The sequence below is a fragment of the Muntiacus reevesi genome, chromosome 3 (genome assembly GCF_963930625.1).
Source record: "Muntiacus reevesi chromosome 3, mMunRee1.1, whole genome shotgun sequence".
Classification (NCBI taxonomy): domain Eukaryota; kingdom Metazoa; phylum Chordata; class Mammalia; order Artiodactyla; family Cervidae; genus Muntiacus; species Muntiacus reevesi.
Genome location: NC_089251.1, coordinates 2,540,251 through 2,610,402, shown reverse-complemented (window position 1 = coordinate 2,610,402; position 70,152 = coordinate 2,540,251). Strand labels below are relative to the sequence as shown.

The window sequence follows — 70,152 nt, the reverse complement described above, 5'->3', positions numbered from 1 at the left end:
ATTGCAGATGGTGACTGCAGCAATGAAATTAAAAGATGCTTGCTTCTTGAAAGAAAAGTTATGACCAACCTAGACAGCATATTAAAAAGCAGAGACATTACTTTGCCAACAAAGGTCCGTCTAGTCAAGGCGATGGTTTTTCCAGTGGTCGTGTATGGTTGTGAGAGTTGGACTGTAAAGAGAGCTGAGCACTGAAGAATTGATGCTTTTGAACTGTGGTGTTGGAGAAGACTCTTGAGAGTCCCTTGGACCGCAAGGAGATCCAACCAGTCCATCCTGAAGGAGATCAGTCCTGGGTGTTCACTGGAAGGACTGATGTTGAAACTGAAGCTCCAATACTTTGGCCACCTGATGTGAAGAACTGACTCACTGGAAAAGACCCTGATGCTGGGAAAGATTGAAGGCGGGAGGAGAAGGGGACGACTGAGGATGAGATGACTGGATGGCATCACCGACCTGATGGACATGAGTCTGAGTAAACTGGGAGTTGGTGATGGACAGGGAGGCATAGAGTGCGGCAGCCCATGGGGTCGCAAAGACACGACTCAGTGACTGAACTGAGCGAATCAAGAGCATTGTCTCACCAGCCCCAGACAACAGCCAGTCAGCTCCCTAGGTCTGCACTGTTGAGTAGACAACAGTCACAGATGAGTGGACCAGGCCTGCGTTGGCAGGCCGATTCTTTGCCACTGCGCCACCTGGGAAGCCCCCTACCCCATGCGGGCGCCCCTTAAATGCTGGTGGCAGAGCCATGAATGCAGGCTGACAGATGAGATCTTCACGCCCAGGCACACATGCCTCCCAGGCAGGTTTAGTTCTCAGGAGATGCGTCTGACAAGAGGCCTAAGTAAGGCTCCTGGAGCTCCATAATCCAGGCCGGAGGGGACATGGGCTCCCTGGGGAGACCTTTTAGCACCCCATCACCAGGCTGGGAGGTCAGAGGGACCCCTGGGAACACGACGCGTGTGCTCGCTGCCATGGGGAGAGTTGTAACGCCCTTGGTCTCTGACCCTGGAACCTGGGTCTTCTTCCAGCATCTGGGAAATGGTGACAGGCTCAGCTGTTAGTGGGCAAGTGGGCCCAATCTCAGACCCTTCTTAGTTCTCAATGGACCAAAACCGAAGCTGCTCTCCATGGTCCATCCCGGAGCATTGGGGCAAAGAACTGAGGGCTTGAGGAGAGCTGCTGCTGCTGCTAAGTCACGTCAGTCGTGTCCGACTCTGTGCGACCCCATGGACGGCAGCCCACCAGGCTCCCGTCCCTGGGATTCTCCAGGCAAGGACACTGGAGTGGGTTGCCATTTCCTCCTCCAGTGCGTGAAAGTGAAAAGGGAAAGTGAGGCGGGCAGAAAGGGCTTAAAGCAACTCTTAAGAACCACGATTTGGACAGGAATGAGTTTGGGGCTCCAGCAAGTGCTGGATCACAGTAGACTGGATAAGAGGGCAGCCTCTGGACCAGTTCTTTGGGTCTAAATCATGTCTCTACCGCTTAATTTGTGTAGGTCACTTCCTCTCTCTGGGCCTTGGTTACCTTTCAAAAGTAGGAATCAGGTGAAGATTAATTAATACAGAGAAAGCTCTTAAGAGAATGTCTGGCACAGCAGAACTCTATGGAAGGTCTTGTGTAATTGGTTCAGCAGGTCAGGGCCCTTGGCGCAGAACAGGGGGCAGAGGCTTTGCTGGTTGGGAGGGCATGGAGGTGTGGCAGGTCCAGAGGATGGGGGGCTAGCTATGGGCTACCACCCCCTGATACCTGTCCGGCTGTCTGTCTGGTTCCCCAGGAGGCCAGCGGGGGTACCAGTGCCCCCAGCAGAATGTTGGTGTTGCTCTGACACTAAGCCGTGTCTGACTCTTTGCGACCCCATGGAACACAGCTTGCCAGGCTTCCCTGTCCTTCACTGTCTCCTGGAGTGTGCTTAAACTCACGTCCATTGAGTCGGTAATGTCATCCTTCTCATCCTCTGTCGTCCCCTTCTCCTCTCGCCTTCAATCTTTCCCAGCATCAGGGTCTTTTATCATGAGTTGGCTCTTCGAATCAGGTGGCCAAAATATTGGAGCTTCAGCATCAGGCCTTCCAATGAATATTCAGGGTTGATTTCCTTTAAGATTGACTGGTTTGATCTCCTTGCAGTCCAAGGGACTCTCAAGAATCTTCTCCAACACCACAGCTCAAAAGCATCAATTCTTTGGCACCCAGCCTTCTTTATGATCCAACTCTCACATTCGTACACGACTACTGGAAAAAACAGCAAAATGTGGAACTACTAGCAGGATCATTCCCTTGTTACTGAGCGGATGAATCCTCTGTTCGTCAGGTCACAGAGACCTAGTGGACCACGTGGTGGGAGGAAGAAGAAAGCACCCTGAAATTGCCTGGGTCATCCTTAGCCAGGTCAGCCAGGTGCAGGAGAGATGGGAGGGGCTTGGGGAGGAGGAGAGGGTGAGGGGCTGGTGGCTGAGTGGAGAGTGAGAAAGAGGAGCCCCTAGCTCAGGAGACACTCTAGGTTTCTGGTCATCACTTGTTTACCAAATGCAAAGTGAAAGTGAAATTTTGATTAAAAAGAATGTGGCTGAAAGCAACTAGAGCCAGTGGAGTAAGGAATCTGAATTTATGGGCAAATAGATGGAGGGAAAGTGGGAAGGGTGGCAGACTTTATTTCCTTGAGCTCCAAAATCACTGTGACTGGTGACTGCAGTCATGAAATTAAAAGACACTTGCTCTTTGGAAGAAGGTGCAAAGTGCAAGTCGCTCAGTCTGTCCGACTCTTTGCGACCCCATGGACTATACAGTCCACGGAATTCTCCAGGCCAGAATACTGGAGTGGGTAGCCTGTCTCTTCTCCAGTGAATCGTCCCTACCCAGGAACTGAATCTGGATCTCCTGCATTGCAGGCAGATTCTTTACCAACTGAGCTATCAGGGAAGCCTATGACAAACCTAGACAGCATATTGAAAAGCAGAGACATCACTTTCCCAACAAAGATCAATCTAGTCAAAGCTATGATTTTTCCAGTAGTCATGTACAGATGTAAGAAACAGACCATAAAGAAGGCTGAGCACCAAAGAATTGATGCTTTCAAACTGGTTCTGGAGAAGACTCTTGAGAGTCCCTTGGACAGCAAGGAGATCAAACTAGTCTAATCCTAAAGGAAATCAGTCTTGAATATTCATTGGAAGGACTGATGCTGAAGCTGAAACTCCAATACTTTGGCCACCTGATGCGAACAAAGAGCCGACTCATTGGAAAAGATCCTGATTCTGGGAAAGATTGAGGGCAGGAGGAGAATGGGGGAAGGGGGCAACAGAGGATGAGGTGGTTGGATGGCATCACTGACTCAAGGGACATGAGTTTGAGCAAACTCCAGGAGATAGTGAAGGACAGGGAAGCCTGGTGTGCTGCAGTCCATGGAGTTGCAAAGAATCAGACACAGCTTAGCAAGTGAACAACAATTACAGAGAAAAGTAGGCAATTGGGAGCCTGGGCTTTGAAAGAAAAAGTCCACTGGAGGATAATAAGGGCTTCCTATTGGCTGAGTGGCCTGGGTTCCCATTGGCTGAGCTGCTTGGGTTCCCATGGGCTGGGACTGTTGCTGGCCTCAGAGAAAATCTTCCTTCCTCCTCCTGTAGCAAAATAGTGACCCTCCTGCCCTCAGAGATACAAGGTATGTAGGTAGGTCTCTCTCTGCTTGGGGTCTGCAGAGGGCCAGGCTGGTAGTACTGCGAGCGCCCCCTTCTGGCCTCCGGCTCTGTATTAAATGAGGTGACCTTCATTCAGTTTTACAAATTCTGGGGTTAAGGTGCCAGACTTCAGCCCTCAAGACTGCCTGCCTTCCCTGTGCCTCAGTTTCCTCACCTGGAAAGGAAGATCTTTCCAACACTTCCTAGATGTCCCTGGAATAGAACAGAGAAGCCTCTGGAACGGCGCCTGGCAGGTGCTAGCAGGAGAGGAGTGGGCTCAGTGGAGATGGCACCCACCGCCAAGATGTCTCTTCCAGCCCCGCTCCCTCCTGTCTCGTGGCAGGACACAGAGCCCTCGGTCAGAGCCGCGTCCCTCGGCTTCCCTGGGCAGAGGCGCAGCTGGGCAAGTGCAGCCGGGGGCCCACGGAGCAGGCCCTGCGTGGGAGCGTGGGCCCGCAGAGGGCCTTCGGGGCCACGGTGGGACCGGGGGCTCGTCTACAGGGATGCAGGAGGGGTCGGCGCTCAGCGAGGAGGGGCAGCGGCGACACGAGGTCCTGGGACTCGGGGTTTGGCCCGGAGGCTGGAGCGCTGAGGCCAGGTGCCGGGGGCTGGTGGGAGGAGGTCGGGGTGGAGGGGGCACGTCCTGGGGGAGCAGGGCCATGTGACTGTCTCCTGGGTTAGTGCATGGGGCTGGGGCAGAAGGCTAGGCTGGGAGGGGGCCAGGTCTCACTGGGGTCTGGTTTGAAGCCCTCAGGTGACTGGGGTCCCTGGACCCCGATTTTTCCTCCCCTGTGGCCCCATGTCTGCCCCCACTTGCTGACTGACTCTCCATGGGATCTGGCATCCCAGCTGGGGTCTGGGACCCAGCTACTGTGTTCTGGGTGCTTCTGAGGCTGTGGGTGGCCACCGTGGAATCCGGGGTCCTGGGAGCTGCTGCGACAACAGCCGGCCCCGCAGGTCCCAGGTGGGAAGTGACCTGGCAGGACACCCGGGCTCTTTGCCTGAGGGCTGGGCCAGTGGGCGCGAGGGCAGGTCTGGAGCCTCCTGAGACTGCCCTCGGCCCAGGTCCTGGTGCGTTACGGGGGTCCTTCGGATGCCAGGGTGGCCTCCCGGAAGTTCCTTCCCCTCCACCCTGGTTTGATGACATCGTCGATTCAATGGACAAAACCTTGGCAAACTCCAGGAGATGGTGAGGGGCGGCGAAGCCTGGTGTGCTGCAGTCCAGGTTTCTCGAAGCGTCGGACGTGACATGACGACTGAACAGGGCTTCCCTGGTAGCTCAGCTGGGAAAGAATCCGCCTGCAACGCAGGAGACCCCAGTTCCATTCCGGGGTTGGGAAGATCTGCTGGAGAAGGGATAGACTACCCACTCCAGGATCCTTGGGCTTCCCTGAATGGTGACTCAAATGGTGAAGAGTCTGCCTGCAGTGCGGGAGAGCTGGGTTCTGTCCCTCAGTTGGGAGAACCCCTGGAGAAGGAATGGCGACCCACCCCAGTATTGTGGCCTGGAGAATCCCACGGGTGGAGGAGCCTGGTGGGCTACAGTCCATGAGGTCGCAAAGAGTCGGACACGACTGAACAACTTTCACTGGCGACTGAACAATAACTGTCTTGGTTGCAAAACCAGTTTTCTGGGGGTTCCTAATGCAATCATGGGCTTCCCAGGTGGTGGCAGGGGTAAAGAACCCGCCTGCCAATGCAGGAGACATAAGAGACTGGGGTTTGATCCCTGGGTCAGGAAGACCCCCAGGAGGAGGAAATGGCAACCCAAGACCCCCTGGAGGAGGAAATGGCAACCCAAGACCCCCTGGAGGAGGAAGTGGCAACCCAAGACCCCCTGGAGGAGGAAGTGGCAACCCACGACCCCCTGGAGGAGGAAGTGGCAACCCAAGACCCCCTGGAGGAGGAAGTGGCAACCCACGACCCCCTGGAGGAGGAAGTGGCAACCCAAGACCCCCTGGAGGAGGAAGTGGCAACCCACGACCCCCTGGAGGAGGAAGTGGCAGCCCAAGACCCCCTGGAGGAGGAAGTGGCAGCCCAAGACCCCCTGGAGGAGGAAATGGCAGCCCACTCCAGTGTCTTTGCCTGGAGGATCCCATAGACAGAGGAGCCCGATGGGTTACAGTCCGTAGGGTTGCAACTGAAGTTACTTAGCAGGCATGCGATACAAACCTGAATTTGACAAGTTCAGGTCTTTTGAGAAAGCTGACAAGCCCTTATTTCAGTTTCCCCACATGTATTCGTCTGTTCACTCACTCACTCCGGCAGTGTTTTTAGGCCTGCCAAAGTGAGCCAGCTGGGAAGGTGGCCTGGGCGGCGTGAATGGGGAATCCCCCTGTGTTTCCGTTTCTTTTTTTTCCCGTTTGTCCTTCGCTGTCATATGTAAGAAATCTTGGCTTAACCCCAAATCACAAAGATTTAGTCCTGTGTTTTCTTCTAAGGTTTTTCTAGTTTGTGTCTTTCCAGAAATTGTGTTTCATCAGAGTAGTCCGATGCATTTTTTGGCAAACGTCTGTTAACCGTATTCTCCTAAAACGCTTTCCATTTCTGAAACACTTTTCCCGGTGTCTCCTCCTCCTCTTCCGGTTTTGGTTGTCTCTGTTCTCTCCTGACACTTGGTCACTCTAGCTACAGCTTTGCCCCTTTTGCTTATCTTTTCAAAGAACAAACATTTGGTTTCTTTCTTTTTTTTAATGTTTTCTATTTCATTGATTTCCACTGTAATATGTATTATTTCCTCCTTTCTGCTCACTTTGGGCTTGGGTTTTTTTCTTTTTATTGTTTCTTAAAGTGAAAACTCTGAGATTTTTCTTTTCTAGTCTAGACATGCATAGCTGTAAATTTCCCTCTAAACATAGTTCTAGCTGCATCCTCTACATTTTGTTATACTCTGCTTTCATTGTCATTCAGCTCAGAATAATTTTTATTTTCTTCAACCCACTGGTTGTTTAGAAGTGTGTTGTTTCATTTTCACATATTTGTGAATTTCAACAAGTTCCTTTATTGTTGATTTCTAATTTCATTTCATTTCATATGATATCGGTGCTTTTAAATTGATTGAAGCTTACTTTGGGACCTAGCATGTGATGTATGCTGCAGAAATGTTTCATGTGCATTTGAGAAGAAGGTGTATTCTGTTGTTGGGTGAAATGTTGTATAGCTGTCAGTTAGGTCTAATGGATTTATAATGCTCAAGTCTTCTGTATCTGTTGAATGGAAGTCTCCAGCTAATGTTGTTGAATTGACTATTTTGCCTTTCAATTCTATCAGTTTGGGGAGCTAGGCTTCTAGGTGAATGTATCTTCATATTTGTTATGTGAGTTCACCCTTTTATCATTGTAAGATGTCTGAAGTAGCATTTTTATCTTAAAGTCTATTTTATCTGACCTTACTGTTGCTAACTCATCTCTGTTTCCTGTTACAGTTTGCAAGGTAGGTCTTTCATTGTCTGTCTGCTTATGACCTATTTGTGTCTTTTTTTCCCCTGGAATATGTCTCGTAGACAGCTCATAGTGGAAGTCTTCTCTTAAATCGAGTCTCTCTCTGCGTTTTCATTAGAGTGTTTAATCTTTTCACATTCAGAATTGTTATTGCTGTGATCAGATTCCCATGTGCCATTTAACTACTTGTTTTCTGGATGTTTCATATGTTTTTATTCTTATGTTCCTCCGTTACCATCTCCTTTTGTACTAAATAGAAATTTTCTAGTGAGCCATTTATGTTAGTCATAGGCCACAGTGAGAGGCCGTGTGCCCTCCAGAATGACTTAAACTGAAACGATCTGCTATTAAGTGTTGACAAGAACAGGGAGAAACTGGACTTCCTGCATATGCCTGTGGGAATGAAAAATTCCACAACCACTTTGGAAAAGAATTCAGCAGTTTGTTAAACATAACGTAAGTTACGTTAAACTTACACATAGTGTAAGTTATGTAAGTGTAAGTTAAACATACACTTAACATGTGATCCATCCTTTATACTCCTAAGTGTCTACTTAGGGGATTGAAAACATATGTCCACAGAACACCTGCGCCAGAGGTTTGCAGAAGCTTTGAAGTTGGCTTGAGTGTGTGTGGGGGGGAGGCGACCAAAATACCCAACAGTGGGAGAAGGACAAACAATTGTGGCCTCAACAGGGGGATGGGCTCTTTTTCAAATTTTGAAAGTATGATGACACATTTTAGAGAAGGAAATAGCAACCCATTCCAGTATTCTTGGCTGGAAAATTCATGGACAGAGAAAGCTTGCGAGCTACAGTCCATGGGGTGGCGAAGTCGGATACGACTGGGCGCACACACACATATACACATGATAAGCACATTTACAGGAGACTTGGAAAACACAGTACGAAGTTGCATATATACTACAATTATTTTTTAAGTAAGTAAATTAATATATTTTAGTTGGAGTTTCAATATCAAACTCTCCAAAATTAAAAGAATGAATAGACAGAAAAATAGGATAGAGTAGACCTGAAAAGCACCATGAACCAACTCAGCATAATTTAGATTTATACGATTTTCACACAACAGTAGGATACAAATTCTATTCAAGTTCTCACAGACTATAAACTAGGAGACACTGGAACATATCCAGTGACACAGAACAACGTGCAACAACTTCATGGCCTAAAGGTATACTGAATTCATACAGAGTCTGTTCTCTTATCACTGTGAAATTATGTGAGAAATCAATATCAAAAGATATTTGAAAATACCCCACATATTTTCAAGTGCAGCGTGACATCTACCAAGAGAGATCTTTGATTTAGCCATTGAAAGCCTCAGTAAAGTTAGAAGACCGGAGAACCACAAAGCGTGATTGCGGAGAAGAAAGCGTTTCGGTGAGAAATTAATGTCAAAATGAGAAATTAATATCAAAGATGCTTTAAAAACCTAACAGGAGGATGAACTCTTGGTACACAAAACGACGTGAGTGAATCTTCATTCCTCACCCTGGGGGAATGAAACCAGGAGAAACAGTACGTATCACATGATTCCATGTATATGAACCGCCTGAGAGGGAATTCTGTGTCGATGGAAAGCAGACCGTGGCTGCCCGGGGCAGGGGCTGTGGTGGCTGACTGCAGACGGGCGGGGGGGAGTTGTTGGGGTGATGGGAAAGCTGTGAGTCTTGGCAGGAGTGACAGTTACAGGGTATATATAGTGTTTCGTTTCTTCATTCCTTCTGTTATGGTACACTATACGATATTGGCTGTAGGACCCTGTTTGTGTATTTTAAAGATAGCAGTTTGTATTTGCTAATCCCAAACTCCTAATTTATCCCTCTCCACCCCCTTTAACATGTTGCTTAAAATTCTTCAACCCCTTTACCTCAAATGGGTTTGTTTTATTGAATGTAAATTATACCTCGAGTGAAAGTGATTTAGAAAGTTAACAGAAATGGAACAATTTTTCTCAAAATTGAAGGGAAATTATTTCCTACCTAGATGTCCTTTCAAACTATTTAGAAACTACAACAATGGGGGGAAAATACACTAAAGACATGTAAAGGCTCGCATTTTAACTCTCAGCTTCCTTGGTTGTAGGGAGGTATCAGAAATTTTCCATGGGCATTGGGTTTTAAAATGCGGAGGCAAACGCAGACCCGCGCTAGAGGATCAGATAAGTAAGAGTGAATTCTCTGAAGGGAGAGGAAGGAAGGGGTGGGGGCACGAAGGTGCCCTGTTCAGACCTAAGACCTGTGGTGATACTTGAACTCTTGACGGCTGGAATACCTCACTCGTGAATGTGAAAAGCCCTGTAAAAGGACAGCCAGCGACTGTTTCCAGGTGCGTGTGCGCGGGGGGCAGTGACGGACTTGGGAGGTTGGTGGGCCTGCTCCTGGAGCAGCCGTGCTTGAGGGGAGGTCCAGCCCCTGGACGACAGGGCGGCCCCAGTCCTCTGGGGCTCCTTGCAGTGCGGCCGTTTCGGTCTCCAGGGAAAAGGTGCTCTGTGGGAAGAGGCTGCTGGGAGGCTGGGGTGACTCTGGGGGTTGGGAGGGAGGGGGAGGGGGCAGCCCCCTGTCCCCGCTCTGAGTGAGAGGAGGACCCAGCCTTGGACTGGATTTCAGAGATGCTCCGTGATGCTTAAAAGGCCCCTGTAAGGGGAGGGGCTGTCCCGGGGGTGGGGGTGGGAGGACAGAGACCAGTAAGAGCAGATGCGTGAATCCGGAGGAGAGAGGGGCCCTGGTGGGAGGTGGAGGCTGCAGTGACCTGGTTTTCCACCTCTCTCTCTTAGGAAAACCCAACTGCTCCTGGCTTCGTCCTGAGACCTCTCTCCTAGTGACACGCGTCATCTTGTTTAGATGAGACACATGGTGAGCTTCCAGGCTTGCCCGGTGCAGAGGAGTGGGGGGCTGTAGCAGGCAGTCAGACCCTCAAGGGGCAGGCACCCCGGGCTGTCCCTCCGTGCCCCTCCATCGCCCTCACCCCATCACGATGGTAACAGGTTCTGGCTCCAGCCCCTGGGCCGCCCGGCCCCAGGCTCACCCTCTCATCGCAGCCTCTCCTTGCTCAGGAGCTGTGCTCCCCCGACCCGCACTTCACAAACGGGGAGCTGGGGAGGGGCAGAGGGGTCAAGGAACACCCTGACCTTGTGTCTGGGGAGCCTCCTGCTGGTGGAGAAGGTCCTGGGGCCGCCCACTGGGGGTGGGAGCCCCCCAGGAATGGCTCCCTAAGGAGACCCCAGGGCCGAGCCAGCCACACACGGGAGCACCGTCCACAGTGACCGCCGCTCCTGCCACATGTCGCCCGAGCTTTGGGGGGAATGTTCCTGGCCCTGCCCGAGGCCGGCAGGCCCACCCTTCTCGGGGATGGACGGGCAGGGGGTCCCGGGGCCACCCCGCCGCTGCACAGTGGCCTGGGCTGGTTCTTCCCTCAGCACGGGGTTCCTGGGCCTGAGACGCCCGATGCCAGGGAGCTGGCGAGAGAGCAGGGGTGAGTGACAGAGGGCAGGTCTCGCTGCCCTGCAGGGTCCCTGATGCCCCTCCTGCTCCTCCTCCCCTCTGCCCTCAGCTCCCCTGGGCAGGACTGACTCCCAGGGTCTGGCTGCGGCCTTGTCTCCCCTTCTGACCTTCTGCCTTCCTCCTCCAGGGTCACTTGCGGCCCCACCCCCCACCCCCTCTTCCCACCCCGTCTCTCCAGGTCACGCTGCTCTGCTTTCCCTCTGCCGCTCTGGGGGAGGCCCCCTCCTCCTGCAGCCTCCCTGCTCCTCTGCCCGCCCGCATTCTGCTGTCTGCAAGACGTGGAACTCCGGGGTAGGTGAAAGTCTGGGGTACCACGCCTTCATCGGGTGCCACTCCCGCCAGACCCCTGCCCTCCACGCCGGGGTGTGTGTGTGTGTGTGTGTGTGTGGGAGAGGTGGACATGAGGGGCCAGGCTTCTTTGCTCCTGAGGCTCAGCTGAGGCTCCTGAGGCTCCCTTCCCCACGTCCCAGGTCTGACTCTGCTCCCTCCTGCAGCCACAGGAAGTCCAGGTGTAGCCAGCGCTGGTTTTGATCAGCCATGTGGCATTTGGCTTTAGAGAAGGGGGTGCTAACTGGCCTGTGAAGGAAAGTTACACAGCTCAAAATAGCCTGGAGTTACTCCCCTCCGGATCCTCCCCACCATTCTATGTAAAGCAAAGAACTCTCTCACCCAAAGAAAAAAATGGACATTAAGGTTGATTACGCCCAGCTCCCAGCCGGTCCCAGCCTCTGGCCGATCTCCAGAATTCCTTGCCGCAGCCATTTAAGCGATAACTAATCCGAACAACCCTGGAGAAGAACAGGCCCCCTCAGGACAGCAGATTTGCACATACATGCCTCTATGTACGCACTCTTTCCTTGGTTAGTGCGCAGCTCACTAATCTGACTGCTGCCCTTCTCGCCTCATTAAAGGCGACCTGTTCCTGTAGGATGCTGGTCTCATTCTTTTTCCGAACCTCGCCTTCTCTAACTCCCTTACCCTACAGCCTGGGTCGGGAGCTGGGGGTTCTAACACCTGGGCCTTTATACGTCCTGAAACTGAGAAAGTCTCAGGCGATCCAGGACGAGGTGGCCACCCTTCTTTTCCTTTTACATGACGGTGAGACACGCGTGACCTACAGTTCACCACCTTAACCATCACAAGCGCATGGTTCGGGGCGCTGGGCCCATTCACACTGCTCTGCGGCCGTCACCACCATCCACCCACAGAACACGTTGTCCTCCCAAACTGGAACTCTGTCCCTCGGAACACACTTGCCTTCCCCCCCAGCCCCCAGCCTCCTGCTCCTTCCTGTCTGTGAGCTTGACTCCTCCAGGCCCCTTGGATGAGGGGGCAGAGCTGGACCCTCTGCGGCTGACTTACTGCCCTTGGCATCCTGTCCATCGGCGGGTCTGCACAGCGCAGGCTGCCTTCCCCTTTAAGGTGGACGCCCCGCTCTGAACGCCAAGAGCACACTGCAGTCCTGTGACAAGGACACGCGGCCGCGGGCTCACCCTTCCTGGGCTCCCGGCCCGTCAGGCGTGGGCAGGGCCTCGGCCCTCACAGTCCCCAGGCCGCTGGACGTGCAGGGCTGCCAGCCGCAGTTCTCCAGGTCCGTCGCAGCTAGGTCACTGTCGTGTCCCCGCTCTGCAGGCAGGAGGCCTGGCTCTGGGAGCAAGGGGCCCTACCCCTGCCACCCAGCCGGTGACCCTGCAGAGAAGGCCAGGCCAGGGGCACCTCTCCCTCGGGGGACTGCCCAGTACAGAGGCCCTGTCCAGCCCCCGCCCCACGGAGAAGGAAGACAGACCCCAAGCCGCGCCTGCACTAAATTACAGGAGGCCAGGCCTAGTTCGGCTCCTTCTCACACAGGGTGACGGGGAGGCCCCGCCCAGAGGTGCCTTCAGCCCCGCCCACCCCCGCAAACTCACCAGTGGCTTATCCCCAGTCCAAGGCGCAGATGCCCGTCGTCGTGAGGGAATTTACTGGAATTTAGCCGAGCGTGGAGGGGAGTTCCATGGAAATCTCGACTGGAGCTGGCTTTGCCGGACACCCTCTTGGGTGTCCCTGAGATCTGAATGCAGATCTAGAATGCCCTAGATCTCTAGGGCCCTCGGACCCTCTCTCCCTCTGTGGCCTGCATACTCTATTTCCTGTCCCCTTGTCCTCCGAGAAGGGGCAGAGGTGTGAGGTGCCTCCTCTGCTCAGGGCGGGACGCCCCCCCCCCCCCCCACCTTGGCTGGCAAGTCCAGCTCCCACGCGAGGTCCAGCAGGGCCCAGTGATCCCTAAAACCTGGAGTGATCTACACAAGTCTGAGTCTCGATTTGCATCGGGTGGGTCTCCTGCAGACGCCAAGTCCCCCTGGAAGGACGCTCAGCCCGTGGGGGGCACCGAGGGGACGGAGGCAGAGGGGGTCCCGCTGGGGTCTGGGCGCCAGGGTCCCGGTGTGTCCGCCCTCCTGCCAGCTCACACGGCCTCACGGACGGGCTCTCTCGCCCAGCAGCAGGACTGATGTCCTAATCCTGACTCCTTGGCTGGCGCCCATGGTCTGGGAGGGGACCTTCACATCCACGTCCTGAATGTGCAGTTCCGGCTCCAGAGCGCCACCTCGGGCTGACCGTGCTTGCCGACAGAGTGAGCGGGGGAGGGGCGGGGCACACCATCTGTCCTTGAGTCGGGGACACAGTAGGGCGACCCTTCCGCAGGGACACAGCAGCCCACCTTGTCGGGAGGACCCCCACAGCCTTCCAGGGAGCACGGTCCAGGGGCAGAGACAGGCTGGGGTGGGGCTGGGGCGGCAGGGACAGCTCCCTTGAAGCTGGGGGGTGGGGGTGGCGCGGGTGGCCAGGCCGCCCTGGCTGCAAGCAGTCTGTCGGGGCTTGAAATCCAGGGCTGCAGCCACAGAGGCTCGGCTCGGGCCACGCAGCGGAGGGGCCCACAGGGGGGTCGCCCCAGGGGAGGGGGAGCTACAGGGGCCCCGCCTGGGCGCCCCCCCAGCTCCAGCTCTGCAGACCGCGGGGGATCGGCAGGTTTTCCGCTGCCTGAGCCTCGCGCTCTCTGCCCGGACCCGCGCCGGTGGCGGCATCGAGGTTGGAAGGTGCGGCCGCAGGCGGCTCGGGCCGGCCTTGGGGGGCCGCTACAGCTGCAGGGAGCAGCGGCCCGCCCGCCCCCAGGGTGGGGGCTTCCCTGGCTCCGCCCTCCTGCCCCGCGCTCCGCAGATCCGTGGTCCTCCTGCGGCTCCTCCTGGAGACAGCGGAGAAGCACTTCATGGAGGGACACAGAGTCGACGGCTACGTACGTCTGCCCCGACCGGCCGGCGGCTGGCGGTGCTCCGGGCGCCCAGCCCCGCGCGCTGGCAGGACGCGTCCAGGGGCCGCTGCTGCGGCGGCGCTTCCCCGGCGACGTGGATGTCCTCGTGGGCGCCCACGTGGACCTGCGCTTCCGGGACCCACGTGGGGGTGGAGATCCTGGCCCCACTCTTGGGGTCCCTGCACCCCTGCTTCTACCGCGCGCCAACCCCGCCCCCGCCTCCGCCAGGCCTTCACCTCCGAGCGCCTGGGTCCCGCGCGCACATTCCCCGGGGCCAGGGCGACTTCTACTACATCGGGGCCCTGGTCGAGGGCTCACTTCCGCCTGTCCCCGGGCCAGGAGGCCGACCCGGCGGACGGCGTGGAGGCGGTGTGGCACGCGACAGCCTCTTGAACCTGCTGGACCGCAAGCCCAGCCACGTGCTGTCCCCCTAGAGCGCTGCTGGGCTGGCCCGCGGACCTGAGGAAGCGGAGGTTCGTGGTGGTGCCCACGCGTCACCAGGAAATTCTGCCGAATGAGGGGCTGCGGGGAGGGCGTGGGGAGGGGCGCAGGTACAGATGGAAGTTTTCTGTCCCCCCACCCAAGAGGAGTCAGCCCAGCCCACCACCTGCCTCTCACACACACACACACCCAGGCCCCACGTGGCCTCTGCACAAGCTCCTGGGGTGGCCCCGGGTGCCCCCAAGTCGCCTTCAGCTGGGATGAGGCCAGGTCCCCACCTCTCCTGAGCAGGGAAGGGGCCAGTGGGGCAGCCCAGCTCCAGCTTCCCCCCAATCCCTTCCTCTGCTGGAGTCCCTGTCTGGGTTCACAGTTCCCTTCTGGGTGCCGCAGGGCTGGTAAAGGGGCGGGCCAGGACCCCTTGGCTGGCCCCTGGGGCCCCCCGCCCAGTGGTGATGCAGCATCCCCTTCACCTGTCCCCTCAGGCCACTCTGCATTCACTGGGGACTTGCCAGTTCCCTGTTACTGAAAACATTTCTCCGTGCTAATAGGAAGCTGCTGATTGCCATGAAACCCTGGTGCAGTCTGAAATGCTGCATTTTCTGGGCCCCCTTCTCCCTCTCGTTGGTAGAAGGAAGTCCCGTGTTAGCACTGTTTTCCCTTCTGTGGTTGGTAGATTTTTCATCTGGCCTTGAGGAATCACAAATTGTTTTAGGGTAAGGGGCCAGTGAGGAGATAGGTTGTCATGGTTTCTGGCCGATGCTCCGGGTGGCTTCATCAGGTCAAAGGTCAGACCCCAGCCAGGCTGGCTGTGACAGGCATGAGTCCCTGGCCTCAGTGCCCCCCCCCCGGCTGCCTCCTGGAGAGCTCCCTCCCAGCGCTCTCAGCAACGCCCACCTTCCACACAGACCCTGTCCTGCTTCTGGTCCCCGTGAACCTGACCGCTCCGTCCTGCATCTGAGTGAGCTCCTCCGGTCTCTGTCCCTTAAGGACTGGCTTCTTTTATGTAGCAGGATGTGGTCCACTCACAGAAGACCTTTTTACTTCACGAAATAAGTTCTAAACATATATTTGTATCCTACTTTTTTTTAATCTATTCCACTAGAGATGCCTGTGTGGGTTCTGATTCGACAGTATGTCAACTTATGTGGCTCGGAACATGCTGGAATGTGTCTTCCGGTGAACATGCGTTTACACCTGTGTTTGGTGTTTGCCAGTGAGCGGGGCGGCCGGGTCACGGCGTGTCTGTGTCCATCCTTAGGAGGTGGGACGGACGGGTTTTCTGCAGCAGTTTTACCCGATTGCCCCGACAGCCGAGGGTGAGCGTTCCAGCGGCTCCACACCCTCACCTCCACTTGGTGCCGTCAGGGTTTCTTATTTCAGTGAATCTGGCCTGTGTAGTGTATCTTACTGTGGTTTTATTTTGCATGTTCCTAATAACAGTGTGGGCTATCCAGTCATGTTTGTTCCCGTTTATCTCTGTTGTGAAATGCCTACTCTAATTTTTGCCTATTTTCTTATGGGTTATCCATCTTTTTCAAAATAAAGGGACTTATTACAGGCGTCAGAGACTTTTTTTCAAATAAATATGTGGCAAGTGTTTACCCTTTCTCCATGCCTGCCTTTTGTATAATCATAATGTCATTTTGGTGAAGAGAAGTTCATTTTAAAAGACCCAGTTTATCACATTTTCTCTACTTGTATAGTGAACCGTGTTCTAAGAAGTCTTTGCTTACTCCAAGTTCATGAAAATATTCTTCTGTTATCTCCTAGAAATGTTGTTTAAAACTCTCACACTCAGATGTAATATCCTCCTGGAGTTGATCTTTGCTTATGGCGTGAGGTGGGAGTCAGGATGGATTTTTTTCCCAAATGAGTAACAGGTGGGCCTGGACCGTTCGCTGAGGCACCAGCTCTGCAGTGCCTCTCAGTTACAAGCGCGATGCCCGTGTGCCCGTGCTGGACTGCATTTACGTGGGAGGATGCGGGGTCTGCTCTTAGGTCTGGATCCCCTCAGCAGGCTGGTCAGAGTCGTGACCGTCGCCCTGTGCGGGTCTGGGCTGGACCCCATCCTTGCCTTGGCTGTGTGCCTGGCCCCGCCCCACTGCCCCAAGTCCTGGAGCTTCACAAGAAGCCTGGATGCCTGCTGGTGAAGCCTTCCGTGTTCTTCAAAATTGTCCTGTCCTTGGCTTTTGTATTTTTACATGCTTTTCCAAACTGGACCGGTTTCCATGATGAGATACTTGCTAAGGTATTTTATAGTTTGTGTTAAATCAATAAATTGAGGGAGAATGTACATCTTCACTATACATGAGAGGAAAGCACATAAAGTAAAAATGAAAAATAATCACCTGGAATAAATGTTCTCGCGTCAGAGTGGCTCCCACCTTCATATAAAGAGAACCCAGGGAAGTCCCTGGGGGCCCACTGGGTAGGACTCTGCGCCTTTACTGCTGAGGGCCCCGGGTTCAGTCCCTGGTTAGGGAACTAAGATCCCACAAGCTGCACCGCACAGCCCTAGAGTCCCTAGAAATTAAGAAAAGCAGCCAGACAGAGCACAAAAGTCATCATCAGACCTTCGAAAAACGAGCGAATGTAGTTTTAAACGCAAGAAAACGTGCTCAGTCTTAGTAATGACACAAAAAACCAGAGTTTGGAAATATACTCTGGGGCTGTGTGGAAATAGGAACTTTTATTCGTCTTTGATGGGAATACAGGTTTCTTTCTGATGGAGACAGCTAGGTCACGTCTGTCAAAATTACAGATGCATTTACCCTCTGACTCAGCAGGCCCAGTTCAGGGGGTCCGTCCCGTAGAAACACCTCTACTCTTGGCACATGTACCTATTATTTCCTGCACCTTCCTCGTCAGAGCAAAAGGCTGGAAACATCCCAGCTCCCTCCACTAGAGGAGAGGACACGTGATGACCGTCCACCCGAGGAACAAAGTGTTGCTGGGGTAGAAAATACGAGGGAAGGGAGGAAGACCTCTGAGCGCTGACCTGGAGAGATCGCCCCTGCTGCTGACTGCTGGCAGGGCTGAGCCTCGCTGGACAGTCCCCCGGGCTTCAGGCTGCCTTCTCCAAGCACCTGGAGGAGCAGCTTGATCTGTGAGCCCAGGACTTCTGGCCCACCTCAGCCACGGAGCAGCAGGGGGACTCTAGCCAACCCCCTGGGAGCACCGTCTGGTTCCCCCAGTGAACTCGAGCCCAGCTCTCTGAGTTACCGCCGGGAAGAGAGAGAATGGCGAGTTGCCTTCTCTATGAAAAGATCAAGGTTCCTTGGAGGCGGAACCTAGGAACAGATACCGTCACAGGCCCATTTTATGGAGGGCAAGACTGAGGACAGTGAAGGGAACAGGTATGCGGGGGTGATGAGCAGCACGGGCACTCCAACCAAGACCTCACATCCCCTCCACCACAGCCCCCGCCCGGCCGGTCCTGAGCGGCTGGACAGGGACGCCTGCGGGACCTGCGGCTCCCACCTGAGCTGGGACACCTGCCCGGGCCCTGAACTCGTCCGATCCCCGCCCCAGTCGGCTGCAGGCTTGTCCACCTCAGTGTTCCCAGGCCTCTAGAACACTGCCTGGTACGAGGTAAGCAAGTTAATTCTACTGAACCAGTGCACAGGCCTAAGAGGTAGGTGTCACCTTACACACGAGGAAGCGGAGAGATTCCGGGGTTCATTCACTCGGGCCTTCTGTGCTGTGAGCGGTCCCTGCCCACCCCAGCCCTGCCCTCGGAGAGCCCACCCACGGGGGCAGCATCTCAGCCACGGCCGCCGGGGGCGAGGCAGAGCCAGGGCCTCTCCAGCACAACATCTTGCATCAGCTGTGGAGCTAGAGCGGGCTCTGGAGTCAGTTCCAGGGCAGAGCCCCCTGAAGCGCTAGGACATGCCCCATCCGTAGACAAGTGCCCGCTTGGGCCCCAGCTCCAGAGCTGGAGATGGGAGCAGCTCCAGACTAGAGCCAGCTACAGCTCAAAGGGACCAACTCCAGAGCGAAAGCCATTTCAGTCGTTAGTTCTTGCACTGAATCAGCGCCAGAATTGGAATCAATCTCAGAACTAGAGTCTTCTAGAACCAGCTTCAGCACAGATGCCTGACACAGCCATGTTCCAGCCTCGTAAGAGGCACCAGCTCCCAGGCCTGTTCCACAGGGCGAGCCAGCCATCTGTCCACCCTCAGCACCCGTCCCTAAGCTCCAGCTACTCCCAGCTACAACCCCAGAGATCTCCTCCACCTCACCTGTGAAAGTGGAAGTCGCTCAGTCGTGTCCGACTCTTTGCGACCCCATGGACTATACAGTCCGTGGAACTCTCCAGGCCAGAATACTGGAGTGGGTGGCTGTTCCCTTCTCCAGGGGATCTTCCCAACCCAGGGATTAAACCCAGATCTCCTGCATTGCAGGGGGATTCTTTACCAGCCACAAGGGAAGCTCGCCTGTGAGGGCAACACCTTATTTCTGTTACATGTTATAGATTTTTTTATATTTAATATGCTAAATTTTAGATTCAATATAATTTCATCTTTCAACAGTTTTAAGTGGGGCACTCTGTCAACTACATCCTCTGGACTGTGTAACATCACCACTCCCTAGTTCAGGAGCATCTTCATCACAACAGGAGCCCTGCACCCACTGGGCAGTTATACCTCAATCCCCGCCGCTGACAGCCATGAACCCGCTTCCAGTCTCCCTGCACGCCCCTCGCCCCGGCCTGCGGCCCCTCCGGAGCACGGCGGACCCTCCTCTGCCCGCCCCACCAGAGGCGAAGACCTCTGACAACACCAATGTGTTCAGGGCCACTGGCTCCACCGCCCGCCATGACTTTGTCCTGGAGATGCTGACCTTCACCAGAGGGCTGAGGTCAGGCATGGAGCCAGCTCAACCCTCCCCCACATGAAGCCGAAGGGGCTCAAGGTTGCCAGCAGCACCTTCTCATCGCCCCCCGCACTGGCCAGTCACGGGGGCCCTGCCAGGGTCTACACCCAGCTGGGAAGCCGAGCACGTACAGACTGAAGAGACCAAGGCCAGCAGGCCACCCTGTTCCCAAAAAGACTGTCCAGGCCACTCGAGCGCGCTTCACCTTGAACTTCTGCTGCCAAGATGACACCTGCTGCTCAACAGGCGGACCTGACCTCTGGTGACCCACTCACAGCCTCGAGCACCTTCCCACCTTTGGACCGGCTCCAGGGTCTGAGCGCGCTCTGGCTGCCGGTCCAGAGCTAAGCCACGCCCATCTCCACTGGCTCGGGCATCACTTTGGGCACAGCTGCCAGAGGCAGAGCCGGCCCAGCCCTGGAGCCCGCCCACCAGGCCAGCCCCAGCTGACTTCCCGAGGAGCGCTGCCCACCAGCACGGCGCCCTGTCCACCACCCAGGCCCTGTCCTCTGTGCACCTCCCCCGCAGCTTCCCGGGTGCAGGTCACACGGTCCCTGGGTGTGCCATGGACACCCCAGAGCACCTCTCACCCAGCGGGTGTGACCACCGCGGAGCTGGCCCCTCCATTAGTCCAGGTCCCCCAGCACAGACTCCGGGACCAGAGACAGCTCCCACCCGCGACCGGGCCCAGCTCAGGCGGGCGCGGACCTCAGCTGTGGGGACGCTGCCCCGCCCTGCGTGAGCACGTGCCAGCTCTTCCACCCTGTGGCGTGTCACGACAACGGGAGCTGTGGCCCCAAGTCCTCTGACGTCCAGGAAAACAAGGTGAATATGGGGGGTATCCATATGCCACCCCCATATGCCATATGGGGGCACCCATATGCCACTCCCTCCCCAAACAGCTTTTCCCAGCTCTTCCTTCCGGCGACCAGTCTCCCCCTCCACACCACAGGAGTGGCCAAGAGGCTCCCAGTGCTGGATGCTGGCATGGGGCGCCCTGCAGAGTCCAGGGCCGCTGCTGCTCTCGCCATCTGGGTTCTGGGAGTCGACCCCGTCCTCATCCCCCGGGACCTCGGGCCTCCGCGGGGCCTCCAGCAGCTCCTGGCGTTCAGCTGCCCGCACATCCGTGGAGCCCTGGGCACACGAATGCTGGGTCTTGGAGACCGAAGCCCAGCCCCTCGCTGCGGCTCTCCATCCGGCAGGTGGACGACGCTGCATCATCCATGTCAGCCTGGACGTGAGAACACAACACGGACAAGAGCTTCGTGCCGACTGGGAGGGAGATGCCTCAGTCCCCTCACTCACACATCCCTGGGTACAGACCTCTGCTGAATGGCCGCCCTGACGAGAGGCCACCTGCGGACCCTCCGGGCAGCGGGCCCCACCCTGAGATGAGACAGACGACCACCACAGCCCCCACTGTGCACAGGGGGAAACTGAGGCAGCCTCCTCCTCCTGGCAGGTTATCGGAGACCCATGCTTGGGGGCCGTAATGTGGCCTCCATGCTCCCTCCAAATCTAGGGTGCTGCGGATCTGATAGGACAGCAGCCTCATGTCCTGTCCCCCACACAGCCTGCGGTGACCTCCGACCTCTGGCCCCACACTCAGAGCCCTGTGCAGTCTGGTCCACCCTCCCTCCCCGGGGAGCACCCCTCGTCTCCACCCCAGCCTCCCTACTGCCTTCCTCCCCTGGGGGCCCTTCCAAGCTCCCCGCTCAGAGCCCGCTGCCTGCAGCACCCCCTCCACTCTGCCCCACAAATGACAAACTCGCCACCAACCTGGTTCAGAGCCATCTCCAAGGCTCCTGTGCTGGAACCGATCTGGGGGTCAGAATGACCTGGGTTCAAACCTATAGCAGGACCACGTCCCGGCCCTGTGACAGGCCAGCTCCTGTGGCGACTCTCAGAGCCTGTTTCCTCCACCGAGGATGGAATCAGCGACTCTGACCTTGGAAGGCTTTGAGGGGATAAAGGCTGAGAGATGAAGGCACTCAGAGTGCTTGGTCCCAGGCGGTGCCCTGGCTGGGGGAGTCCAACACAGGATGCGGCCTCATGGTCAGCGTGGGCTCGGTGGAGGTGAAGGGCAATGGTCTGAGTCTCCCCATCACAGCCGGCCTTGGTCACCTAGAGCTGAATGACCTTGAGTGATGGGGCCGCTGTTCATCTACAAGGTGGGGTGAAATCACTGAGCACCCAGAAGGCTCCCTAATAACAGGAACTGCCTCTCAACCCTCACCCATAAGGGTGGTGGGACCCCTCCTCCATGGGTCCTTTCAGGAAGACCGGGGGCCAGGAGGGCCTAGACGAGGAGGGGTGGGGCGGCCCGTCCTTTCTCTTGGAGCAGACGTCCACTGCCGCTCCGGGTCCCTGGGCCGGCCACGCGCTGAGCTGGACCCCGGGATGGAGTCTGTCTGCCAGGACAGAGGGGTGGGGGTGGTTATTCGGCGACTTTGCTCTCCCGACGATGGCAACCCACCGTGCCAGCACCCTGCGGCCGGCCTGGCTGGGCGGGGTGACCCCAGGGCTCGGGAGACGCGGGGGTCGCAGAGCCGTTGGCTGGACCAGCTGCGCGCAGAGCCGTTGGCGTTGCGCAGGCGCGGCGGGGAGGTGTCCCGTGCACGCGCGGCCCTCGGGCGGGGGTGCGCGCCCGGCCGTCGACTCGAGGCCCGGCTGCGGGCAGGCAGGCTGCGCGCGCGCCTCGGAGCGGGTCCCGCCACAGTCACCCAGGATGGAGACCCGGGACGGCGACCAGGCTGGGCTGACTCATGCATTCTCATACCCAGGCCCTCACGGGCCCGTGGGTCACTGCGGCCGCGAGAGGCAGGACTGGCCCCAGCCCAGGAGGTGGGCAGAGGGATCACTGCCCCCACTTCACTGATGAGGAAACTGAGGCTTTGAGAGAGACTTGCCCCCGTGTGCCCTAGAGAATGACCGAGGCAGGATTTGACCCCAGTGCCTGTTAGACCCCTCGGGGCGCACCCGACATTCAAGCTGCATCCAGATGCTACGGGAGGGATCTCTGGGCTCTGCTGTCCCCTGAGCCGTCGGTCCTGGTGCCCAGAGAGGGAACCTCGTCCTCCGGTGGGGATGGGCTGGTCCGGGTACTGGGAGAGCCCGCAGAGCCCAGGGCTGGTGGCCATTCCGCGGCGGTCACTGCCAGGCCCAGACAGAGGCGGGGCTCTGACCCCCGATTTCACAGGAAGCTCAAGGCCAGGAGGGTGTGGCCCCCAGGGAAGCCGGGACCCCTGACCGCCAGGAGGCCCCCAGTGTGGGACCGCGGTCAGGAATGATCCAAGTCGGGGAGGCGGAGTCCTGACTCCAGCTCAGCCTCTTTGTAGCTGGTGCCCCGGGCGAGGCTCTGAGCCTCAGTTGCCCTGTCTGTGAAATGGGGAAGTCACTGGGCCCGCCTGGTGGGTTGTTGGGAGAACCGCCCGAGAAATGATGTGTCGGCGCTCTTGCTCGGTGCCTGCAGGTGGCGCTAGTGGTCAAGAGCCGCCTGACAATGCAGGCGACATTAGCCAGGCGGTCGGTCCGCGGGTGGGGAAGATGCCCTGGAGGTGGGAATGGCAACCCACTCCAGCGTTCTTCCCTGCAGAATCTCACGGACGGAGGAGCCCGGCGGGCTACAGCCCACGGGGTCTCACAGAGTCAGGCACGAGCTCACGGTGGTCCCGCAGAGCACAGGGTCCAGGAAGCTCCTCCTCAGGGGCCCCTCCTTGCGCCCTGCCTCCAGGAACAGGCAGCATCGTAGGAAGAGGGTCCAGGGGGTGAACACGGCGCAGGTGAAGGGGGCTCAGTGCGGAAGTACAGCGGGAAGGCCTCCATGCCGCCATCCAGGCCTGGTGCTGTGACCGCCCCCGCCTTGCCGGTCCTCACCCCCAGCAAAGGCTCCTTTAGGGTAGACTCCTGCCTCTGTGGCTTCACTCTCTCACTCTTTCCTTTCCTGAGCACATGTCACCTCGTCCCTGTCATGTTCCAGGCTTCATCAGTGAAGACCACCCTCCAGAATGGGGCTGGGCCGCGTCCGGTCGGCTGAAGGCCGTTGAGAAAGCAGACAGACGCCCTCCGAGGAGGCGGGAGCTGTGCACCCAGAATGCCCTCAGACTCAAGCTGCAGCGTCAGCTCTTCTCGGTCTCCAGCCCGCTGACCCACCTGCAGATTTGGGACCTGCCAGCCTCGAAAATCACATCACCTGATTCCTAAGAATGAATCTCTGTCCATAAATATGCATACCCTGCTGGGTCTGTTTGTCTAGAGAACCCAAGTTAATATACACTTTCTACTTGGGTGGCTCTAGAGGAAGAGAATCTTAAGGGCGAGTTTATGGATTTGCTCTGGGATTTCAGGTAAGGTTCCTGAATCTGATTCGATGGAAATGCTCTGATGATTCCATTTCCAATAGTGAAGAAGCTCTGGCATGGTGATGGGCAAGCATGATGTACAGAACAGCCGACTGGGGCCCCAGTCATATCTGTGTAAGAGGCAATTTCTGGATGATCATGCATTTGATCCTCTGGGACATTTCTGTCAAACTATCAAGCATAATGAGGTTGGCCGGTGGCTCCTAATGGTGCTGGACAATGTGGGGAACACACGATGCGATCAGGGATCAGTGATCCTGGCTCACACGCTGCGTAAGTGACTGGGAGTGTCTATATTTGCACCGTCCTGCTGACTCCATGAGTTCCAGACTTTACCCTTCAGAACTGTGAGGACAAATTTCTGTTGTTTTGGTGGTGGCTTAGTCACTAAGTCGAGTCCGACTCTTGTGATCCCATGGACTTTAGCTCACCAGGCTCCTCTGTCCATGGAATTTCCCAGGCAAGAATACTGGAGTGGGTTGCCATTTCCTTCTCCATTGTTTTAAGGCACCCAATTGGTAGCACTTTGTTATGACATCCAGAGAACCGAATGGAATCCAAATATGTGGGATGCTCTAGCTGACAAACAGGAATTGTTTCCGTATTTTAATTACTATATAACTTACATACACCAAACACACCAAATGTGTTTGGCAATTGCAGCACACGCTTTGATCACCTATAATAGGATGAGAATGTGTCTATCACCCCACATCTCCCTCCGGCCGGTTTTCCAGGCAGTCACCGCCAGCTGGCTCAGTGGCAGCCTCTGTCTGACGTCAGTCACCACACTGTGGGGTGCCATGTCCGAGCGCAGGGAAGACCACTCTGCGTTTCATTACCCACACAAAGTGAACAGGTCAGGACCCCAGAGTGAGAACTGTGCTGCTCATTTCGTTCTTACTGTAAAACTATGAATCTAGAAGGGATTCCCCGCTGTCTCAGTGATAAAGAATCCCCTGCCAAGCAGGAGACCTGGGTTCGATCCCTGGGTTGGAAAGATCCCCTGGAGAAGGAAATGGCTACCCACTCCAGTATCCTTGCCTGGAGAATCCCATGGACAGAGGAGCCTGGTGGGCTGCAGTCGTGGGGTCACAGAGAGTCGGACAGGAATAAACAGCAACAGTATATCCAGAAACAAAGAACTAAAGAGCAATGACAGGAAACAAGACTCACCACTTCAACTCGCAAATTTTTAATGAGTCTTTTAAGTAACTTTAAATTACAATGGGAAAAAATCAGACTACTTCAAAGTGTGTGGTGTTTTGAACATTCTTTGGCATTGCCCTTCTTTGGGGTTGGAATGAAAACTGACATTTTCGAGGCATGTGGCCACTGCTGAGTTTTCCAGATTTGATGGCATATTGATGCAGCACTTTAACAGCATCATCTTTTAGGAGTTTAAATAGCTCAGCTGGAATTCCATCACCTCGTCTATCTTTGTTGGCAGCAATGCTTCCTAAGGCCCACTTGACTTCACACTCCAGGATGTCTGGCTCTACGTGAGTGACCACACCATTATGGCTATCCAGGTCACCCCTTCTTACTCTTCTCCTTCTGTTAGGTCCTTGCCATGTCTGTCCTTTTTTGTGCTCGTTTTTGCATGAAATGTTCTCTTTCGAAATGAGTGACAATGCAGACCCTGGCTATAAAGGTCCCAGAGACAGAATTTATGCTCTCCTCAAATGGAAAGTTGAAACCATATGCTTTTCTTAGAAACAAGTATCATTCAATATAAATGACCCTGGTAACCAAGCACCCTACTCAAGAAGGGTGCTAAAAAAAATAAAGTTAAAGGAACAAATAAGCATAAAATCAAAACCACATGAAAGGTTTTCCAAGAAAATATAAATGATCAAAATTGACTTGAGGTGGAAAACTTGAATAAATTACAACAGAAGGAATTGTAACCTAGAAGGAAATAGAAAAGCTCATCAAATATTTACCACCATACATCATACAAGCAAATACAAAGTCCAAGATTATTCAAATATCTCTGAGCCTAAAAAATAATGAAGAGTCCTCAGTTCAGTCTACTAGACTGTCTAGGACTTTCCTGGTGGCTCAGACAGTGAAGAATCTGCCTGCGATGCGGGAGACCTGGCTTTGATTCCTGGGTCGGGAAGACCCCCTGGAGAAGGGAATGGCAACCCACTCCAGTGTTCTTGCCTGGAGAATCCCGTGGACAGAGAAGCCTGGCGGGCTACAGTCCGTGGGGTCACAAAGAGTTGGACAGGACTGAGCAAATAACACTTTCACTTTCAGACTATATAGATCACAATAACAATCTTACTGGGACGATTCCAAAAGGGGACCACAAGTCAATCTTACTGGTGGATATGATATGAATAATAAATCAGTATGCTGAAATAATATACCAGGGCCAAGTACAATTTACTTCAGGTTTGTGAGGACAATTAAATTCAAAAATAATCTTTGGAATTCACTTATATTAATGATATGAGAGAGAGAGAGAGAAATTATATATCACAGTAGATTTACAAAACAACTTGACAAAACTCAAAATCCGGTCCCAGGTTGGGCGGGGGGAGCCTGCAGTTAAGGAATTCTAAATTTAATAAAGAGAAGTTACCTTGAAACAACAACAAACTCTGGTTCCTATGATGAATCACCACTAACACCCCAGTTACAGTAAGAAATATAAGAAGGATGCTCCCCCGACCTGCACCCCGCAGGGAAGTCCCAGAGTTTCCCCACAGCAAAGTCTTGTGGGTGACAGTCTGGTTGAAAGCAGTCTGAGGCGGTTGTTCTGAATCACAGTTTTATCTAAGAGCACGGGAAGGTACATTTTGCACATCGGAGCAGGGCAGACCCTTGGGACAACGTCCGTCAAGGTATGTTGCTTCATCACTAAGTTGTGTCTGACTTGTTTGTGCCCCGCGGACTGAAGCCCGCCAGGCTCCTCTGACCATGGGATTTACCAGGCAAGAGTACTAGAGTGGGTTGCCATTTCTTTCTCCTGGAGATCTTCTTGACGCAGGGATCAAACATGTGTCTCCTACATTGGTGGGTGGATTCTTTACCCTTGTGCCACCTAAGAAGCCCACTTCAAGGTACCAGAATAATGGAAGGAAAGAGGGAAAAGGAAACCACGATAAAAATGAAGGAAATGGTGAAGCTCAGATTTTTTTTTTTTAATCTCAAGAGAGGATTTGTTCATCAAGCTATTTTTTAAATTAATTAATTTATCTGGCTGCCCTAGCTTTTAGCGGTGACACATAGGATCTTTGTTCTTCATTGCAGCGTGAAGGATCTAGTTCCCTGACCAAGGATTGAACCCAGGACTCTTGCATTGGGCTCATGGAGTCTTAGCCACTAACACCACCAGGGAAGTCCCCACTGAGCTATTTTTGATAAAAGACTCTTCTGTGCTATAGTCCGTGAATTCTTTCATGCTTGAGAAGGGACGGACATGCACACAGTGAGGACACCACGCAAGGATGAAGGCAAAGGTGGGGGTGGGGGGCGGTTCAACATCTGCAATCCAAGGAACCCCAAAGATCAGCAGTAAAACACTAGAAGCCAGGGAGAGGAATGGAGCAGAACTTGATTGATGGCCTCAGAGGGAACCAACCCACCCAGCCAACACCTCGATCTCAGAGGTCTAGCTTCCCAAGGTGATGAAACAATCCCGCTGTTGTTTAAGCAACAGCAAAGCGGAGGGGGATCCTTGAAGGATAGGGAGTCTTCCTCTCTTTTAGAATTTGTTAATCTATCTATTTATGGCTGTGCTAGGACGCTGTTGCTGCGCGGGGTTTTCTTTACTTGTGTTGGTCGGGGATTACTCTCTAGTTACGGGTGCGCAGGCCTCTCATTGCTGTGACTTCTCGTGGCACGCCGGCTCTACACGCGCGGGCTCTGTGCGCGCGGGCTCTATGTGCGCGGCCGGCTCCGTGCGCGCGGGCTCTACGCGCGGCGGGTTCTATGTGCGCGCGGGCTCTATGTGCGCGGCGGGCTCTACACGCGCGGGCTCTATGTGCGCGCGGGCTCTACGCGCGGCGGGTTCTATGTGCGCGCGGGCTCTATGTGCGCGGCGGGCTCTGTGCGCGCGGGCTCTATGTGCGCGGCGGGCTCTGTGCGCGCGGGCTCTGTGCGCGCGGGCTTCAGGGGCCGAGGCACGTGGGCTCAGTACTTGTGGCACACGGGCTTAGTCGCTCTGCTGCCCTTGGGATCTTCCCGGGTCAGGGATCGAACCCGAGTCTCCCGCGTTGGCAGGCAGATTCTTTGCCACTGAACCACCCGGGAAGCCCTGGGGAGTATTTCTTCAACAGTCTCTGTTCGGTGTTGGTCTGGACGTCCTGCGAGAACTAGGAAAAGGGGAGAGGGGCGGGGCGGGGCGGGGCCTGATGCGCCGGAGCTTGGAGCGGCGGCGCAGAGCGCCCCTGCAGACCTCTTGGCTTTCCCGCGCGGCACCGCCTACCGCCGCGCCTCCGCCTCCTCCTCGGCCCCGCCGCCGGCTTCCTCCTCCCCAGACTGCCTGCAGCCCGCGCGCCAGCCGGCTCCGTTATGGCGGCCCGCAGTCCCAGCGTGGTGATTAGCGATGATGAACCAGGTTATGACCTAGATTTATTTTGTATACCCAATCATTATGCTGAGGATTTGGAGAGGGTGTTTATTCCTCATGGACTAATTATGGACAGGAGCGAACGACTGGCTCGGGATGTAATGAAGGAGATGGGTGGCCATCACATCGTGGCCCTCTGCGTGCTCAAGGGGGGCTATAAGTTCTTTGCCGACCTGTTGGATTACATCAAAGCGCTGAACAGAAATAGTGACAAATCCATTCCTATGACTGTAGATTTTATCAGACTGAAGAGCTACTGTAACGACCAGTCAACAGGCGAGATAAAAGTAATTGGTGGGGAAAAAAAAAAAAAAAGTAATTGGTGGAGATGATCTCTCAACTTTAACTGGAAAGAATGTCTTGATTGTTGAAGACATAATTGACACTGGGAAGACAATGCAAACTTTGCTTTCCTTGGTCAAGAAGCATAAACCAAAGATGGCCAAGGTTGCGAGCTTGCTGGTGAAAAGGACCCCTCGAAGTGTTGGATATAGACCAGACTTTGTTGGATTTGAAATTCCAGATAAGTTTGTTGTGGGATATGCCCTTGACGATAATGAATACTTCAGGGACTTGAATCATGTGTGTGTCATTAGCGAAACTGGAAAAGCAAAATACAAAGCCTAAGTTGAGAGTTCGAGTTGAGTTTGGAAATACCTGGTGTCCCATTGAAATCACCAGTGACATGATCCGATGTTCTCGTTCTGTGGCCAACTGCTTAGTAGAGCTTATTGCATGTATCTCCTAAGAATTTGATCTGTTTTGTATTTTAGAAATGTCAGTTGCTGCATTCCCGAACTCTTCATTTGCGCTATGAGCCTAAAGACTATCAGTTCCCTTTGGGTAGATTGTTGTTTGACTTGTGAATGAAATATCTCTTAAACCACACCACTATTGACTGAAAATATGGAAATTGTAAGAAACATTTAAAGAGAAGAATATATTAGTTTTTTAATTGGTATTTTAATTTTTATATATTCAGGAAAGAACAGAAGTGATTGAATATTGTTAACTATACCACTGTGTGTTTAGAAAAGTAGCAAGCAGTCAGTTTTGTATCCATGACAGCACTTAGAGGTATTGTTATGTCAGAGAAACCGTATGTCCTGGAACTTTTTTAGTAGGTTTCAGTAGTATTAACTATATTTTCTTGCTTGTTCAGATTATTTCTGGTGAATCTTTGTCAACAGTTCCTTTTCAATACAGGTCAGTAAGTTCCAAAAACCTACCACTTTTTCAATTCTTCAGTGTAAAAATCCTTCAAATAAAAGCTGTCTCTTTAAAGGAAAAAAAAAAGAACTAGGAAAAGGAAAAAGGAGGAGCAAAAGAAAAATAAACACTTGTGGGGAGTAAAATAAAGAATAACAGCAAGTACAATAGTAACTTAGAGATAAGTCGACTTAGTGTGAGTAAACTTAGGCTTATACACAGACACACAGACACACACACAGACACACACACACCCCGGAATCAACAGGTCAGGGACAATGAATAAACAGTTCAATCTGTTTATCACCAACTGGCTGGCGGGAGATGTCACCAAAGTGAACATAGAGCTCCTTACGTGATTCTGATCTCAGGGACACTCTGTTGTGTTCACACACCTCCTAGGAAACCAACCAGCGTGAGGACTAATGGTGCTGAACACGCTCTTGGACTAAAAGGCAGCAAATCCAGAAATGAACAAGTGAAGGACTGCACCACAGTGAAACCACACCACACCCCCCAAAATGGGGGAAAATCACTCTTCTGAATACCTTTGGGTCAAAGGAGGAAATAAAACCAGCCTGGTCAGAGATGTGAACCCTGGACACAGAAGCTTCGAGAGGTGGCCCAGGACACCAAGCCCTTTCCCGTGGGGTGATGACGTGGTCACCCCACAGGAGGTGCCGCTGCCTAGGGAGGCCTTGGTGGAGGCGACACTGCGGGACCACCCAGAGATGGTACAGACCACCTGGGTGGATGTCCTGTGCAGAGAGGTGTGTGGAATCCAAGGAAGAGCGGCTTGGGGGCTGCGCAAATCCCAGCATTCCTGTCGGAGGACATCTGCGGAACAGCTGACCTGAGGACACATTTATACCAACTTGTTGCCAAACGGAGGAAACCAAGAAGCGGGAGTAAGAAGCAGCTCAGGGCCACGTGCCCTAAATGAGCCAGTCTTGCAGCACCGAGATCCAGATGGAGCGGACTGGTCTTCCTGTTTATCATGACCCTGAGAGCTGGCCAGGCATCAGAAAGGAGTGAAAAGAGAAAGTCAACAGGACTACTAGAAGAAATAAATAAAAGTATTATTATTTTTATTATTATTAACCACTGATGTGATGATCTGCCTCGAAAATTCAAGAGAATCAATTAGAAGAAAGCCTGCTAAGACTCATAAAAGATTCAAATAATATAACCGGATGCATGATACAGACACCGTATAATCATGAGTAGCTTTCTCACACACTGCACACCAGTAATAACTAACTGACAGATGTGATAGCAAGCAGGGACCAGCAAATTATGGCATGTGGACTAAATGTATCCCACTGCCTGTTTTTAGAAATAAATTTTAATTTGAACACAGTGGCTCTCATTTATTTATGTACTTATGGATGCCTTTGCACTGAGTGCAGAGTTAAATTAGTTATGACAGGGGCTGAATGGCCCATAAGCCCTAAAACATTCACTATTTGGCCCTTCAGAGCAAAAGCTTGCTGATCCTGGCAATAGGAATAAAACCATTCACCAAAAGGAACAAAACCACTTACCATTCACCATAGCCATAAAAACCATTAAATGCCTAGAAATGAAACTTACTAACCATGGGCAATATATATAAAAGAAAATTAGGAGGTTCTGCCTTGAGTAGTGGATGAGTAGTTCATAGACAACTCACCTTCTTGGACATGATAACTATAAACTTTGGCCAAAATATACATTTTTTACAAAACTACCTGAAGCCTTTAAAAAGTGATGAAAAGTGAAGATTTGGAAGGAAAATCTTCACTTGGAAAAAGAGATAACAGTTGGAGAGATTCCTTTACTTACAGCTGTTAGACCAAAGCCACAAGCCCATCAGCAAAATACAGCTAAAACTCAATAAAGAAAAAAATTCACATCTTACTTGTTTGAAGAACAAGGAGACAAATCTGGGCTGACCACAGCAGCTGGAAACTACAAGGGAAAATACCAGAAATGAGAGAGCCAGAGAGAAGGAGCCCTGAATTCTGTGTGTAACCTCAGCCCGAGTCTTTGGCTGATCTGTGAACAGGTCATGTGTAGGGTAGACGTCACACCACCAAGCTGACTCTACAAGAGTAATCAAAGAATTGAGCTGTGGCCCACCCACCACAGAGGAGAGAGAGCCGGAAATTTGGAGACACCCAAGTTCCTACCTCCTACAACAAAAGAGTTAACCTTTTGCTAAGGACTCTAAAAGAAACTCACTCCACAATAAATGATCACGATGTCTAGGAGACAATGAAGAATGAGTAGACACATGAAGAAACAGGAAATGTATCTTTCTGAGTGGATGGGTGGATGAGGCATGAATAGACAGATGGATGACATATGTGAGTGGTACAATCACAGTACACAGCAAAACGTTAATGGTAGTATTTAGGCGATAGCTATGTGAATATTCACTGTACAATTTCTTACAATTTTTTGTATGCTTAAAATTTTTCAAAATAAAATGTTGAGAAAAACAGATTTTAAAAACCTTGAAGTCTTTAAAGATTTTTAAATTTTTAAAAAAAGATTTGGAAGACATTTATGGGGAAACCTACGAAATCATTGAAAGATATTAAAGAAGACCTAAATTAATGGAGAGGTTTGTTCTTAGTTGGGGATATCCCAATTATTGAAAAGATATCAAATATCTTCAACATAATTCTGATTTTTAAAAAAACCCAGAAGGCTCCTTTGTGCAATTTGACAAAAGAGTTTAAAATTTAGATGGAAATGCAACAGGCCAAAAGCAGCCAAGATATTCTTGAGAAACCAGGTGGGAAGACTTGCCCAATCACATACCAACATCTACCTATAAACCTAGAGTGACTAAGATGATGTGTTTTTGACGTAAGGACAGGCAAACAGACCAATGACACACAGACTAGAGAGCCCCCCAAAACCCGGGCACATACACACACTTGATACCATGTGACCAGTGATACTGCAAATCAGTAGGGAAGAGAGCTTTTCAACAAGTAGTGCTCAGATAATGATTACCCAGAGGAAGAAAAGTTAAAATGGGCCCTTACATCAAGATCACACACAAGTCAATTCCAGTAGATTAAGGACCTAGGTCTTTAGTCTTAGGTCTTCCCTGGTGGCTCAGCTGGTAAAGGGTTTGCCTGCAATGCGGGAGGCCTGGGTTCGATCCCTGGGTTGGGAAGATCCCCTGGAGAAGGGAAAGGCTACCCGCTCCAGTTTTCTGGCCTGGAGAATTCCATCATGGGGTCTCAAAGAGTCGGACACTGAGTGACTTTCACTTTCACTTTCACTTTCAAAGACCTAAGTAGGAGGCAAGAACATAAAAGCTTTTGGAGAATAACTAGAAGGCTATTTGGATGATTTCAAAGCAGGGGATGATTTCTCAAATTTACCTACATTAAAAGAGTTGAAATGGCAACCTAAACACTGGAAGAAGCTATTTTTAACATGTGTCTACTAAAAGTGCTAACATCCAAAATACTAACAGACAGCTACAGATCAATAAGAAAAAGACAGACAGCCCAAAGCGGCAAGCTACCAACACAAGCAAACCAAACCCGGAGGTGGTTTCAGGCTGGGTCTCTCTCACTGTCAGACAGCATGGTGAACTAGGCTTTCAGGAGTCCCTGACATTTAGGGAATTCCCCGGTGGTCCTGAAGTTAGGACTCCAAACGTTCCCTGCCAAGGAATTGGAGTCAAGCCCTGATGGGGAGCTAAGATCCTGCAAACAGCAAAGTACAGCACTGCCCCCCCCCAAAAAAAAAAATTAGTTAAAAAAAAAAAAAAAGAGTTGCTCTGCTCAGGGTTGTGTGGCAGCCTGGATGGGAGGAGGGTCTGGGGGGGGGGGGCGGGGAAACGGATACATGTGTGTGTACCGCCGAGTCCCTTCCTTTTCACCTGAAACTACAACATCGTTAATCTGCTATACCCCAGACGAAATAAAAAATTTAAATAAAGTTTGGGGGGAAACAAGAAACTGCAAAACAAAGAGTTCCTTAAATTTATGCATTCACTTTTAATTTAATTTTTTAATTAGTTTTTTTTAATGTATTGATTTATTTTTGACTGCACTGGGTCTTCCTTGTGGCACACAGACTCTTCCTTGCGGCATGTGGTCTTTGGGTCTTTCTCTAGTTGCAGCAAGTAGGGGCTCCTCCTTTAGGTGGCTTCTCTTGTTAGCTCTAGAGCTGGCTCTAGCTGGCTCTAGAGCCCCAGCTCAGCAGTCGTGGCCCCACAAACATGTGGGATCTTAGCTTCTGGATCAGGGATCCAACTTGTGTCCGCAGCATTGGCAGGCAGCCTCTTAACCACTGGGTGGGTACCCAGGAAGTCCCTTCCTTAAATTTAAATGTGAACAGTTTGGAGAGTCCCTGGGCATCAGGCACTGAGGTGCGTACTGATGGACAGAAAGATGAAGACATCTTGACCTCCACGCTTAGGATCTCACCTTATAATGGGCAAGACCAAAGGGTAAGGTAGGCAGAAAGGCAGACACAGCCAAAGGAATACCCTCAGTGCTTTATGCAAATACAGTCGTTTCTGTTGTTGTTTTGTCAGAGGGAGGAGCAATTCCCTTCAACGACTGGAGGAAGAGAGAACCAAAGACAGTGTCCTAGGAAGCTGACCTTGTCAAGCCCTTGGAGGAGGAGTCACATTGGAAGAGAAGGCGGGATGAGGCGGGAATGAAGACTGCAGGGCTGGCTTTGTTCCCTCCAGAAGAGGAAATAAGGCGATGGCATCACCCGGCCAGCAAACCTTTGGCCAATCCCTTACCAAGACGGTAGAAGCGCTGACACGCGCGCGGCCTGACACCCACGGCCCTCCTCGGCGGTAGCTCTCATCGGTTCCGAATCTCCGCGTGGTTCTTGGGCACGGCCACGTAGCGCAGCCTGCGGAGTAAGGGCGGCCTCCGCAGCATCCGCTCGTCCCACAGGTACTCGGGGGACAGCACCTTGCTGGGCTTGTGCGACAGCAGGTACCGGTTCAGGTGGCTCTCGTCATGCCACACGGCCTCGATGCCCCGGGCCCGGTCGGCCGTCATGGCCTGGTGGCAGGCCGTGGTGAGCCGGTAAACCTCGGGGACCGACCCCCCAAAAAAGCCTCCCGCGTAGTAAAAGTCACCCTCGTCTCTCGGGATGTAGGCTCGGGACGAGGGCCGGCGCTCGTAGGTGAAGGACTGGCGGTCGGCTGCGTAGAAACCAGGGTGCAGGGTCCCGAAGAGCGGCGCCAGGATCTCCACGCCCACGTGGTCGCTGAACTTCATGGCCACGTCCAGGCACACCAGGTAATCCACCTCGCGCAGGAAGCGCTGCCGGGAGAAGTTGCTGATCATCTCCATCCGGTGCATGGAGACGTCCTGCCAGCGCCTGTAGCTCCCCACCTGGAGCACCACCAGCCGCCTCCCGGCCTGCAGGGCGATGCGCGGCACGTCCGCCGGCCGGTCGGTGAAGATGTAGTACGTGACCTTGTGTCCCGCCATGAAGTACTGCTCCGCCGTCTCCAGGAAGAGCCGCAGGAAGACCACGTACCTAAAGCCCGCAGGAAGGAGGTGGGAGTGAACAGAACCAAAAGGCCGCCAGAAGAGCCCACTGGGGCGAAAACGGCTTATGAAACCTTAGCCATACCTTGAGGACGTTACCCTAAGTGAAATAAACCAACCACAAAAAGTCAAGTACTCTGGATTCCACTTAGATGAGGAACCCAGAATAGGCAACGTCTTAGACACAGAAATAGAATGGCGGTAGCCAGACACCGGGGGAATGGGGAACCTGGAGCCATTAAACCGTGTTTAATGGGCACAGAAACTTTAGTTTTGCAAGGTGAGAACCGTTCTGGGGAGGGGCAGTGGTGATGGTCGTACCACATCTTGAGTCTGTAACACTGCTGAAGTGTACACTTAACAATAGTTAAGATGGTAAATTTTATATTATGTGCATTTTGTGAGTTATTATGTGAGTTGTGTGTGCTCAGTTGTGTCTTGACTCTTTGCAACCCCATGGACTGTAGCCCACCAGGCTTCTCTGTCCATGGAATCTTCCAGGTGAGAATACTGGAGTGGGTTGCCATTTCCTCTTCCAAGGGATCTTCTCAATCCAGGGATCAAACCCAAGTCTCTCGAGGCTCCTGCTCTTGAGGCTCCATTGATAAGTGGATTCTCTATCACTGCATCGCCTGGGAAGCCCTATGTGCATTTTACCAAAATTAAAAATCAGGAACAAACCCACAGCCATTCCACTAGCTAAACATAACAGTATCAGACCCTGACTGGCTAGTGAGAGGAGGGGTTCAGATTACTTGGTGTTGAGCAAATATTCACAACCATAAGATATTTGATTAATCCACAAGTTTGGCAAAAATTCAAATGATTGATAGTATCCAAATGACAGATGTCTCCCAGCTCAGGACCATCCAATGGCTTCTTGTTTTTTTTTTTTTTTAATTGAGATATAGTTGATTTACAATATTATATTAGTTTCAAGAGTACAAAATAGTCATTCCAAATTTATATAGATTATACTCCTTTTAAAGGTAGTGTAAAATATTGGCTGTAAAATTGGATCATAAAGAAGGCTCAGCACCGAAAAAGAACTGATGCTTACAGATTGTGGTGCTGGAGAAGACTCTTGAGAGTTCCTTGGACAGCAAGGAGATCAAACCAATCAATCCTAAAGGAAATCAACTCTGAATATTCATTGGAAGGACTGATGCTGAAGCTCCAATACTTTGGCCACCTGACATGAAGAGCTGACTCATTGGAAAAGACCCTGATGCTGGGAAAGACTGAAAGCAGGAGGAGAAGGGCATCACTGACTCAATGGACGTGAGTTTGAGCAATCTCTAGGAGACAGTGGAGGACAGGGAAGCCTGGTGTGCTGCAGTCCACGAGGTCACAAAGAATCGGGCAAGACTTAGCAACTGAAGAACAACAACACTCCCTGTGGTGTTCAATATAAAATAAAGCAAACAGATGAATATAACACAACAGAGGCAGACTCACAGATTCACACAACAAACGTGCTTCCAGTGGGGAGAGTGGCGAGGGGAAGGGAAAAACAGGGGCAGGGGCTAAGAGCTACAAACCACTAGGTATAAATAAATGGCTTCTAAGGCGTCCCTGGTGCTCCAGTGGTTAAAAATCTTCCTTCCAATGAAGGGCCCACGGGCTTGATCCCTGCCTGGGGAGCTAAGATTCCACACGCCACTCAGCCCGAGCCCTCTGGAGCCCACCCACCAAAGCAAGGAGCCTGCGTGCCTCAACCAGGGCCTGACACAGCCAAACAAATAAATATTTTTCAAAAAATACCATGGGGCTTTTAAAAAATAAATTAAATAAATGGCTTCTTGTCTTTAAAAAAAGGCAATTCAAGATCCTGCAATGGTCTACCAGGCCCTACAAGATCTGGTCTGATTTGTCTTCTTCTCTCTCCTCCATCCTCTGTAGGGCAGGCCAGCTCCTTGATGTTCCTGACACATTCCATCCATCCTCCTCCAGGCCTCTGCACCTTCTCCTGCCTGGGATCCTTCCCCTGCAGAGTTCACCCTAGAGGGGCATTCCCTCCTCTGACTAATGCCCAGACTGGACGTGCCCCAGGGCTCATTCTTCTGGCACTTACACCAGTACAACCAAAGGTAAAACTCCAGCAGGCCGTGCCCTTGAACATGCCCATCTGACCATGCGCAAATTACAGCTCAGGAAAAAGAAGCAGTGGTGGAATATTACTCAGCCATAAAAAGGAATGCATTTGAGTCAGTTCTAATGAGGTGGAGGAACCTAGAGCCTATTATACAGAATGAAGCAAGTCAGAAAGAGAAAGATAAATATCGTGTTCTAACGCATACATACAGAATCTAGAAAAATGGTACTGAAAAATTTATTTACAGGACAGCAGTAGAGAAACAGACCTAGAGAATAGACTTATGGACATGGGGAGAGGGGAGGAGAGGGTGAGATGTATGGAAAGAGTAATGTGGAAACTTACATTCCCATATGGAAAATAGAGAGCCAACGGGAATTTGCTCTATGTCTCAGGAAACTCAAACAGGGGCTCTGGGTCAACCTAGAGGGGTGGGGTGGGGAGGGAGACGGGAGGGAGGCTCAAAAGGGAGGGGACAGATGTATACCAATGGCTGATTCATGTTGAGGTTTGACAGAAAACAACAAAATTCTGTAAAGCAATTATCCTTCAAGTAAAAAATAAATAAAAATAAAGTAAATAAAAAGGAGCAAATAAACATGAAAACAGATTACTCTCTATCCCCTTGCCCAAGCTCAGTTATTTTCTAGAGCTCATATTGTCATCTGACATATTTTTTTACACTCACACAATCTTTTTTTAAATATGCATGTATATGGTTGCTCCAGGTCTTGATGCAGCACACAGGATATTCACCACCTCATACGGATCTTAGTTGCAGCACGTGGGGAAATCGAATATTGACACACAGAAGAATGAAAACAGACCCCTGTCTTACACTACTCAGAAAGATTAACTTGAAATGGATTGAAGACTGACATGTAAGACCGAGACCATAAGATACTTAGTAGAAAAAAAAAAAAGAAAAAAAAAAAAAAGATACTTAGTAGAAAACAGTGGGGAAGCTCTTGCACGTTGATCTTTGCAGTGACTTATTGGACATGACACCTCAACCACAAAAAAATAAACGAGTGCTGCTACATCAAACTGGAAAGCTTCTGCAGAGCAAGAGAAACGATCAGCGGAATGAAAAGCTGACCTAGAAGATGGGAGAAGATAGCTGCACGCAGCTGGCCTCCCAGGGTGACAGACTGGGGCAGTGGGGCACCAGGGTCTGCGCTGTGGTGGGGTTGAGCCCCTGGCACAGTGGCTGGTACTGGAAGTGGTGAAGTGAGCTGCCCATCTCTAAAAGGTGGACAGTGACCTCTGGGGTGATGACTCTCAGCTGTGGGACTGCTATTTTGAGCAGGGGTTCCCAGGTGGCACCAGTGGTAAAGAACCTGCCTGCCGATGCAGGAGAAATAAGAGACCTGCGTTTGATCCCTGGGTGGGGAAGATCCCCTGGAGGAGGAAATGGCAGCCCACTCCAGTATTCTTGCCTGGAGAACCCCATGGACAGAGGAGCCTGGCAGGCTACCGTCCAGAGGCTCAGAAAGAGTCGGGCACATCTGCAGTGACTTAGCTCACATGTACACATGTCACTGTGTGCTATCTCGGTGCATGTTTATAGAGATATCGATGACTGCCTAGTGACCCCTGCACAACCCAACCCACACTCACCTACGCCCAAAGTCACCGGAGCCTCTGCACCCCCACCCACCCTGTGAGCTGAGCGCCCTGCCCTGCAGCTCAGGCCGGCTCCCGGCTCACCCTGGGTGAGCGTCCGTCACTCACTTTTTAATGGCAAACACAGTCAGCCCAATGGTGGTGTTTCTGAATTGCGCATCCAAGATGGCAGAGTCGAAGGTCCCGTCCCAGATGATGGGAGCAAACCAGGGGGTCATGACCAGCACGTCCACTCTCCTGGGGAGAGGAGTCACAGCATGTGAGAGCAGGTCACAGGGATGTGGGCCACAGAGAAGGATTTGTCCAAAGCTGCACAGCCCGTGAGCTGCAGAGCTAGGAGCAGACAGGACTCCGGACTCCCAACCCAGTGCTTTTGGCGGCATAAGCTCAGCACCCAGGACTCAACACTTCCATCCCTTCACTGCCCTCACTCAGAGTATCTCCTGAGTCCCAGCCATATGCTGGACCCCTGAGGCGTCCTTTTATGAGGCCCCTGTTTGCAGCAGGAGCGCAGTCTTGAGGGAGGGCAAGCGCTAAGCCCTCCCTCAGCACGCGGGAGCTGACATTTGGTCTCTGGCACAGCCCTCCCTTTACCTGGTACTAGGCTTCTAGGACCCTTGGGAGGTCCTGGATTGTAGGAGCATCTTTTGTTCTGATGAGGTGACTCTGGGTGGGCTTGAGCGGAGGTCAGGATGGGGGCTGGTCACCAGAAAGACCAAGCCAGGATTAGAAACTTGGAACTTAGAACTTTCTGCCTCACATCCCTTCCTCCTGGGAAGGCAGTGGGGCTGAAGGTCAAGTTAACAATCAGTCACGCCAGGGAGATGAAGCCTCCATAAATATCCCTTCACCGTGGGGTTCAGAGTGCTTCCGGGTTGGTGAACACAGGGAGGTACTGGGAGGGAGGTGCTTGGGCGCTCCGTCCCTTCCCCATCCTGCCCTATTTACCTCTTCATCTGACTGTCCCTGAGCTGCATCCTTTATAACAAGCCAGGGATCTAGTAAGTACACTGTCTTCTTGAGTTCTGGGAGCATCCCAGCAAACCATCAAACCCAAGGACCGGGTGGTGAGAAATGATTTACAGCCCGTTGGTCAGAAGCACAGATGACAACCTGGAAACTGCGACTAGGGTCTGAGTAGGGCAGGCTGCGGGGCTGACCGTCCACCTGCGGCGTCTGTGCTGACTGCAGGGAGTGTCAGAATCACCTGGTGTGGATAACCCACACGCTTGCTGTGAGTAGACGGAACGAGGTTTGCTTTCAGAGACAGAGCTGAGTTTCAAGCCCCCTCCCCTCACAGGGGCTCTTTGTGTCCTGTGATCTCTGCCCTTTCTCCATTCTCCAGCCGGCACGGACCCCTCTCACCTCCCCCTGACTCTATTTCACGAGTGTTCATTCACTCGTTCATCACCCTGCCAGGGCCCACCAAAAAAGTTCATGCCAACCTGCCCCTCCAGATGTGTGCTGACCCCTGGAAATGTATGCCACTAAAAATTGTCTGGGAGTCACAGAAAAGTAAAAGGAACCAGGCAAAATGACTGTTAATATGATAGACTTGGTTCAACTCAACATATCCAAAATATTATCATTTCAGTATGTAATTCATGTATTTATTGAAGTATAGTCAACTGACAATGCTGTGTTAGCTTCAAGTGTACGACAAAGTGGGTCAGTTACTCATCTATACACAGGTATTCTTTCTCAAGTTCTTTTCCCATATAGGATATTACAAGGTATTGAGTAGAGTCCCTGGGCTCTTCAGTGGGTCCTCGTTGTTTATCTATTTCATATACAGTAGTGTGTCTATGTTAATCCCAAGCTCCTAGCATGCTTTTCATGTACTAAGTGTTTGGCGTCCACAGTGCGCCTCACACTGACAGCACAGCTCATTCTAGAGCGGTCCTGTTTCAAGTGTTCAAAGCCACACGTGGATGGCGGCTCTGGAAATTCAAGGAGGTGTGTGTGTGGGCTTCAGAAATGACAGCGAGCACCTCCAGGGCCCCTGGCAGGGACGTGGCAGGATGTGACAGAGGCCACACAGCTTGCATCCTGACCTGTGCCTCTGCAGCTGAGGGGCCTCAAGCAACCTCCTTCACTTCTCTGAGCCTCAGTTTCCCTGCCCATAAAACGGGGCTGATCGAAGTGGTCTCCAGGCAACTTCGTGTCCTGAAGCTCGGGGATCCAGTGCCTCACTGACAGGCGGCCAGCACTCTCTCTCGGGCAGCGGGAGCAGTGTGGGCACAGCAAGGAGACCCGGATTAGGAGACAGGCGCTGGTGTGCGGGGGCGAGTTGGGACCATCAGCCCTCAGACATTCACACTCATGGAAAGGCCTCAGGCAGAACCCAGTCCAGACCCCAGCTTCCTTACCCGAGAAGAACCTAGAGAAGTTTCCATGCCTGGGGTGGACCTCTGGTGACCACAAATTAGAGGCACCTTCCATCGGTCCTTCAACGTGTACCAAACCCACTGAAAACTAGCCCAGCCTCCCATAGAACGGACAGAGAGGAAGGCAAAAGGGCAAAAGAAAGACTGGAACCAGGGAGTGAGCGAGAGAAAGGCAACCACAGGGTAGGTGGTGGCAGGGAACCCACCGGTCGCAGCCACGGCAGAAACTCGTCTACTTACGAGGGCTTGAGCAGCTGGGCCTTGGGGTAAAGCAACCTGCGGACAAGACATGCGTGTGAGCAGACACTCGCATCACCAACGCCAGAGCTGCCAGGAGGTGGCACTCAGTCACAGGGGCTTCCTGCCTTCCATCCTCCCATCTTCCTTCATCCAGCTACCTCCCACCCCCTCCCCCAGCCCAGGGATGCCAGGGGCTTCCCCAGGGATAAACCGACAGATAAACTGATGGGGTAGAAATGCGACGACGGGCTAGGAGACTCTTTCCTGTCTCATGCTCGGCTGAGGTTAGAGACCCTCCTGTGCTTTGTAAGTCCTCCTTGTGGTCTAACTCGTTATGACGAGGGTCTTCGTGTCCTGCTTTATTCAGGAGTGGGAAGCACAGGGGTGGCCTCTCCCGCCCTGTCCACCGGCGGCATCCCACCTGGAGCCACCTCATCGCCCCCCTCCGCTCTCCTGCTGGCTCCTTCACCCTCTCTGCCCTCCCTGGCAACCCTGTCAGTTTTCAACAGAGCTGAGAGCTCAGAAGCTACAGCTAGTCTACCCCGGGTAAGACCGCTGAGCTGGGACAGCCGAGAGACCGAGGTCACGGGGGGCTCACCCGTGACCTCACCATCTGACGCCTGCTCCCCCGCTCCCATCCTCTTCTGCCCCTCGGTACCCTCCTTCCCGCTTCCCCTGCTCCTCCCCTCCTGGTAAATCTCACAATCAGGCTCGAAGGGGCGTGAGGGGGACAGTGGAGCGGGGAGACAGCACGCTGCCTTGCTGGGAAACAGGCTCAAAGACGTGGCCTCCAGTACCTGGGGACTTCAGGTATCCTGCAGGTGTTCCAGTGGCCGCCACCTTCACTGAGGGAGGAAAACGGGGCGCTCAGAGCTGATGGCTCTGGGAGAAGCACTGCTGTGCGCGCGCCGGGGCTCCCGAGGGCCGCCCCGTTACAGCCCCTGCTGAGGAGAGCTCCCCGTGGCTGCAGAGCTCGGCCGCGTGGCCAGGTGCGGGGCCGGGGGCGGGAAGCTGGGCGAAGACACCTCGGACACGACGGCCGTGTCCGGGCGCCTGGTGCCCAGTCTGCCCGAAGCGATGCCACGCCCGAAGGTGACAGACCAGCCTGGGGAGAGCCCGCTCCGGAGGGGTGAGCCATGGACGCCCAGGCCCGCCCTGCGATCCGAAGCGAAGCTCTGGCAACGGCCCCCTCAGCCCTGGGAGCCCAGCTGCCGGCCTACCTGGACTCCTCCAGCAGCATCCTCTGCCCAACCACGCCGTTTTCATCCTGGCTGCTGAGGGGACAGGCTCCCAGTCACTTCAGGAAAAAGGAGCGCCTTGCTAACTAAGCGCCCCTTTAAGAGAGGAGGGGGCTAACTAGGCAAAGACTAGGACTGCGTCCACTTCCCACAGCCCGGCCCTCCCTGCTAGCCCCGCCGCTTGCTATCAGTCCCGCCCTTTTATGTCAGCCCCACCCTCTCCACAAAGCCCCGCCCCTCACACCAGCCCCGCCCCTCATCAGCCCCGCCCCTTTATGTCAGCCCCGCCCTCCCCACAAAGCCCCGCCCTCTCTGCCAGCCCAGCCCAACAACCCCGCCCCTCACACCAGCTCCGCCCTCCTCACCAGCCCCGCCGTCCTCACCAGCCCCGCCCCTCACACCAGCCCCGCCCCTCACACCAGCCCCGCCCTACTCACCAGCCCCTCCCCTCACACCAGCCCCGCCCTCCTCATCAGCCCTGCCCCTTCCCACCAGGCCTATCCCCTCCCCACCAATGAAGCTCGGAGGGGCCGGCCGTCCCAGTCCGGAAGAGCAAGCAAAGTCTCCAGCTGCTGGCAAGGCTCAGGAATGCCAACTTTTGTGGATAAAAAGGAGGTGAAAGTCATTACCTCAGAGGCAGGCTCTCCCGTTGGCCCTGCAGGTGGTGGGCCTCAGGGCTGCTGAGACAGGAAAGCCCAGTCAACTCAGCCCGTTCATCCACCCTTCTACCCAGCGAGGATTTGCTGGGCCCCAAGGCCTGAACAGGGGAGGAAGCTGGGCCGGACTTGACTTCGAGGTCCTGCCTTGCGGGCTCCTTCAGGAGGCGGTCAGGAGCGCTCACCTTATCTGTGGTCGGTCAGCCAGAGACTGACGATCGCGGAAGAATTAGCTCTGGGAGGAAAAATGAGCCTTTTCCCGTCTGGGTGCTAATGGGGTCAGAGGGCATCTTGTCCCGGACTGGCCACTGGGGATGGCTTTACATGGAATCAACACTGGTCACTGGACTATAAAGAAAGCTGAGCACCAAAGAATTGATGCTTTGAACTGTGGTGTTGGAGAAGACTCTTGAGAGTCCCTTGAACTGCAAGGAGATCCAACGAGTCCATCCCAAATGAGAGCAGTCCTGGGTGTTCATTGGAAGGACTGATGCTGAAGCTGAAACTCCAATACTTTGGCCACCTGATGTGAAGAACTGACACATTTGAAAAGACCCTGATGCTGGGAAAGATTGAGGGCAGGAGGAGACGGGGATGACAGAGGATGAGATGGCTGGATGGCATCACCAACTCAATGGACATGGGTTTGGGTAGACTCCGGCAGTTGGTGATGGACAGGGAGGCCTGGCATGCTGCAGTCCATGGGGTCGCAGAGTGGGACATGACTGAGCAACTGAACTGAACTGAACTGAACACTGGTCACTACTCATCCCCAAACCCGGGCCTGGAGCTGTCGCCAGCCATAAAGGGGTCCTCTCCAACAGAAAACAGGATTCTGTCTTTGTAGTTGTTTAGGTTTGAGAAAACATGGTAGAGAGAGGAACTTGGAATCAGCCGGGAACTGAGTGCCTCTTTCATTATAACGACCTCCATTTCACTGCACATTCTATTTTTATTTCTGTTCTAGATCTTTCTAGAAGGAATCACCTTGACTCCAAAGACCCATCCATTACCTTTGAGACTCTTCTGTCTGTCTTCTGGGGATCAGGCTGAACACGTTGCTGGGGGAACAAAAGAATGTGGGGTTGAGTCCTCACCAGACAGAGGAGAGCGGGCAGGGTGCTTTCAAGGCTGAGACTTCAGCACAGCATGCTGACCGTTTGGTCTCTGGCTCCTGAGAAAATAGAGGTGGGGCCCGAGCGGAGCCAGTGGGACATCTCACACGGGTGGAAGGAGAGAATGGGGTGCACAGGCAGATCCCCCTGGTGGCGCCCTAATCCTCCCTTCCCCCATTCCACCCTATTTTTACTCCATGTCATCACCCTAACTAATAACTTGAGAAATATCAACAACCTCAGATATGCAGATGACACCTCCCTTATGGCAGAAAGCAAAGAACTAAAGAGCCTCTTGATGAAAGTGAAAGAGAAGAGTGAAAAAGCTGGCTTAAAACTCAACATTCATAAAATGAAGATCATGGCATCTGGCTCCATCACTTCATGGCAAGTTGATGGGGAAACAATGGAAACAGTGAGAGACTTTTTCTTGGGCTCTAAAATCACTGCAGATGGTGACTGCAGCCATGAAATTAACAGACGCTTGCTCCTTGGAAGAAAAACTGTGACAAACCTCGACAGCATATTCAAAAGCAGAGACATTACTTTGCCAACGAAGGTCCGTCTACTCAAAGCTATGGTTTTTTCCAGTAGTTGGGTATGGATGTGAGAGTTGGACCATAAAGAAAGCTAAGCGTTGAAGAATGGTTGCTTTTGAACTGTGGTGTTGGAGAAGAATTTTGAGAGTCCCTTGGACAGCAAGGAGACCAAACCAGTCCATCCTAAAGGAAATCAGTCCCGAATATTCTTTGGAAGGAATGATGCTGAAGCTGAAGCTCCAATACTTTGGCCACCTGATGCAAAGAACTGACTCATTTGAAAAGACCCTGATGCTGGGAAAGACTGAAGGTGGGAGGAGAAGGGGACGACAGGATGAGATGGTTGGATGGCATCACCGACTCGATAGACTTGAGTCTGAGCAAGCTCCGGGAGTTGGTGATGGACAGGGAAGCCTGGCGTGCTGCAGTCCATGGGGTTGCAAAGAGTTGAACACAACTGAGTGACTGAACTGAACTGAATAGCTTGTAAGTGCTCATGGCCTTGCTCTCTGTGGATAGGGGACCCCAGCATCAGAATCATCTGGGGAATTGTTTTTAGAGGCAAATCCAGACTTCCTGAATCCAGACCTGAGCAGTTAGGAGGGGTGTGTGTGTGTGTGTGGCAGGGGTGTGTATGTGTGGCAGTCTCCATTTTTAGCAGGTTCTCTAAGTGATCTGCATACACCCTAAAGTTGAGAGCCAGCCTCCTTTCTGTTTTACAGTGACCCTGCCACGTAGAGCACCACGCAGCTTGTGGGGACCTTAGTTCCTTAACCAGGGATTGAACCTGCGCCCCTTGCGTTGGAAGTCTGGAGTCTTAACCACTGGAGTGCCAGGGATGCCCCTGGGAGCTTTTGAAGCTTGCTGGAAAGTGTTCATATTCAAACCAGGATTGAATTTTAAATTATATGCAAACAAAAAATGTAAAAATTCTACATCCATAAAAAATTATGAAAGGAATCTCTGAGGCAAAGTCCAATCTTTTAAAAACTGTGCTGTAGAAGAAAACTTATTTCAGAAGTCAGATGACTCTTTTCAGTCAATCAGTATCAGTTCAGTCACTCAGTCGTGTCCGACTCTTTGCGACCCCGTGGACTGCAGCATGTCAGGCCTTCCGTCCATCACCAATTCTTGAAGCTTACTCAAACTCATGTCCATTGAATCAGTGATGCCATCCAACCATCTCATTCTCTGTCGTCCCCTTCTCCTCCCGCCTTCAGTCTTCCCCGGCATCAGGGTCTTTTCTAGTGAGTCAGTTCTTGGAATCAGGTGGCCAAAGTATTGGAGTTTCAGTTTCAGCATCAGTCCTTCCAATGAATAGTCAGGACTGATTTCTTTTAGGATGGACTGGTTGGATCTCCTTGCAGTCCAAGGGACTCTCAAGAGTCTTCTCCAACACCACAGTTCAAGATGACTCTTTTGGATGTCAATATTTATCAGGTTTGTTTTTTCTTTTTTTTAAATAAAAGACAAGATAAAACCTGCCAAAAATGAGGGGGAGGGGAGAAGATGAAATGAAATTTAAACACAAGATGAATTTCTCCAATGACTCAGCAGGCAAAGAATCCGCCTGCAATGCAGGAGGCACAGTAGACTTGGGTTTGATCCCTCCCCTGGAGGAGGAAATGGCAACCCACTCCAGTACTCTTGCCTGGGAAATCCCACAGACAGAAGAGCTGGACAGTCTACAGTCCATGGGTCGCAAAGAGTCAGACACAACTGAAAACAAACACGAATAATATAGAAGAGGAGGCTGCTAGATGAAGAATCCAAAAAGGCTGCATAAAGATAAAGAGGAGCAGTCGGGGACTTCTGTGGCAGTCCTGTGGTTAGGACTCAGAGCTTCCACTAAAGGGACTTGAGTTCAATCTCTTGTCGGGGAAATAAGATCCAGTTTGGCCAAAAACAACAAAAAAGAAGAGAGGTCAGACCCCAGACTCAACAGGCTGCCAGACCTGGGCACTTTATGGTAACAGGGGGAGTCCAGTGGGAATGAGCCATTTCAGACCTGAGTCACAGCAGGAAGCGGCAAGACATGGCCACGGGTGTCTCCAGACTCTTGAAGGCACGACCGGAATGTGCCACACGGCTCTCCCAGAATCACCTCCCTGGGGCCTTGTGTTATAAGGAAGACTATTCTTATGCAATTCCAGCCCTTGTTCTGGATGGGGAAACAGTGGCTGACTTTATATTTGGGGGCTCCAAAATCACTGCAGATGGTGATTGCAGTCATGAAATTAAAAGACGCTTACTCCTTGGAATAAAAGTTATGACCAACCTAAACAGCATATTAAAAAGCAGAGACATTACTTTGCCAACAAAGGTCCATCAAGTCAAGGCTATGGTTTTTCCAGTGGTCATGTCTGGATGTGAGAGGTGGACTATAAAGAAAGCTGAGCACTGAAGAATTGATGCTTTTGAACTGTGGTGTTGGAGAAGACTCTTGAGAGTCCCTTGGACTGCAAGGAGATCCAACCAGTTCATCCGAAAGGAAATCAGTCCTGAATATTCGTTTGAAGGACTGAGGTTGAAGCTGAAACTCCAATATTTTGACCACCTGATTTGAAGACCTGACTCATTTGAAAAGACCCTGATGTTGGGAAAGATTGAAGGCAGAAGGAGAAGGGACGACAGAGGATGAGATGGTCAGATGGCATCACTGACTCAATGGACATGAGTTTGGGTGAACTCCAGGAGTTGGTGATGGACAGGGAGGCCTGGCGTGCTGCAGTTCGTGGGGTCGCAGAGAGTCGGACACGACTGAGCGACTGAACTGAGCGCTTGTTCTAAGAATGAGATATGAGGACAGGCTGCTTGCAGAGAACTGGGCGCTCCTGCTGAGGGAAGATCAGATGGAGGCTTGGTCACCTGCCAGTCGCGCTGCGGGACCAGCATGGCCCTGAGACCCACAGCACGACAGAGGCGGCTCTGAGATGGAGATGGGTGCCCAGGGGGGCACTGCAGCAGTTCAGGAGGGGCCCTGTGCATGCCAACAGCCCCCATGCAAGGAACGTCACACCCTTCCAGACCCTGCACCAGATGTGTATGCGATGAGCTTGTTTTGTTGCTCAGTCAAGACTTGTTCCAGGAAGCCCCAGTAAGTCCAACGCTGGCAGACCAAGGAGGAGTGGTCTCCCTCCCAAGAGCGCCAGGAAATCCTGTACCCACTCCTGTGACAGCTGGTCACCCGTAACTTCCTGGCACCTGTCTACTCCTCCTAATAGACCTGACATCCTTCAGAACGGGGAGCTGTCCCCCCATGGACACTGGCATCCCAGTGCCCTCCAAACCACCAGGCTCAAAGCCGGTGCTCAGTAAATACTCACGGAGGTGAACGTGTGGGTGTGTCCCACTGCGTGTGCGTTCCGTTTTCCAAAGCCTGCAATGCCAAGGCCATCAGCCCTAGGACTGGATGCTCATTCTAGAAGACACTTTCCCTGAGGGACCTGGAAACCCTGGTTTGGAGTCTGGTGGAGGGGCTGGCACCCTGGCCTTGCCACTTCCCACCTTATGACGTTGGTCTCATTCCTTCACCTCTGGAGCCTCCTTTCCTGGGGTACAAAATGGGAATAGTAATGCCTGTCCTGGGCTTTCCTGGTGGCTCAGTGGTGAAGAATCCGCCTGCCAATGCAGGAGACTCAGGTTTGATCCCTGGGTCAGGAAGATCCCCTGGAGAAGGGAATGGCAACCCACTCCAGTATTCTTGCCTGGAGAATCCCATGGACTGGGGAGGCTGGTGGGCTACAGTTCGTGGGGTCACAAAGGCGTCGGAGATGACTGACTAAACAACAACAATAATGATTATCTTACAGGTTGGGGAGAGAGTCTAGAACATCCACCATGTGTTCCCCTCAAGGCATCACACGGAATACACACCCCACAAATGGAGGCTCTTTTTAACACATTTCTTTGCAAAAGTCATCAGTGACAAAGCGTACAGCTCTAACAACTAACAGCTAAATGCATATGCAATCTGCAATCTGAAATAGTAAATAAACATTTGGCACCCACTACACCACTGAGTCTAGGGTTAATTGCACCCTCTTGTGGAATAAGAACCGAGTACTGAGAAAGTATGACGAGCTTCTTTGAAGGGAATACAGTTTTAGAGCTGCCAGGTTTGTTTTAAAACATAAAATAGCGTATTACAATGCAGTGAAAAGGTATCATCTGTTCTCCATAAATCTATGCAATTGAGATGCGAGCCCCATGCACGCCTGCGTGCTCAGTCACTCCAGTCGCGTCCGACTCTTTGTGAACACGTGGACCGTAGCCCTCCAGGCTCCTCTGCCCGTGGGGTTCTCCAGGCAAGAGTCCTGGAGTGGGTTGCCATGCCCTCCTCCAGGGGATCTTCCTGACCCAGGGGTGGAAACTGCATCTCTCACGTCTCCTGCTTTGGGAGGCAGGTTCTATACTGTGAGTGCCACCGGGGAAGCCCTGTGAGCCCCGTATGTGGATGTAACTGGTGTTTCTAAAAAGCCGTAAGCACCGCCTTCTGCAGCCCTCCCCATCCAGTCACGTTTACTCACCTCCCGGGTGAGCCTGCCACCCACAGTTACATTAACGCCTGTACATCCCCTGGGAGCAGGGGACCTGTGTCTCAGCACAGTGGGAATCTGACGTCATCACAGCGGCTCTGGTCATCGGTCATAAGTCCCCAGCTCCACAGGGCCCAGGCCGTCCCCTCCTCCTTACCTGTAGAAGCCCAGAAGTATGGCGAAGAGCAGGATCAGACCCAGCCAGGACTTGGTGCTCTTCCCCTGGATCTCTGCGAAGAGGAGGCCTGGGTCACCCGGTGCCTGTCGAGGCCAAAGCCAGGCACTGGCCGGGGACGGCCTCTCCCTCCTTTCCGCTCGCGGGGAAGGTGGGCCGGAACCTCTCCTGGAGCCATAATCCCACTGAGCCTCGCCCTGCAGCCCCTGGGCACCTGCCTGGGTGCCCCTGCTCGCTGGCAGGCCCCAGGGGGCCAGGACCACCCGCACACTCCGGAGGAGCAGGAGCAACGGGGTGAACTGACCAGCAGGGTGTGTGGCGAGACTCAGGCCTGGGAGAGACAAAGGTCGCGCGTCCCGCTTGCCGAGGGGTTCCCAGCCTCCTGACACCCGAATCCCCAGTGCGGTCGGGGCGCGCACCAGGGTTACCTGCAACAGAGGCAGTCAGGCCTGGGCGGCCCTGCAAGGAGGCTGCACTCCAGGGAACTGCACGTTCAAAGGAAGTTGCCCCACATGTGCTGACAGAACCCTGGCTGGAGGCTGTGGGTTTAGCAAGCCCCACGCTGGCGTGCTGCAGTCCATGGGGTTGCAGAGTCGGACACAACTGTGTGAGTGAAGCACAGCATCCTGAGTGAGCCCCCACCCACAGCCACCACACTGCTGGGTCTCAGAGGCCCAAGTCCCATGTTGCAGCGACCTGAGGGGATCCCAGGTGTTGGACTAAGAAAACTATATACACCGGGTGCAGTCCAGAAACATTCACCAAAGAACTGCATTTGGTCAAGGACAGACACCTCTGTTTCCTTTGACTAGGTATGAAGATGAAAATTCTAGTCACACACACATAGCCAAGACACGGAAGCAAGCTAAATGACCGTCAAGAGATGAATGGAAAAAGAAGGTGTGGTGTGTAAAAATCAACATATACAGTGGAGCGTTACGCAACCATAAAAAGGAGTGAAGTAATGCCACTTGCCGCAACGTGGATACCTAGAGACTATCATACTAAGTAAAGTAAGCTGGACAGAAAAAGACAAATATCATATGGTATCACTTATATGTGGAATCTTAAAAAAAAAGGTCCAAATGAGTAGAAGTAGATCCACAGACAGAAAACAACTGATGGTTATCAAAAGGAAAAAGGGGGGAGAGGGATAAATTAGGAGTTTGGGATTAACATATACACACTATTATATATAAAGTAGATAACCAACAAGGACTGGTTGCATAGCACAGAGAGATTTACTCAATATTATGTAATAACCTATAAGGAAAAGGAATCTGAAAAAGAATATATATATATGCAAAAATATATAAAATAACGAATCACTCTCCTATACACCTGAAGCAGTACAATATTGTAAGTCAACTATGCTTCAATAAAAAAATAAAAATTAAAAACAAAACAAAAACTTGAGCTTATACAAGTTTACAATGAATTTGGTAACACTGTATTATATAATTTTGTATAAACTCTATGTGTCCCACATTTTAAATGCTTAAGGGAGCTTGATATGCCCAATTTGGGTTTGATTTAATGGATGGACAAGATTTTCAAGTGGATAGGAACATTTTGTTGTACTTGAGAGTCTTCTGTTCCGTCTTGTGTGTCTGAGAGAACTAGATTAATTCAGCTTGCAGTCATAGTTTAAAACAAATCATGTGGCGTGGAAAAATCCAGATAGAAGCAAGTACTTCCTGGAAGATTCCATTTACATATGATTCTAGGAAATGCAAATCGATCTGTAGTGCCAGGAACCAGAACAGCGGTTGCCTGGGGATGGTGGTGGGGAGAGCAAGGCAGAGAGAAGTTGCGAATGAGCACAGGACTCTCTGGGGGTGAGACTTACATTCATTTTCATAATCGTCATGATGGGTTTCACAGGTGTACACATCAAAAGTTGTTAAATTCTATACTTTCTATATATTCTATATTTGTTACATGTCTACTTTACCTCTATAAAGCTGCTTTTAAAAAAAAGAAAAAGAAAAGAAATGCATCCAGATTGGAAAGGAAAAAGCATATCTGTCTTTATTCCCATACTACATGTTCATCTCTGTAGAAAAGCTGATGGAATCTATTAAAAAAAACCAAAACCTATTAGAACTAACAAGTGAGCAGGTGAGTTTAGCAAAACTGCAGGATACAAGGTCAATATACAAAAATCAACTGTTATTATCAACAACCTCAGATATATGGCAGAAAGCAAAGAGAAGCTAAAGAGCCTCTTGATGAGGACGATAGAGGAGAGTGGAAAGCTAGCTTGAAACTCAACATTCAAAAAACTAAGATCTTGGCTTCTGGTCCCACCACCTCATGGCTAATAGGAGGGGAAAAAGTGGAAGCAGTGGCAGACTTTATTTTCTTGTGTACAGATTGGCAATCTGTACACAGAAATAAGCTATAAGGGCTGAAACTATAAAACATTTAGAAAAAAACAATACAACTTTTATGGCCTTGGATTAGGTAAAGATTTCCTAGATACAACACCAAAAGCCATATCCAGAAAAGAGAAATTCATAAATTGGATTTAATCAAAACGAGTAACTTCTGCTCTGTTAACGACAGTTAGGAGAATAAAAAAGATAAATCATCCAGGAAAAAATTATTTCCAAGTCACATATCTGATAAAGGAGCTGCATATAAAACCCAATTGTATGAAAACACACACATATTATTTATATTGTTGCTGTTCAGTCCCCCAGTCGTGTCCAACTCTTTGTGACCCCAAGGACTGCAGCACACCAGGCCTCCCTGTCCCTCACCATCTCCCAAAGTTTGCCCAAGTTCATGTCCATTGCCTTGGTGGTGCCATCCAGCCATCTCATCCTCTGACACCCTCTTCCTTCTGCCCTCAATCTTTCCCAGGATTGAGGACTTTTCTAATGAGTCAGCTTTTCACATCAGATGACCAAAACACTGGAGTTTCAACTTCAGCATCAGTCCTTCCAACGAGTATTCAGGGTTGATTTCCCTTAAGATTGACTGTTTTGATCTCCTTGCAGTCCAAGAGACTCTCAGGAGTCTTCTCCAAAATCTTACAGAAAAACCTTTGGCCAACCCAATACATATATGTATGATCTGAACACACTTGACTTTATTAAAGAAGATATAGAGATGGCAAAAAAAAAAGTTTATGAAAAATGTTCCTCATTCGTCATCAGAGAAATGTCCATTAAAATCACAGTGAAAGAAAATTCCCTGACGGCCCAGTGGTTGGCAATCTGCACTTTCACTGCCAAGGGTGCTGGTTCAATCCCTAGTTGGGGAACTAAGATCTCACCAACCATGTGGTGAGGCCAAAAAATAAATTAATTAAAATTAAAAAGAAATCATTTTCAAGTATAAAGTAACACCACAGTAAGATACCGTTATATATCCATTAGAATTTAAAAGGTCGATAATACCAGATGATGGAGAGGATATGAAGCAACCGAAACTCTCTGTGATAACCTAGAGGGTGGGAGATGGGAGAGAGGTTCAAGAGCGAAGGGACAAGCGTATACCTATGGTTGATTCATGCTGGCGTACGGCAGGAACCGACACAATACTGGAAAGCAATTATCCTCAATTAAACATAAATAAATTTTAAAAAAAATTTTTAAAGAAATTCTCATATGCTTGTGTGGGAGGTTGTAGTATTACACAACCACTCTGAAAAACAGTTAGGCATTTCCTACCAGATGACCCAGCCTTTTCAGGAGAAATGAAAGAGTGTCCACACAAAGATTCGCAGGACTGGTACAGCAGGTTTATTTGTCATAGCTAAGAATTCAAATGTCCATCAACAGAGGAAAGGATAAGCAAATTGAGGTGTGCCCGCACCATAGCAGAAAGAATGAATTGGATACACAGATCTGCGTTGAGGATTTGCAAAATACTGAGAGGCCAGATGAAAAGGAGTCATTACTGTAGTTTCCTTTATATGGAATTCTGGAAAATGCACAGTAGTCTACAGGGACAGAAAGGGGTGTCTGCCCTCTGTGGCAGGGGTGGGGAAGGTGGTGAAAGGTTTTTGCTGAACGATAAGACGCGGGATTCTTGGCCTCCGGAGGAGACGAATTCAATCCGGGGCCAGAGACAAGGCTGGATCGCTCAGAGCTTTTGTGTAATAAAGTTTTATTAAAGTATAAAGGAGATAGAGAAAGCTTCTGACATAGGCATCAGAAGGGGGCAAAAGAGAACCCCCCTCCTAGTCTTTAGCTGTATGTTATATAGTCACAGTCTGTTAATGAAAAGAAAGGAATGTCATAAAATCTAGAATGGCACCAGATAATTCATCCCAGGCCATAAAACTATTGACTTGCATCTTGTACCAACAAATAGTTTCGTTTACATAGATTAGGGGAACAATACCTGAATAAGTAAGTTAGGCCCTTTGGCGGAACCAACTTGAAGATGGAGTCTGGGGTTCATTAACATAGCTTAAGACAACATTTCCATACGAAAAAGAAATGTATTGGTTAACTCAAGGTTTGAGAGTTGTTAGCTTTAGGTGAGACCAGGTGTCATGGCAACACAGAATGTTAAGAGAAACCTCCTTTTAAATTTGTATAGAGAAGGAAAACCAGATCGCTGGTTTGTTCTTTCCTGCCGGTTAAGAGAGAGAAAAATGTCTGGCACTTACAGCCTCTTTCCTCCATTTGGAGACCCCTGGCCTTCCTGCCTGTTACCCTCTCAGTGGGACGGGTCACAGAAGGGCAAGAGGAAGCTTTGAGGGTGACAGATTTGTTTGTTATCCTGACTGTGGCGATAGCTTCAGGAAGGTACACAAATGTTATCATTCATCCAACAGCACACTTTGAATAGGTGTAGCTTGTTGTTGCTGGTTTTTAGTCGCTAAGTCATGTCGGACTCTTTGGGAACCCATGGACTGTAGCCCGCCAGGCTCTTCTGTCCACAGAATTCTCCAGGCAAGAAAACTGGAGTGGGTTGCCATTTCCTTCTCCGGGGGATCTTCCCGACGCAGGGATCGAACCCTCAATTATATGTCAATTATTCCTGAAGCTGTTTTAAAAATAAAAAGCAATGAAGCCACAGGGAGATCCCATTTCTCACCATCAGATGGTGAGAAGGCCAGCGATGCTCTGCGGAGGGAGGGAGTGGACAGTGTGGACCGCGCCCGCCCACGCCCTGGGGTGGAGTTTCTTAAGGCGGAGCGAGCCGGGAGCGGGCGAGGAGGCATATCACCGCCAAGAGGGCGGAAACTGATCTTTGGGGCAAACCAGCCTTGGACACCAGTGATGTGGCCTCCCAAAGCTTAACCTGACTCAGTGAGGTCTTCTAAAAGATCTCCCTTCACAGTGTCACAGCTGTGTATGTGGGTGGGGGGTTGGTGAGCGAGAAACACCGCTGTAGAGAGTAGAAGAGGGTAGAACCCCAAACGAAGGACGATCAGACGGTACCTACCCAGAGGCAGACTCGGCATCGGACCGTGCAGATTCACTGCGGAGCATCTGCAGGGCAGAGGGAGCTACACACGACTAGAATGACTGGCAGGCTTCCTATGTGAGAGCGGGAGACCGGGAACAACGCACGGGTTCATCTGCGGCAGGGCTGGCGGGGGTGTGCTGGTTAAGCTGACTTTGGTGAGTCCAATAAAGCGTACTATACAACCATTAAAAAAAGATGCTGCTGGAATTTAAGAGTCATGTTTCAAGCAAAGTACAGAACAGTACAAGTAATATTCTACCCACGTGTGAGAAAAGAGGGTGGAAAGGACATATATTCATTTACTTTTACATTTTTTAAAAAACCTAAAAGGCAGCAGCAGAAGTAAATGCAAAGGTTTTGAATAAAGAGCAGGGGAGCAGTGTTGGCAGTGACCAGTGGCCTTGACATGCAGTTTATCTCCTGAAGAGTCGTTTTTATTTTTGAACCAGGTAATGTACAATGTGTTAGTCGCTCAGCCATGTCCGACTCTTTGCAACCCTATGGACTGCAGCCCGCCAGGCTTCCTTGTCTGTGGGAGTCTCCAGGCAAGAATACTGGAGTGGGTTGCCATCTCCTTCTCCAAATGTATAATAATGACATTAAATAAGTATGTAAATAAACCAGAATAACATGTCTCTTTTTAAGTCTTGGAGAGGAGAAAAGCCTAAGTTTAACAAAAGGTTTTCTTAATAGTCCTAAATGGAGGCAAATAAATATGACCCAATGCAGTGCTATGCATGGTTAAAAAGAGCCACAAAGTCAAAAGAAACCAAAACAGGGAAAAAATGTTTACAACTCATGTCACAGAAAAACCCTAAGTCCCTTAATAATACCTCCTATGACTTAATAAATATGAACAATTGTTGAATTTTTCTTAAGGGCAAAGTGTGTGAGATGACAATGCATGCTGAAAGGCATTCAGCCTCATGGTAGGAAGGGCGGGCAGATAGAGGTTGTTTGAGACGCCAGTTCTCACGCACCGGGCGGGCAGTGGGTTATTGGCCGTGCCCTGGTACCAGGTGGCCAGGAGCACGACCGTGACCGGAGCAGGGGTGCGGCAGAATGTGATGTCTGGACATCACTCACTTCCCTGACAGGCTTTAGAAATCTGTGTGCCCTGACACCGCCAAACCACACCCAAAGGTGTCCCAGGGCTGCTGCTGACAGGTCGAGTGAAATGAACAGAGAACACTTTATCAACCACTAACCAAGGAAGTGACTTAAGCCAGGGATTTTTAATTTCAAATATTCAAAGCAAGATCAAACCAGTCAATCCTAAAGGAAAGCAATCCTGAATGTTCATTGGAAGAGCTGATGCTCCAGTTCTTTGGAGCCGACTCATTGGAAAAGACCTCGATGCTAGGCAAGATTGAGGACAAGAGGAGAAGGGGACGACAGAGGATGAGATGGTTGGATGGCATCACCGACTCGATGGACATGAGTTTGAGCAAGCTCCAGGAGGTGGTGAGGGACAGGGAGGCCTGGCAGGCTGCCATCCATGGGATCAAGAAGTCAGAAATGACTTAGTGACTGAACGACAACAATTCAAAGGGCCTCGGGTGTCTCCTAGGCCACCCTGAACTTCCTCCTTGGAAACAGTGCTCCTCTTTTCTTAGTGCTCAGGGGAGGGGAGGAAATAGAGGGCTCTGCAGAGGAGAGTGTGGGCGTCATCGTCCCACAAGAATTCACTACAGGAGCCCCAACCAGGGAGGAAATTTGCATAGAAGGAACAGCTTTGTCCAAAGTCACGTAGAACTCATGGCAATGTCAGGGCTCAGATCCAGGCCAGGGTGACCGCCTGCCTGGCTTGCATGAGACCAGTGGAGTCCCTATTTAGGACTAAATGGCTAAACCAGGAGTGAAAGAAAGTGAAAGTGTTAGTCACTCTGTTGTGTCCGACTCTTTGGGACCCCATGGACTATAGCCCGCCAGGCTCCTCCATCCACGGGCTTTTCCAGGCAAGAATACTGGAGCGGGTTGCCATTTCCTTCCCCAGGGGATCTTCCTGACCCAGGGATAGAACGAGGGCCTCCCGCACTGAGGGCAGACTCTTTACTGTCTGAGGCACCAGGGAATCCAAGGGAGAGTAGACGATGCCCCAAGTCTCATTAGGTAAGAAGGGAATTCAGAGGACACCCCGACCCTCTTCTGATAATAGCCTCCTGGTAAATGTCTCCAGGATGGACTTCATTTCTAGAAGCGTTCTTAGTTGCAGGTTAATCAACATGGAAGGATCCTCTTCTAAGTCAGAAGAAACAGGCCCTAACTCTGGCCTTTAACTTGGAAGAGTGTCCAAATAGTCTTATCTACTTGCTGTACCCTTGAGGAGAAACAGAGAATTGGGGCAGCAGCCCAGGGGCACACGGACCAGGCACCAACCCGAACGCTTTGCTATGGGCGGAGACGCAGTCTCCAATCGGGAATCCCGAGGGTATTATAATTCCCAGGAGGGAACAGGAAGCCAGGGAGCACGCTGCAGTGTGTGTTAGGAGGGGTGAGCAAGCGCGTCAAGAAGCCAGGTAACTCTGCAAAGGTCAGGGGAGCAACCCAAGAAGAAAAAAGAAAATCCAGCCCTCTGTCAGGGATGGCTTGTGGTTTTTAAAAAAACCTGCTGACCTCGATCCATCCATTCCTGAGGGTCAGTCCCTGCTGGGACAACATTTAATCAGCCATTCTGCCCCTGATAGCAGGCAGAAGCTCCAAAAGTTACAATTCGGCCCACGGACCTCAATGCCCCAACTCCTAGAGGAGACCTCTGGGGTATTTAATAATCCAGATCAAACCGAGGAGGAAGAGAGAAGCTGTCGTGCAAACAGGCTGGCCAGGGCTCAAGCTAAGCTGAGGACCGCGGCTGTCAGCTGTGCCTTGCAACCTCAGGACACCCAAGGGGGCCACGGAAGTGTCACCGTCCTCCTGGAGGTAAACCCAGCAGCGGGGAATGCTTCAAATGTAAGTCAACCGGCCGCTGGGCCGAAAGTGCCAAAAAGAAGCCCCTGGCCCATGCCCAGTCTGCACACGGTCACTGGAGGTGGGACTATCCCCAGTCCCACAGGGGAAGGGGGCCCCCACTCCCGAGACAGCTGTGCTGGATGACTGAGGCTGCTTGCGAATTCTGGTGACCCGCCTCAACGAGCTGTCTGTCTCCATCAAGAAGCCCTGGGTGGTCCTTGATGTGGCAGGTAAGAAGACTGACTTTTTAAATCAATGCGGGAGCCACTTACTCTGTCCTGATTTCTCCCTCTGGACCTCTTTCCTCTAAACCTGCGCAGTAACTGCTGTTGATGGAAAACCTTGAAGCTGTTTCTTCCCCGGGCCTCTCACTTGCCAGCTGAACACACTCCTTTGTAGCTGTGCCTGAGTTTCCTGCCCCACTACTGGGAAGTTTATTCGCTCAGTTGTGTCCGGCTCTCTGCGACCCCATGGATTGTAGCCCACCAGGCTCCTCCGTCCACGGGATTCTCCAGGCAAGAGCACTGGAGTGGGTTGCCATTTCCTTCTCCAGAGGATCTTCCAGACCCAGGGATCGAACCTGGGTCTCCCACACTGTAGGCAGACACTTTGCCGTCTGAGCCACCAGGGAAGTTCTCGCCACTACTGGGGAGAGACCATAATACGGCTCCCTCTCAGCCACATGACAATTAGGAGACCCCAGGCAGCCCCTGTTCTTGAGTCTGAATAAGAAAGATCGCTCGGAAGAGCAAGGTCCTATTCCCTGAAGTTTGGGGCGAAAGAATCCTTGGGAAGTCTATAAATATCCAACCTGTAAAAATTAACCTTAAGCCAGAAGCCACTTATCCTAACAAGACATAAAGTTGGGAGCAAAAAAAGTTTGCAACCCCTCACAGATAAATTCTCAAAACATGGCCTCTTAGTACCCCATCGGTCTCCACAGGGAACAGGTGTTAGTCGCTCAGTCGTGTCTGACTCTGCGACCCCATGGACGGCAGCCCGCCAGGCTCCTCTGTCCATGGGATTCTCCAGGCAAGAATGCTGGAGTGGGTAGCCACTCCCTTCTCTGGGGGATCTTCCCAACCCAGGGATCGAACTGGGGTCTCCTGCACTGCAGGCAGATTCTTCACGGTCTGAGCCACCAGGGAAGCCGCACGCAGCATCCTAACTCTGCCAGTTGTGAAGTCAGTGGGGGATATCGAATCACACAGGGCCTTAGAGCTGTTCCCAAGGTGGGGGTCCCTGCAAGTCCCCGCGTGGCCAGTCCTTGCATTAGTCCAGATTCCGGGAGAAGCCAAGCGGTTTACTGTGCCTGCCCTCAGGACTGCCCTCTTCTGAATCCCATTTCTCCCTCCTCTCAGGATCTGTTTGCCTTTGAGTGAGCTAACCCCCAGTGGAGTCGAATGCGACAATATACCTGAACAGCACAGCCTCAGGGTTTTCAAGGCCGCCCACACTTGTTTGCCCAGGCCCTAGGAAGAGAACTGAGGGAAACACGCCTAAAAGAAGAGGCTAGTCTACACTATGTAGACAGCATATTAATACGTAATCCCACCATGAAGGCCTCAGATCAGAATACCACTGAAGTCCTTAATTTCCTTGAGACCTGGGTTCACAAGTTCTCCCAAATGAAGGCACAACTCTCAAAACAACAAGTCAAATATCTGAGATATGTTATAAACCCTGGAAGTAGACGGCTATCTCCAGATTGAAAACAGGCTATTTTAGGCCATGGGCAGCAAAACGAAAATTCTCAATTTATCCAAGGGAACAGCAGGGCAGATGGGAGGTGAAGAAAACAGCTGTGAGGCCCATACCAGGGAGAAACCAACACTGGGAAAAGCCATTTGGCTTCGGCAGACAATCAGTCACCAATCCTGTTACTCAGTACATCTGGGGGAACTGAAACCTGGCCTGCTTGTCTGTTCTCCTGGATCCTACGAGGTATAAAAAGCTTTCTGTCAGGAGGTTTTCATGTTTTCATAACCCTTTTCTTTTCAGTCAACGTTGATTTGTGCCATATTTCCTCTAGTGTTCCCTTGTCTTCCCAAGTGTCGAAAACCTGTGACTTTTCAGTCCAAGAAGGAGACCTGGAACCAACAGGGCCAGATCTCCCATTCTAAAGGTAGAGAAACATGTTCAATTTTAATCCTGACATAAACAAAAATATACACCCAAGCAGAATGACTTCATGGCAGAGGTGACGTCATCCACTGACTGGTCAACAGTCAAGGGAGCCCTCTCAAAGTTCACCTGATTCCTTCCCCGTCTAGGCCCTTTAGTGACTATTGTTCTTCTTTCTAGCCCTTGTTTGTTTAACCTTTTGATTAAGCTTGTGTCTACTAGGCTCCAAAGTTTGCAGTAAGGCTCCTGATGACTCAAGGAGTTCAGCCCATTCCGGTGGAGGGTGGTTCAGGCCCCTACAGGTCCCTGGAACAGTCAGCAAGGGACTCCTACACCTCTAGGGAACCCAGGGTCTCCGGGAAGACCCGCAGGATGAAGTTTCAGAAGAGGCCGTCAGTTCCCTACCCCTTAAGGATAAGGGTGCAGAGTCTCTGGGTGGGAAGTGAGGCAGGCTGGGGCTCTGCACCCTTTTCTGCAATACTTGCACCCGACACACCTCTCCCCCGGCAACAAAACACAGAGAAGCTCTATGGCGCTAAAAATAACTCTGTGCACGCACAGTTGGGGTAAATTCTGGACAAAAGATATAAAAAACAGAGCAAAAAAAAAAAACCCCCACTAAACCACCCCTTAGTCATCACCTGGGAAAAGCCAGGAACAAAAGCAGGGGATTGGGAGCAAAGGCAGGGTAGCCCGCATGCGCCCTGCTCACAATAGCACCTGGGGGGTGGGCCACCACCCCTGCAGCCCCACACCTGGACACACCCCTACTCTCACCCACATAAGGAACAAGCTTGCCCACCCCCGCCCCCCAGTAAGCGAGCAAGCAGGGGAACCCGTCACCTCTCACTGCCCTCTGCTGCCGCAGAGCCCCAGCAAAACCCTGCCTGAACTGCTCCTCTGGCCTCTGGCCAGGCTCTGCTGTCCAGCCTCTGGTCAATTTCTGCTGGCTGGGAAAGGTCAAGAGCCCCGGGCCCCTGGCCCCCACGCACCGCCCTCACAAGCGCCTCTCTGCTTTGGTCATGAAGAGCAGACTCTGAGGGCACACGGCTTTAGGGAACCAGTACAAACTTGAACCAGTTGAGCCGGGAACACCCAGCATGGCCTTCTCAATCTGTTTGGGAAAAGGCTTTCTTCCGGGAGCCCTGCCCGGAGACCCAGCCCGAGTCAAGTCAATCTGCCTCCCTCCGTCAATGAAAGAGAACTTCTGTGTCAACTATCAGAAAAAAGAGCCTGCCCTGCACCCTGGTCTTCCAAGAGATGTGCGCCCCCAGGCATCCAGGGGCTCCTGTGAGCAGGCAGAGGACTGGATCCTGCTCCCATGACCCCCTGAAGGACATGGCGGGAGTCCGTCTCCCTCCGCCGCCTCCTCGCCGGTGGTGGCAGGCACCCCCTACAGCCAGTCCCCCCACTCCCGTCCCTGGAGCCAGGAGGGCGCAGAGCGAGGGATCCAGGTGGGTGCTGGTCGCCTCTCCAACCCTCCCAGCTTCCTACCAGGGCCGCCTCCTCCTGCTCTGGGTTGGCGGGTGGCCAGGAGGGCAGGGGAGACTTCCTAGGTGTTTGGAAAGCCCAGAGCCCCCCAGGGCCCTCCTTACCTTTCCCCACCGGTCAAGTAAGGGTAGAGTCCAGGGGCTGGGGTTTGACCTCAGCCCTGGCTGGTCCCTGGGAGAAGGGGACCGCAGAGCCGCTTTTCCCATTCATGCCTCGGACTGCCGCTCTGGCAGGTTCATTGCCAACGGGCCCCAGATAAGGTGCAAGAACAGTGCCTGGGCCGGCCCGGGACACACGCACAGAGGACTCAGGCCCTGGTGTCCTGGCCCGCCCCCAGGAGCGGCCCGGCCGCAGGGCGCCCCCCGCTCCCCGCCCCAGCGCCCCGCCACCCCGCCTCGCACTGCGGGCACTCGCTGAGCTGGGCTCTGTGCACACGAAGGGGTCCTGAGGAGTCCAGGTGCCCGGCAGTCCACTTGCCCGCAGAGCCTGGGTTCGCATGGGCAGTCACAGGGGCTGGGAGGGTGGGGGTGAGAGCAGGCGGTTCCCCCAGGGAGAGGAGTGGTTGCCAGGAGGCCACAAGGCGGGGCGGCAGGGGCCAGGCTGAGCCTCCACCCCGCACCCCGGAGGCGCGGAGCACCCTAGTTGTACGCGGCCCTTTCCTCCTCCGACGCCCGCTCTGGTCCGCTCCCCTCTGCCTCTCCACCCCCAGCCTCACGGGTGACCTTGGTTGACGGTGGATGGAGTTCCGGCTGGGCTGGGTTCTGCCATCCAGGACGCAGCCTCTTTGCCCCTTGACCAGTTCCTCCTCCCTCCCTCCCTGCTTCCTGCTCTGTCCCCGCCCCCACCAACCCCTGACTCCCCAGATGTCCTGGGTTCCAACTTCCCACACTGGCACTGGGAGAGACTTTGACCCGGGAGGGGCTTTGACCAGGCAGTCTTCATAGCAGAAGGAAGTCCTTCAGTGACCACCTGCTCCCTCCTCCGGGGCCCAGACAAGTGGAGGAAAGAGAGAGAGCTCCAGAGATGCGGCTATTGGGGATGCTTCCACCTGGGGGAGACTTGGCCGTCGAATCAGGACAGCTGCCCTCAAGGGTCTGCCCTCCATCCTCCACCAACCTGGGCATGTCCAGGCTCCTCTGTCCATGGAATTCCCCAGGCAAGAATACTGGAGTGGGTAGCCATTCCCTTCTCTAGGGGATCTTTCCTACCCAGGGACGGAACCCCGGTCTCCTGCATGGCAGGTGGGTTTTTTACCGTCTGAGCCACCAGGGAAGACCTACTTCCCTGGGAGCCATCACCATTCTTGCCGGCGACCACCCACCACACATGCGAGGCCTTCTCTGCGCCCGTCTCCCGGTTCAGGACCAGCGGCTCTAACCCCACTGGGCACGCTGGGCCAGATGGTCAGATCCTCGAGAGGTGCCCACAGCCCCGCTACTGGAGCCCTTGGCCCTCCCCACTCACCTCTGGGATCCATGGCTCCTGAGAGCACCTGCAAGCCGGGTGCCTGGAGGCAGAGGCCGGGGATGGGAGGCTGAGGTCTGCGCACCAGAAGCTGAAGGCAGCTCTGGCCTCAGGCTCAGAGCCAGAGCTGAGGACTTAGGGCCAGCCCCTTCCCCAGAGCCAATCCTATCTGTCTGTTTGGGGTGGGAGGAGCCTCAGCAGCTCACTTGTTTGCCCAGATCTGCCCAGGGCCACCAGCCGGGTCAGTCCCACGACAAACCAGACTTGTTGGCTGGATGCCCAAAGCCGGCTGCCCCCCGCAGCTCGGGGGCAGCATCTTGCCCACACCTCGGATCACAGAGGGCCCAGTGGGCCGCTCCACCTGCTCACAAGGCCAAGCCCTGCCCCGCGCTCTGGCCCTCAAGCCCGGTGAGGGGGGCGGGTGGTAGACCCCTGCTTGCCCCTCTCTCCCCCCACCCACCCCCTGGGCCGTCTGTCCCCCCTGAGGACTGCTTTTCTCAAACACCTGCCTCACCTGCCTGACCGCTGAACAGACCAGAGACCTGGACACTCTCTGGGCCCCGTCATTCTCTCTGGAGGGAAGCTTCTGGTCCCAGAGAATTCCAGCATTCAGGGATAAAGAGGTGCTTCAGTGAAGTTGTTTCCCGTGTCTTCTGGGGAGGTCTATCTGGGGAGCGGGAACCTTAGGCCAGTAGGCCTCATTCAGAAATCCAACACTGCCCAGCTCACCAGCTCAGAGCGGCAGAGGAGACAGCAGCCCTCTCTCTGCCCCACTACCCCAGCTCAGGCTTCTGTGCTGGTTCCCCCCACCCCGGCCGAGGGAAGGGGACGAGGGAACCAGGCTGGATGGGGAGCAGCCTGCTGAGCAGGGGCTCACGGGCTCATCCTACAACCTGGACGCTCTCTCCTCTCGAGCTTCCATCTCTGGGTGCCGGCCACTGGGGAAGGAGGAGGGGTCCTTCCACCAGCATCCCAAGGGCAGGTCCTCGCCTTTGCCGAGCTGGGGAAGGAGGAGGGGTCCTTCCACCAGCATCCCAAGGGCAGGTCCTCGCCTTTGCCGAGCTGGGGCTGGGAGAGCCGCAGGAGAAGAATGAAATTCTGCCATTTGCAGCAATGTAGATGGACCCAGAGATGATCATACTCAGTGAAGTAAGTCAGAGAAGGACAAATATCATATGATCTCACTTATATGTGGAATCTAAAAAAATGATACAGATGAACTTCTTTACAAAGCAGAAATAGACTCACAGACACAGAAAATAAATTTATGGTCACCAAAAGGGAAAGGGTGGGAGAGGGATAAACTAGGAGCCTGAGACTAGCATATACACACTGCTGTATGTAAAACAGAACCAGCAAGGACTTACTGCGTCTCACAGGGCACTTGACTCAATATCTAGTAGTAACCTATAATAGAAAAGAATCTAGCATATATATACTGAATCCTAAAGATACCTGAAACTAACACATTGTAAATCAATTATATTTCAATAAAAAAAATTTTAAAGAGTTGAATGAAAATCAACTGTCACCTTTACCTCATACCATATACAAAAAACTTAAATCCATTTTTAGTTAATTTTTGTGAACCTAAATATAAGAGCTTATAAATAAAAGCTCTTAGGGGAAAACAGAGGTTTCTTGACTTGGATTCAGTGATGAACTCTTAGATATGACTCCAGAAGCTTAAGAAACAAAATTAAAAAAAAGTAAGTTGAGCTTTATCTGAATTTTAAACTTTTGTGCATCAAAGAACACTATTGAGAGAGGAAAAGCAACCACAGGATGAAGGGGGGGATATTTGCAAATTGTATATCTGGTAAGTATCCAGCGTCCAGAATGTGTAAGGAAACTTTAGGATGCAACAAACAACACTCAATTTCAAAACGGACGTTTCTCAAAATACACATCGCCAATAAGCACGCGAGGAGATGCTTAGCCCCACTAGCCATCAAGGATACTTATACACATCAAAGTCACAGTGAGGCGGCCCTTCACACCAAATAAAAAAAAAAAAGGAAAATGACAAGCGATGTGAGGGTGTAGAGAAATTGGAACCCTCACGCTTTGCGTGGGAACGTAAAATGGTGCAGTCTCCATGGTGAACTGTTTGGCAGTTCCCCCAAATGTAAACAGAATTATTCTATGACCCTGCAATTCCACTCCTGGGTATAGACCAAAAGGAATTGAAAACAGATACAAAAATAAGTACACGCACCCAAACGTTCATAGCAACACTGTTCACAATAGCCGAGAGGTAGAAAGAACCCCAATGTCCATCAACAGATGAATGATTAAACACAGTGTGGTCTGTTCACACCATGGAATGCTGTTCAGCCATAAAAAAGAATGAAGTATTGATACCTGCCACCTCGTGGATGGACCTCAAAAACAATGTGATCAGTTAAGGAAACGAGACGCAAAGGCCCAGATCACATAATTCTGTTATAAGAAGTATCCAGAAGAGGGGAATCTGTAGAGATGAACCCAGACTGGTGGTTGGTGGGGGTAGGAGGAGGAGGGAGTGGGGAGTGACTGTTCGCTGGGTCCTGGATCTTTTTAGGGCGCGATGAAAATGTTCTGGACAAAATTCAGATGGCTCCATAGGATTGTGAATGGACTAGGTGCCACTGGATCACACACTTTAAAATTATTAATGTTGTATGTGAACTTCCTCTTTTCTTTTTCACTTATTTTTATTAGTTGGAGGCTAATTACTTTACAACATTGTAGTGGTTTTTGTCATACATTGACATGAATCAGCCATGGATTTACATGTATTCCCCATCCCGATTGTGAACTTCCTCTTAACACTTTTTAAAAAATCGACCGTGTTGTATTTTCTACCACAGGCTCGTGATGAATAAATAAGGATATTTGCTTTTCCAGCAACTACGTCTCCCAGTTCCTGTGACCGGGTATTTCTTACCAGGAGAAGTTTGAACTTTGATGGGCCTGGCGGGGGCCGTGGGGAGAGGCAGAGGGAGGGTCTCCAGTGCTCGACAAGCCTGGGATGGCCGGACATCTGCTGGGGGCACGTGCAAGAGTACCCGTGGGGCTGGACACTGCGATCGAGGCCTGGGGAACAGAGCACGGGACCCCTGCAGGCCCAGCCTGAGGTCAGGGCCGAGGACGACCACGTGGCCCATGTGGCTGAAGGAGCAGTGGTCACCACGCGGCCGGGAGAGAGAGGAGCGGGGCGCGCTCATGGGGTAGTGACTCAAATTGGGTCGAAGTTCCAAATGCTAAGCACACAGGTGGGGCAGAGCCTGACTCAAGGGAAATTAAGGAAAAATAAAGGTGATGTTGCTCAAGCCCGGCTGGCAAGGAGCCCATTTGGCCAGGCTACAACCTCCCTACAGCTCCGGCTCTTTCCTCAAACTTCCTTCCGCCCTGCCTTACCAAAGGGGGCACCCCGCGGGTCTTCTCTGCCTCTGTGCCCGGCCTGCAGGACCCCGGCCCCGGGGCTGTGTGGCTGTGCTCCCCGCGGCTGGCCCCAGCCTTGCCCCGAGCTGGTCTGGTCAATCCAATCTCCCCCGGCCGGGGCTCCTGGCACCTTATCTCCAGATTCTCGATACCCAGGACCATTTCCTTCTCGGCCGAATAAACAACATTCTCTCCTTGCTCCCCGCACCCCTCAGCCACCCAGCACCTGTGCGGCCAGGTCACCTTAGAGGGAAAGGCTTTGAACACAGGCCCACAGATCCAACGCGCCCCCGCGTGCCCCACCGGCCCACCTTGGCTCCCCTGCTGCCTGAAGCCCACCAGAGCCAGCTCCCTGTGGCCCCCAGCAATCCTTCATCTCTCCCCCACCCCCACACCTGCCCCAGCGCCCCTCCCCTCCGACTGGTTCTCCAGGCCCGCTTAGGCACGGCCCCCCCCCCCCGGGGTTCTCCCGGACTCCCCAGGCCTGCGAGCATCGGCCACTGCCCCAGGGAAGGCCTGCCCACACCACGAACTCCTGTCGCCTGCAGAATGTGAGCCCCGAGGGCGGGCTGGCACGCACTTTGTCACCGTGTCCCCAAGAAGATGTTGCATAAAGGCTCATGTACTAGGTGGCTGGGGTTGTGGCCGGCTGCGCGGCAGACGCTGTCGGAGGTGCCGGGTTCGGAGGCCTGGTGAAGAAAGGAGGGTAAGGACCCCGGCCCCTCTCTCTCCCCAGCACCGCAGTCTCCACCCAGCGCAGTGGCCTCGACCCCCTTCCCCCCCCCATAAGCTAGGTGCCCCCAGATGTCTGCCTCCTCCGTCCCTGCCTCCAGGAGCGCTGTGGGTGGAATCACCGCGTGGACCGCGTGGCCTCAGCACGGGCACAGGCGTCCACCCTCCAAGGAGCCTCAGGGCCTGCTCACAGGCCTGTCCCTCGTCCCTCCCCCTCCCCTAGCTGCCTTCATCTGTGCCGCTCTCTTTGTGCCCAGCGGACGATCCCGTCTCCTGGTGCACCCCAGGCTCGCCGTGACTCCCTGTCTTGTCTCCTCCACAGGATCTGCAGGGACCCTCCACTCCGGTCAGTGACCCCCACCCTCTGCTCCACCGCCCCCTCCTCTTGCCTCCCATCTCCCACCCAGCCTTGCTCCCCCTCCTCCCCCTGGCTGGACACAAGCTCTCCAACATCCGGTGTGTATGCGGTGGCCCCTGCACCCAGCTGTTTGCTTGATTTTTTTAAAGTAAGGGGAAAGCCTGTAACAGGTTCACAATGTTAACAAGCAATAATAGTCAGATTCTGCTCCAAACTTTCTTCATCCCCAAGCTCCCCAGCCCCCAGAGGCCATTTCCATGTTGTTCCTGATCTTTCTTGAATTTGCATCCATAGTTTAATAACTTGCATCTACATATTTCTTTATGAATCTATTCTGGGGTGTTTTTTATTTTCTCTTCCAGTTTTATGGAGATATAATTGACACACAGCACTGTCTAAGTCCAATATGTGCAGCATAATGAACTGATCATCACAGTAAGTTTCCTGAACATCCATCATCTTATATAAATACAATATTATTTTTATTTATTTATTTTTTAAATACAATATTAAAGAAGTAGAAAAAATTGTTCCTTGTGATGAGAACCATTAGGGTTTACTCGTAACAATTTTCATATATAACATACAGCCGTGTTAATAGTATTTATTATGTTGTGCGTCAGATCCTCAGTATTTATCTTAGAACTGGAAGTCTGTACCTTTTCAATGCCTTCCTCCAATTCCCCCCTCCCTCCACCCTCTTCCTTCGGCAAACACAATTCTGATCTCTATTTCTATTAGTCTCTTTGTTTTTGATGTATATTTGACATCCAACACAGTTAGTTCCTATTACACAACATAGTGATTTGGAATTTCTATGCATTTCAAAATGATCGCCATAAGTCTAGTTACAACATCAGTTCAGTTCAGTCGCTCAGTTGTGTCTGACTCTTTGCAGCTCCATGGACTGTAGCCTGCCAGGCCTCCCTGTCCATCACCAACTCCCAAAGCTTATTCAAACTCACGTCCATCGAGTCAGTGATGCCATCCAACCATCTCATCCTCTGTTGTCCCCTTCTCCTCCTGCCTTCAATCTTTCCCAGCATCAGGGTCTTCTCTAGAGAGTCAGTTCTTCGCATCAGGTGGCCAAACTACTGGAGTTTCAGTTTCAGCATCAGTCCTTCCAACGAATATTCAGGACTGATTTCCTTTAGGATGGACTGGTTGGATCTCCATGCAGTCCAAGGGACTCTCAAGAGTCTTCTCCAAAACCACAGTTAAAAGCATCAATTCTTCAGTGCTCAGCTTTCTTTATAGTCCAACTCTCACATTCATACATGACTACTGGAAAAACCATAGCTTTGAGTAGACAGACCTTTGTTGGCAAAGTAATGTCTCTGCTTTTTAATATGCTATCTAGATTGGTCATAGCTTTACTTCCAAGGAACAAGAGTCTTTTAATTTCATGGCTGCAGTCACCATCTGCAGTGATTTTGGAGCCCCCCAAAATAAAGTCTGTCACTGTTTCCACTGTTTACCCATTTGTTTGCCGTGAAGTGATGGGACCAGATGCCATGATCTTAGTTTTCTGAATATTGAGTTTTAAGCCAACTTTTTTACTCTCCTCTCTCACTTTCATCAAGAGGCTCTTTAGTTCCTTTTCTCTTTCTGCCATAAGGGTGGTGTTATCTGCATATATGAGATTATTGATATTTCTCCCAGCAATCTTGATTCCAGCTTGTGCTTCATCCAGCCTGGCATTTCGAAAGATGTACTCTGCATATAAGTAAACTAAGCAGGGTGACAATATGCAACCTTGACGTACTCCTTTCCCAATTTGCAACCAGTCTGTTGTTCCATATCCAGTTCTAACTGTTGCTTCTTGAGGTGCATACAGATTTCTCAGGAGGCAGGTCAGGTGGTCTGATATTTCCATCTCTTTCAGAATTTTCCACAGTTTGTTGTGATCCACACAGTTAAAGGCTTTAGCGTAGTCAATGAAGCAGAAATATATGTTTTTCTGGAATTCTCTTGCTTTTTCTCTGATCCAATGCATGTTGGCAGTTTGATCTCTGGTTCCTCTGCCTTTTCTGAATCCAGCTTGAACATCTGGAACTTGTCAGTTTATGTACTGTTGAAGCCTGGGTTGGAGAATTTTGAGCATTACGTTGCTAGCATGTGAGATGAGTGCAATTTTATGGTAGTTTGAACATTCTTTGGCATTACTTTTCTTTGGGATTGGAATGAAAACTGACTTTTTCCAGTCCTCTGGCCACTGCTGTTTTCCAAATTTGCTGGCATATTGAGCGCAGCACTTTCACAGCGTTATCTTTTAGGATTTGAAATAGCTCAACTGTAAGTCCATCACCTCCACTAGCTTTGTTTGTAGTGATGCTTCCTAAGGCCCACTTGACTTCTCACTCCAGGATGTCAGCTCTAGGTGAGTTATCACACCATCGTGGTTATCTGGATCTTTTTTGTATAGTTCTTCTGTGTATTCTTGCCACCTCTTCTTAATATCTTCTGCTTCTGTTGGGTCCACACCATTTCTGTTCTTTATTATGCCCATCTTTGCATGAAATGTTCCCTTGGTATTTCTAATTTTCTTGAAGAGATCTCTAGTCTTTCCCATTCTACTGTTTTCCTCTATTTCTCCACATTGGTCACTGAGGAAGGCTTTCTTATCTCTCCTTGC

The 70,152-nt window shown here is 51.9% G+C and overlaps 2 protein-coding genes across 10 annotated transcripts; one reads left to right on the top strand and one right to left on the bottom strand.

The window, feature by feature from the left end:
- The first annotated feature begins 28,003 nt into the window (after positions 1-28,003).
- LOC136163654 (hypoxanthine-guanine phosphoribosyltransferase-like) lies at positions 28,004-29,490 on the top strand. The gene is made up of 2 exons (XM_065928143.1): positions 28,004-28,485; positions 28,520-29,490. Exons 1-2 carry the CDS (start codon positions 28,134-28,136, stop codon positions 28,816-28,818), a joined length of 651 nt encoding a protein of 216 aa, XP_065784215.1. The 5' UTR covers positions 28,004-28,133; the 3' UTR covers positions 28,819-29,490.
- Positions 29,491-33,389: 3,899 nt separating this feature from the next.
- ABO (ABO, alpha 1-3-N-acetylgalactosaminyltransferase and alpha 1-3-galactosyltransferase) lies at positions 33,390-63,115 on the bottom strand. 9 transcript variants are annotated; one of them, XM_065928122.1, is made up of 9 exons: positions 63,002-63,109; positions 49,523-49,595; positions 44,187-44,234; positions 43,147-43,197; positions 42,500-42,553; positions 42,077-42,124; positions 41,280-41,315; positions 38,761-38,889; positions 33,390-34,920 (listed from the first exon to the last, which is right to left on the bottom strand). In XM_065928122.1, the coding sequence occupies exons 1-9, from the start codon at positions 63,012-63,014 to the stop codon at positions 34,230-34,232; spliced, it is 1,143 nt and encodes a 380-aa protein (XP_065784194.1). In that variant the 5' UTR covers positions 63,015-63,109; the 3' UTR covers positions 33,390-34,229. The 9 variants fall into 9 exon arrangements, with proteins under 9 accessions (XP_065784194.1, XP_065784190.1, XP_065784192.1 ...); XM_065928118.1 differs by lacking the exon at positions 63,002-63,109 and adding an exon at positions 62,260-62,336; XM_065928120.1 differs by lacking the exon at positions 63,002-63,109 and adding an exon at positions 62,260-62,336 and having other exon boundaries at positions 42,500-42,550.
- Between the last annotated feature and the right edge of the window lie 7,037 nt (positions 63,116-70,152).

Excerpts from the sequence above, each read along its gene's own strand:
- LOC136163654 (XM_065928143.1), top strand. The coding sequence starts at position 28,134 with ATGGCGGCCCGCAGTCCCAGCGTGGTGATTAGCGATGATGAACCAGGT. Across the intron at positions 28,486-28,519 it reads AGGCGAGATAAAAGTAATTG|ATGATCTCTCAACTTTAACT; the intron begins GTGGGGAAAAAA and ends TAATTGGTGGAG.
- ABO (XM_065928118.1), bottom strand. The coding sequence starts at position 62,305 with ATGGCAGAACCCAGCCCAGCCGGAACTCCATCCACCGTCAACCAAG. Across the intron at positions 42,554-43,146 it reads CGGGAGAGCCTGCCTCTGAG|CAGCCAGGATGAAAACGGCG; the intron begins GTAATGACTTTC and ends CTGTCCCCTCAG. Across the intron at positions 38,890-41,279 it reads GCCCAGCTGCTCAAGCCCTC|GAGAGTGGACGTGCTGGTCA; the intron begins GTAAGTAGACGA and ends TCCTCTCCCCAG.